This window comes from Neolamprologus brichardi, chromosome 8 (genome assembly GCF_056152115.1).
Source record: "Neolamprologus brichardi isolate AB-2024 chromosome 8, ASM5615211v1, whole genome shotgun sequence".
Taxonomy (NCBI): Eukaryota; Metazoa; Chordata; class Actinopteri; order Cichliformes; family Cichlidae; genus Neolamprologus; species Neolamprologus brichardi.
In genome coordinates, this window is record NC_142111.1 from 9,918,212 (window position 1) to 9,986,372 (window position 68,161).

Below are 68,161 nucleotides of genomic sequence, written 5' to 3' on the forward strand. Positions count from 1 at the left end.
CTTGGTTTATATCTGACCCAGATAGACTGCAGGTCATAACTTCTTACCTGAAGTTCAGTTCACCTGACACTCGGACCGGCGGCCGCTTCGTGTCTCTGCTCCTCCTGCCTCCTGAGCAAATGCCCAGTATGCCCGATGGCCAGTCCAGCTATGGTCGTGCCATCAGTTAACCCTTCGCGTGCCAGCCATGGCACGCGTGCCTAGGGTTGCCGACCCTTGCCTTACACCATTAGCCTGGATGTTGATTCAAGGCAGGATAATTACATGTGTTTACATTAATTCTGACCCTACTGTCCAAATGTTGTAGGAGAAATCAAGACTTGTCAAGTCAGACAACATTGTCCAGATTTAGTAAGCCTGTTTCCTGTTCTTAGCTGAGAGTGGAGGCATCGGGTATGGTTTTATGCTGCTGTAGCCAATATGCTTCAAGGTTCAATGTGTTGCATGTTCAAAGATGCTCTTCTGCTCCTCTTCTGTTACTGTTTCTTTCTTACCAACTTGGAGCATTCTGACCATTCTCCTCTGACCATTTTCTCCAAGAAAACTGCTGCTTGCTGGATATTTTCTCTTTTCTGGATCATTCTTTGTAAATCCTAGAGATGGTTGTGTGGAAAATCCCAGTACATCAGCAGTTTCAGAAAGACTTTGACTCTGGCACATCATCAACATCCATGACGGCACATTCAAAGTCAATTAAATCACCTTCCAACTTTTAACTTGACCAGGTTGTGTTGACCATGTCTGCATGCCTAAATATACCGAGATGCAGCCATGTGATTAATTAGAGATTTGCCTTGTTGATGTGTAGTTAATAAAGTGGCTGGCAGGAGTATTTTTCTACTTTAGACGAGTTTTGCATTATGGTGCAGTACATTAATGTAACATACGATTACTGAGAAAGTCTGAATGTCAGTTATAAACAGCGTGTTGTGGCCGGCACCGGTCTGAGGATTTGAACAGAGACCTTTTAACACAGTAAAGCTATTTGCTGTTATGATATTCAGACACACAATTTTTTGTCTGTCTGGGTCTTCTGTATTCCCCACAGCCTTTGCTTCAGGGAACATCTAATCAGCTGCGGTGTAATTGGAGCTGTGCTAAGACGATCTGCAGGAGAGGAACGTCGGCACTAATCACACACACATGCACACAGGAACACACACAATGTGAACTGTGGCACTCTGGCAAGAGCAATTATTACTTCATCACTGGCACATTTGGCTACAATAGAGAGCGCCCTGTCCACAGGGAGATGGGAAGTCTAATAAGATGCTGTACATTTTCTCACTTTTTCACCTTGTAACCTTTAAGAGAGTGTATAATTATCCAGACTTTTGTGGTCTTTTCATTTCTGCGTTATAAAGTTTTTATCAGTTCCCACAGTGAAAGCATGTGTTCTGTCCCGTCACATCTTCATATGCGTATTGTAAATGATTTCTGTCTTGACTGATTTGAAAAGTGCAAATGTGTGCAGTGTCATTACAGACTCAATCGTTTTAAACTGTGTTTTTTCTCCTTTTTTTCATCACTCTGGCTTCATATTTGTGACTTTATGCTTGTGGTGCTGTATCCTCCTAAGACCCGAACTCTTCCACAGCATGCATTTTTAATTTCTCTTTGATATTTGGGCATACTGGGGCCCGATGAATATAAAAACAAAGAATTACCAGATTTTTTTTTTTATCTTATTTTTGTTTTTATGAAAAATGAGAGCCACATATGAGGATATTCGTTTAAAATTTTGATAGAACAGCAGCAGTATAATGTCCTCGTAAGTGGATATCAGGCCCTTGTAGAGCAGAATTTGGTATTTTGGTCTAAATAACCCAAAATGTGATGTCCACATATGTGGACGCCAGGTCCTAGGAGGGTATATGACTTTTTCTAAATGTATTCACACAGAGAAGGTAAATATGAAAGCTGCTATAACATTAAAATGCATACGTTAGCTTACTGTTGTCAGGTGATAGATGCATTGTTGGTGAACTCTGATCTGCAAATTGTTTAAGACTTTTTAGCCATCTGTTTTAATAAAATGTGGCCTCACTGGCGACTTCAGTGACACATTATCAGTCAGTCTGGACCTGACCTAAAGAAAACTTCAGTATATGTAATATTAATCGAGCTAGCAGTCAGTTTAGGTTAGTGATGCAGTGCTTTTCTCCTTATGAAACCAACACTGGCTGGATAAGAGCATATTGACAAAACAGGAGGACCTGTCCCTGAGATTAGAGCGCCACTACATGTAATTTACTTTATTCATATTTAAAGCTGATCGGCATGTTATTAATGTTTGGAGTAGTAAACACTAAATGCTATTTGTAATACTGTCTGGTTTGTCTGTGTTTCTTCATCTGCATCTCAGTGATGGAAACTGAAAATCTGTGAAAATGGACTGAACAGCTTGTCACCGTCAGCTGGCGCTGGATGAATGAAGTCTTTGAGGAGTTTTTTGGATTCATTTAGCAGCAATCGAGTATCACCGAGCTGTGCGTCTGCTGGGTTGTCGAATAATTCCGCTTTACTGACTCAGACAGATGTAATTTCTTCCTGCTTTTCTCTCTCGCTCTCTATTCTTTTCTTTTTTTTGAAATCCAAAATGGGGTGTCACTTTGTGTTTGTGCCTGTATCCTCCCTGAGGAATGACGAAGTGCTTCTATAAACCTCAGCACTGCTGAGTGTGCGGCTGTCCAGCAAAGTAACCACCGCGCTGTCAAATAAGTGCGAGTCCCCAAGTACGACAGGACTTTGAGTATGTTTCAGGGTCAGTGGCGTTCTTCTTCTTTAGCCATAACTGAAGCTGGGTCAAGAGCTCTAAGGATCTCACTTATTCTGTCAAAAGGTTTTAATTACAACCTGGAGTAAATACTTATTTAAAGGTTCTAATAAATAAAAGTGTACAGCCAGATCAGCGAGTTATAGCTTCAAGTGTTATGCAAGAAACACTAAAGCATACACGCCAATGTTTAACAGCACAGGTAAGCCTTAGAAGGTTTTCCTTGTTCTTGTTTCTTTTTCTTAAAAATCACAAATAGTTGCCATCTGCTTCTTGGACACCTGCTACGTTTTTATGAATGTTGGTTACTCCAGCCAGTGCCCAGGGGCGGTTTGTAAAAGAGAAATCATCAAAATGCATGTGAAGCTGGGTAGCGCTGAGTTCATACTAATGATGTAATGATGTGTTCTGTCTGCAAGTTATTAGGAAGTGACACTTGAATGCAAATCTAAAATCTGATTTGAAATGATTGAACTTGTTCTTTGCTTTAGTCCAGGGGTGTCGAACTCCAGGCCTCGAGGGCCGGTGTCCTGCAGGTTTTAGATATCACCGTGGGTCAACACACCTGAATCACATGATTAGTTCATTACCAGGCTTCTGGAGAACTTCAAGACATGTTGAGGAGGTCATTTAGCCATTTAAATCAGCTGTGTTGGATCAAGGACACATCAAAAACCTGCAGGATACCGGCCCTCGAGGCCTGGAGTTCGACACCTGTGCTTTAGTCCATATTTTTAAATGCCGTTTTCATGTTGTAGTAATTTATCAGATCACAACTTTTTCCGGTCAATGAATCAAAGCTTCATTGATGCTGTGTATAGATCTGTGATTAAGCTCACAGCTGCCAAGCAGGATTAGTCTTCCTGTGCTCCAGCTCCTGTCCATTTCTTTCTAATCAAGCTATCTGATCTTATTACTTCACTAATTAACTCCAGCCAATGGTATTTTTAGTATCTAGGTCAGCCTTGTGTCCATATGACCTGTTTGGACTGGCTGGACACACATTAGTAATAATGTGTGATTAGTTTGATATGAATAAATGGCAGCTTTTTTGGATTAATAATGATGATTAATGATTCAGGCTGTTTTAAATTCACAAAACCTGTTTGAAAGAAACAACATTTTGATGGTGCTTTGGCCAAAAACACTACAATCGTGGATGAGAATGAATCCAAATATCCCCACAAATCACTTTCATTGTTTGATTTTTATGAGGTTGTATCATTTTGTGCTAAACAATATTTTTATTGCCACTTAAATACTGCAGTGACCTTCCAGAGGACGCGTCTTTTCAAACAGCTGAGAGGCAGCCTTAAGAGTGATGTGAAATGACAGCAGGGATCACCACTGACCTGCCCACACAGGCAAACATCCAGCGCAACAACTTTCCTCTGAGAAATAGTACCAGTCTCGTAATGTCACAGTTAAAAAAATAAAAATTAATTAATTAAAAACGTTCTTTTACCTTTTTATCTACTAAGATTCTAGCTCAGCTGTGTGCTCACAAAACAAATCAAACTTTAAGACAACAAGTAAGTGATAGGAAGCCTTAATAATGTGGTACAATAAATCCCTGTGGTTGGAATAAATGTGGTCTGAAGACTGCATCACATGGCACCAAATATTTATTAGTGGACCTTCCTGCCATTTGTTTAAAGGTACAATGTGAAAAATCTCACCACTAGATGTCAGCAGATTGCAGATTTCTGAGCTCTTTTCAGACTCCATGTGTCAAAATGACAGTTTAACCTAATTTGTTCCTTCAAGTGACAAGGATAGCTTTAAAAAATATTTTTGTCATAATAAAATAAACCTTTCAAAGGCTACTAGTAGAACTAGCTGTAGCATTATATCCGTGACTGTGCTTCATTCAGCCAAGAGAGATCAAAAACATTACATTTGGTTTGGTTGAATTACCTGTCGAGCAGAAAGCAGCTAACTTCAGTGTCACGTTTAAAATTCTTCTCTCTCTGCAAAAATAAAATGTGCCTCCATTTTAATTCTGAGTTCATGAGAATATATCAATTTGCTGAAAGTGTAATTACACACTAACAATGCATGTTTATGAGCGTAACATTGTTGTACTATTAAATAACCCCAAAATATAAGTGTCTGCACCTTTAAACTTATTAATCATATACTTATTAATTGTATTCAAATATTTGGGCAACCTTGTTTTTGATTAAAGGCAAGCTATTATTGCAGATTTCTAGCTCAATAATTTTATTCTTTGACGCTCATAGAGTAGCTTCAAACATTTCACAGTTCAAAATAATTCTTGTTTATCTTATAGTGTAGTGTAGTGTTTTTAGCTCCTCTTGAATGACAAAAGTCATCTTTCGTCTGATTGGCTGCCCCGTGTAAACAGAAGTTTTGTGCAGCAGGTGGGCGGGGTTTGTGTGCTCTGAGCTATGGGGGCAGGTCTGCGATGACCATAGTAGCCGTACAGAACCAAAGTTAGAAAAAAACTCCTCCTCTTTAAACTGTTATTAGTTTGTGGGGATTATATATACTGACCGTATTGTTTGAAACTTTGCCTTAACTTTGTTTTTTATGAAAATCCACCAGTAGAATATATGAGATTTGATAAAAAAAAAAAAAATTGTGAGAAGTGCTCCAGAAAACCTTACATGATTTAAAATTTTTCTAACCTCACACTGAAGATAATTTTCTCATGCATCTCTGGTCCATTTTCAGCGCAGCTGCTATTTTTAGATCTCTCACTGGAAGTCCCATTATAACTCCCTGTACTTTTAGCTCTGCATAGGGCACTGGATCTCCTCTAGTATGCCAGTGGCGATTCTTCAAAATGCACCTTTCTAGGTGAAATGGCAGAGAAGTAGATCTGTAGAGTAGTGAGTGAAGGTTGTGTTTTCAGTGCATTGCTTCCTCCCAGCATAAGATGGCAGCGGTATACACCACATTTCTAGTCATTTCCTCTCAGCCTTCCCCTCAGACCTTCCCAGGACGTTTCAGTAACATTCCATGCTGACAGTTTCAGGATCTTTTCACCGTGTACAGTCTGATGAATGCTGAAAAAAATTAGGAGCATTCTCCTGCTCCCCACCTGACACCCTGCTTCTGGGCTGTAGACTCGTCAACATCGTGGTCGTCACCAAAGAGCCGTCTCTTCTCAAAAGCAATTATCCTGCACATGAAATTCAGACCTCTTTCATAAACAATATTATGTTTGTGCTCTGTACAGGTTTGAAATCTCAGAGGTGCAATGTAATTGGTTAGAATGGGACACCCTGGAAGCGATGCAAATTACTGCAGCAATACTGGAAGGCTTTTGATTTTTATGGTCTGGTTTTCAGAAGATTTCCATGACTTATCATAAAAATCGAATTACTTAAAAGTAAGAGTGCATTACATGTGAGTTGAAGAATTGTATACACCCACTGGACACTTGGATACATCTTTCCATTACTAGATTCGAACCCCTTTTTTCTCTTCAGAGTGGCCAAATTCTGACCTTACCATCTGAATGTTTCAGCAGAAATTGAGACTCATCAGACCGGACGGCTTTTCTCCTCAGTATTGTAGCCTCAGTTTCCTGTTTTTAGTTAACAGGAGTGGTCCCCGGTGTGGTCTTCTGCTGCTCGAGCTCATGTGCTTCAACGTTTTCTGTATCATACAATAAGAGATGCTCTTCTGCATACTTTATTTGTAGCAAGTTATTATTTAAGTTACTGCCTTCCACCACGACACAGTCTTGCCATTCTCTGACTTTTTTCACCCAGAGAACTTTTCTCATTTTATTTTCTGTGGGAAAATCTCTGCAGATCAGTTGTTTCTGAAATACTCAGACCAGCCCGTCTGCCACCAACAACCATGGCACATTCAGAGTCACTTAAGTTACTTTTCTTACTTATTCTGTTGCTGCTATTTGTGTTAATGAGAAGTTCACTTTATGTATTTAACAAAATGACCAGTTAGTTTCAGTTTAGTCTATTTGATCTCCTCTCTATACTAAGTTTTGCACTGCACCTTGTAAAACGCTGACCTATTTCTCATCAAATTGTAGGTACTATGGAGGCTATGAAACATTGTTTTTTTCCTGTTATTTGTGATACTGTAGTTCTACAGCACTATATTGATAATATGCTATATATATAATATATTAAACTTGGAAGCATCAAAATACATTATTGCATCTCCACAATGTTAACCTACAAACAACAGCATAGTTGCAGCGAGCATGAATGTGATTCTGTTTCAAATGCATAGCTGTGAATTGTTAGTCTTCCTACTCATGGTGAGTGTTTTCTCAACCACGCTCTCTTTGTCTGCTTTACAATCGCACTCAGAATGAATCATCTGCCACTCTGAGTGCATTGTTTCTGACCAGGTTACCAGCTGCCCCGGCACTGGTGCTGTACCAACACAAACACCAAGCTGAACCTCATATCTGCCGCTGTCATTCTGTGAGTTTGCACCCATTGCCCTTATCTTTGTTTAAAATGGATTCATCCACAGGTTATGAACAGCAAATGAGAATCCCATTTCATTCTGAATGCACGACCATAACAACACACTGACAAAATAAAAATCGTTTTTTGTATATAACATGTAAAAGGACCAATGAGATGAATAAAGGCTGGGAGAGAGCATAGTTCTGTCAAAATGACTATGCTTCCTCCACACTTGGATCCAGTTAAAAGTATTGTTAATGAGGCTATTAGTAATCTTTAAGAATGTAAATCCAATTAATACTTGATACTGGAAAATTTCTACATTTCATTCCATTCCCCTAAACTAAATCTGTGTTTTGGGCTACAAATTAGTCATTTGTAACCACCACCACCCCTCCCCCTCCCCAAACATTTCGGTCTGTTCACATTCTTATGTGATAACTGACTTTCCACCATTTATTAGATATATTCTAAAATTTCAAAAACAGATGAGTGCCTAGTCCCTCGTAACAAGGCATATTTCAAAGATGTGCAGAGGATCACATGTTGAGACCCATGATTATTGAATTTCACTTGGTGGTGCTCACTAATGCCTTGAAAGAGGGAGTATGACTGGTTAGGTGGAGCAGTAGCACTGAACATGGCTGCAGTTAGGAATGCATGCATGCAAGCACTACTGTAAATTTTGATGCACCACTTTTTATGTCTGTAACAACTTTTGCATCCCCACTGATGTCTTCCTCCTTTCATTCTCTATCTTGATCGCAAACGTGTGGACTCTTGTTTTTCAGAAGGAGATTCCAGCTCCGGTTACCACACTGACCACGCATCACCATCACCTGAAACCCATGCCCTACAGCCACAAACCTACAAGCTTCTTTTGTCACTTTCACTGAGCTGTGCGGTAAGCTCCCCTATATATATTTCGTCTGGCAGAAGGTGTGAAGCACCACCTAAAGCCTCACTTATCAGTAAAGAGTGCAAACAGGTGATGGCAATTATTTCACAGTCAGACAGTTTTAAAATAGGAGCCAGAATAAAAAAATGAATTCCGCGAATCATGAAAGACTGCATTAAAATACAGCATGTTATAAAAAGAAATGTGCATTAAACGTGTCCTAATCAAGCAGCCTATCGTGTTGCGCTTAGCACTTCCCATTCATTTGTTTTTCCACCAGCTACATTGAGGAGGTTGAGTTTCCTGTCATGGCTCCCAGTGGTCATGGTTGCCTTGCATCCCTGCAGCGAGCTGTCTGGCTGGCAAACCTTTTTTCCATTTTTGCCTGATGAAGCTGGTGCTGGCTGAGCCTTTCAATGAAACCGTCTCCTCACTTTCGCCGCACAGTGCTGAGATACTCTGGCACGCTGCCCCTCAAGCCTCTCCTCCTCCTCCTTCTCTTGCCCCCATTGCTTTGTGTCTGACCACCACATCCAAAACACACACACCCACGCAACACCACCCCCTCCCGAGGAGCTACAACAGTGCTCCATCCAGCAAAGATGTAAACTAAGCTAGCACAACACCAACACACCCTCCTCCATTATTCATCCACCGCCTTTAATGAGTTTTCCATCCACCTTCATGCATTTCCCACAATTAAAATTATTGTGTTCAATCACTTTAATTGAACTTTATCAACGTGTTATGCTGCAGTAAGTGGTCTTTTGTGTAAAGCAGCATGAATGGAGCGTAACAGAATGGCATAATGGGCCAAAGAATGCAAAATACGTTTCTGGGCAGATAGGGTGCCCTAAAAAAAACAGCATCAGCAGCAACGTGCAGAAGTGAAGCAGATTTGTCTTTCATATTCTTATTTATCTCTCAGAACTAATTATGTTCAGTCAGGAGTTTGATCACTTAACAAAAACGTGCCCTTCCGAGTGTCCCCGTGACATTCCCAGTGGTCTGCTCAAATCTTGTGAAAATTAATTTGAGAGTTAATCCTTCTCTGTGACCCTCTTTGCTTTTGCATCTAGGTTTTCGTTATGGTTCCAGGCCAACAGATCGTGTGTCAATCACACAGATAATATGTTTGTTTACATACCCATGATCATGAAAAGGGTGCCAGCTAAATATTTGATGGCTTCTTCAAGTTACTCAGAGTCAGTCAGCCTGTGACCCAACACTAAAGTTGGATCCTGGCACATACAGTCATTGTTAAACACCTCTACAGGGCACTGGTTGACATTTGTGGGCACATGACTGGTTAGCAAATAATATAAAGCACTCTCAGGTTTGTGCTCTGCTCTCTGTTATTGTAGTCATGGACACAATCATGGCCCTCAGCAAGCAGTGGTCCTCAGTGCACTAAGCTCATCCTTGATGAGATGTTCTACCACAATATATGAGGTGTTTATATTCCCCAATTTCTTCAATATCCAATCATCACCCACTCACCCCTATTTCCACCTTTACTTGCAGTCGCGTTCCCCGCACACAACCTTCTCAAGGCGTGCTCATAGATGGTCTAAACGAGCATCATCTAAACGAGCATCGTCTGCACTCGCCGCGCTGCAGGCATTCAGCAATACTCACTACACTACTCGAGTCAACCCACACACACCTCATCCTCTGATCGCAAAGTAGCTACCCAATGAGCAGAGACAATATGAAATGTATCGTCCAAACAAAAGCCAAGAGAAACACAAAGAGCGAGTGGGACGGGAGTGAGCAAGAGAGCTGGAAATGAGACAAAAGTCTGTGACAACATGAAAAGCCAATTAAGCGCTGCGTCACGACAGAACATCTCATCTCGTTATTGTACATATTGTGTCGCTCTGTAAGACGTTAAATGAAAATACCAAGTTGGTACCAGACTGACACCTGTCACTGATAAATGGTCTTCATTGAAGGTTTACCTCAGAGAGTCTTGCCCACATTGACATGAAAGCATCACACAGTCTCTGTAGGTTTATCAAGCTGCACATTTGTGATGCGCAGAATGGCTTAAATCAAATCAAATCCACAACGACATCCGCAAATCTACTTTTTGATTCAGAGACCACCACGACAAAAGCGACAAAAGCAGTTGCAGCTGAGCAGCAAATGCTGAAGCGTTATATAAAAGAAGTCAGTTAAATAGCTCTCAGTAAGTCAGCATGCTTTGCTCAGTAGTGTGTCTCCTTATAAACCTCAGAAGAGATGACCTGCCATTAAAGTGGCGCAGCTGAATTCACCTTAACTCGTGTGTTTTGACTACATTTGTAAAGTGAAAACAAGCTTGATATTTATTTAATGACGGTTCAAGTGTTGTCGGGACGGCAGATAATGTGATCCGCATCAAAGCATCAAGGCAGGTTAACAAAGTAAGACGAGGAGATAGATTTCCCCATTTACAAGCATCTAATTACCTTTATCGTAGGCCCTTAAATACAACATTAGATCTCCACCTCCTGCATTATTCTTTACCCTATCATTTCCCCTTTTCCTGCTCCCACTGTTTCTCGCACCATATTTCCCCCAGGGTCTCTCTGAAACCCCTAAATAATGCACGCGGACTGAAGGGCTGAAAGGGGTTCTGTGATGGATCACTTGCCTCTTTCTGGAGCTCATGTATTCTTCTGGTACTGAAGCAATGACACCGTTCTCAGGTGAATCTCTAAATATCTATATTTACACCAGACAACCTTTAATAAGAACCACTTTTTTTTTCTTTGTTCCACTTTTTAGTGTGGTATCACTGCTAAAATGGGTCGTACGACAGGTTTGGGATTTTTAGGTTTGAAGGTTTTCTTATGTTGGGTTACAATGTTTATTTCTGAGTTAACATTTTTGCTGAAAATCAGTCTGTAGATACTCTATGGCATTATCCCTTAATTTACTTGCTTATGGTTTACATTCAGTTCTATTCCTTCCCTGTTTTAGTGCCTGATAGTAAGCTGGTGTTGTTTTAGACCCTCATGAGAATGCTTATTGATTGTCTGTAGTAACTATTGGGAAAGTGAAAAAATGCCCCTGAGAAAAAAGTTCTCAGCACCCTGAAAGTAACTGTTTGTCTACATAAAGTCTACTCATTAGATAAAATGAAACTCTAAGGATCCCCATGGGGGGAAAAAAAAGTCTAAGTCAAAGGCAAAGTCTAAAAATAGCACATCGGCACAAACCCCCCCCCACTAAATGTCCGCACGGTAGTGGAGAGCTAATTATTTGAGCTTGTTTTGCAGCAACAGCACCTTTGCTGTCATCGAGTTGACCATGAAATCCTCTGTATACCAAAATATTCCAGAATCAAATGTGAGGCCATCTGTCCGGCAGCTAAAGCTTGGCCAAATCCGGGTCATACATCTGGGTCTGTGATGCAATCACAGCAGCAGATGTACAGCTGAATGGCTGAAAACGAAAAGAATCAAGGTGTTGTAATGGAGCAGCCAAAGTCCAGACCTCCAGTTAAGACAGCTGTGTATGAATTGAAGTTCCCAAACCTCAATGAACTGAATAGAATAGAATTAGAATTCAACTTTACTGTCATTGCACATGCACAGGTACAGGGCAACGAAATGCAGTTTGCATCCATCCAGAAGTGCTTTTTAGTGATATAGATATATTACAATATATATTAGCAATAATATAGATATGTAAGTATATTACAGAAATGGGTCTATTATGGTATGTTATAATGTACACGGTATGAAGTATGTTATGAATATTCTATAACTATAAGTATGTACAGGCTGTAGTGAGTACAAGCTATGTACAGGCTATGAACAGGATATAAATATGAAATAAAAAACTATACAGAAATATGAGATATACAGTTATACAGAAATGTGAACTATGCAAGTTATAAACAGTTGTAGGATTAAAAATTATCGTATGTACAGAATGATTATTTACACAGAACTATACAGTAGTGCAGTTAAGATAAGTGAGATATGTGGATAATTACTACAGAGGCTATAAAGTGCTAGTGGTTGTGAGTGGTGGTTCAGTCCATGTTATTATTGTGTGTTTGAGGGTACGGTTGTCCATGTGTGTGTGTGTAGGTGGTTGTGGGTGTGTGTATGTCCAGTCCATGAGTTTAATGTGGGTCAAATGTCAGGAGGCAGAGTTCAGGAGTCTGACAGCTGTGGGGAAGCAATATTGTAAAGACGAGTGGGCCAAAATTACACCCCAATTATGTGAGAGACTGATAAAGCCATGCAGAAAAGGATTACAGGGACAGTACTTTGTCACTGAGGTAACACTGTTTGAAGAAAGAAGCAATAATCCCGCAAATTAAACAAATGCATCAGTCTGATTTCAGTCCGAAGTGGTAATGAATTCCTCATCAGAGAGCATCTGTTTGCAGGTTCTTGTGAAATGTTTTATTTGTGAGTCGGACTGAATTTAATCATAACCAAGCTGATTTTTGTATAAAGATCACAGAGTTTGTGTTACCTGAACAATTCTGGCACTTGTACCTTGACTGTGGTCCACTAAATCGGGTAAAGCTAGGTCAAATTTCTTATGAATGAACTCGCTGAGCTGCACAAGAATTAAGGATTAAGTGTGGCTGACCCCTGGTGGATAAAGAGATCAGTTTCGGTGCTTTCCTAGTTTGGAGTTTAATTTCACTTTGCACAGTGTCTCTTCTATTAAATTTGTTAAGGGGGGAGAGTCATGTCGATGCGCCCTTTCTCATGGTTTCAAAAAATATTGTATGTAATGAGCTTGAAATATTTACAATTTCTTCATTTGAATACGGTTCGCTTTAATTCACTTCTGTTGTTTCCTAAATCAACCATCAGTCATCCACACAATCATGATCACATTTTAACGCCCACACTTATTGGCAGGTTTGACTTTTTGTAGAGAGCCTTGTTTAGTTAATTGTGATGTTGTTACAGGCTCATCTTACCACTGTCTCCTTGTCTGACCCCCATCATTTAAGAGATTACTTTACAGGCGATCTCCCTTGAGGTTTCCTTTACAAACCTTATTTTCCGCGTGCGTCACAAACTGGGTCCATGTGATTGAAACCCACTGTTTTTCTTTCCCCGAGGGTTTGGGGACGGGGCTATGTACCTCCATGTTTGAACCAAAGCTATTTAAACCTACAAGGGCTCTGTTCACTTCTAAAAACGCCAACGCCACAGCCTGAGGTTGTACCCTCATGTGTCAGCCGCTCAACTGACGTCACCCAAAAGCACTTGCACACTTCCCTTAATTTGGCGTTCACTGAGCTCCATCCTGTGGCTGCATGCGGGCTAATGTGACACTAGAGGATAAGCAGAATGACCTCTAACTGTCTTAAAAGAGAACAGGCATTTTATAGACAAGGTGACCCAGTCCACAGGGTGACTGAAAAGGACCTGATAAAGTATGTTACAGCTCAACGTCACACAGCACGGTATCACCAGAGAAAAATACTGAACTGTAAGTGCATGCCCCACTGAGATTACCAGAGGGCATGTTTGCTGATCTGCATTTTTTGATTTTTTTTTCTTACACTTCCTTCAGGAAAGTGGGGCAAAACATAAAAATGTACTCTGGTCCCCACAGAATAGATCAGCTACAGAGGGCTTTTCAAGTACTTTTGGGCTCCAGCCAGCACACTGAAGTGTACCAAGTTACTGTAGTGGCTCATCAGTCATAGAACTTAATGACCTTATATTTACAGTGGTGTGAAAAAGTGTTTGCCTCCTTCCTGATTTCCTATTTTTATATGCTTGGTACACTTAAATGTTTGACATCATCAAAGAAATTTAAATATTAGACAAAAATAACACAAGTAAACACAAAATGCAGTTTCTAAATAAACGTGTTCATTGTTAAGGAGGAGAAAAAATCAAAACTTTCATGGCCCTGTGTGAAAATGTGATTGACTCCACCTTGTAAAAACATTGGTTAACTGTGAGTAACTACATATTTTGCAAAGTTGAGTTCAGTTTCACTGCCACACCAAGGCCTGATTACTGCCAGACCTGCTGAATTAAGAAATCACCTAAATAAAACCTTTCTGACAAACTGAAGAGATCTCAAAAAAAGCAACACAAAAGCAGAACTTTTTGGAAGGTTTGAGTCCCGTTACATGTGGCATAAAACTAACACAGCATTTCAGAAAAGGAATGTCATACCAATAGTAAAGTGTGGTGGTAGTGTGATGGTCTGGGGCTGTTTTGCTGCCTCTGAACCTGGAATTCTTCTGTCTGTCAAAACATCTTGAAGGTGAATGTCTGGTCATCTGTTTGTGACCTCAGGCTGAAGGACATCTGGGTTCTGCAGCAGGACGATGATACAAAACACACCATCAAGCCCACCTCTGAATAGGTGAAGAAAAACAAAATGAAGCCTTTGGAGTGGCCTAGTCAAAGTCCTGACCTGAATCTGATTGAGATACTGTGGCATGACCTTAAAAAGGCGGTTCATGCTCGAAAACCAACTGACTCATTGTCAGTTATTGCAAATGCCTGATTGCAGTTGTTGCTGCTAAGGGGGGCCCAACCGGTTATTAGGTTAAGGGGGCAATCCCTTTTTCACACAGGGCCATGTAGGTATGGATATTTTTTCCCTTTTAATAATAAACAACTTCATTTACAAACTGCATTTTGTGTTTACTTGTGTTATCTATGATGATCTAAAATCATTTACATGTGACAAGCATTCAAAAAATAGGAAATCAGGAAGGAGGCAAACACGTTTTCACACCACCATAACACAGAAATATTTTCCCTTTTAAAGATGAACAAGTTTCCTCTTGTTAATAAAAACACTGATTGTTCGCTGTAAAGTTAATTGGCTTTCTTGGATTATTAATTCAAATCACAATTTCATCCTTTATTGTGCATTTAGTGTATTTTATAAATTGCACATGCATAATACCTGCTGTCTGTGAATGAGAGGTGTTCAGTGATCAGAGCAAGTAAACTTTTAAGGCGAGCAGAATATTTGTGATCATTTTACAGGGAGAGCGAATGCTCTTTAGCCTGTGCTGAAAAATGACTCAGTATTCAGTCAACAATAACACGAGTCATATTGGGCATGGATCACTGACCCCACCTGCAGGTCATTGCCACTATAATCAATATGCGAGTTATCCTCAAATGGAACTGAAAGCGATGCACGCCCCGAGCTGTTCTTTCTCTGTATTCTCTGTGTCTTTATTATGGGGGGCTCGAGGTAAATAAAACATATCAAAGCAAACTGCTCTCATAGCATTCTAGGTTTTTTTTACAAGATTTGAGATACAGCTGCACAGACTGGGTCAGAGGAAACCATACTGAACCACAACAAAGCTCTAAAAATAGAGAACGATGTATAAATTGATCCTGTACTGCCATAAGGAAACAGAGATAGGGGATACAATGCTTGTGAAAGTACAATCTGTGTGCTTTAATTCCCTTTTCTTTAATTTTTCATTAACTAAATTAAAAGCTAAAAATATATGGTCCTAACAAAATTGATTATTAGAGAATATTTAGTGAATTTCATGATTTCTGACAGTGAGTTTAAAATAGTCTGGAAATCCTCCACATTGAGACAATTTTATTAATCAAATAAACTCAACAATAAATAAAATATACAAACTTGTATGACATTAGAAAGTGGTACAGTGGGAACTTTCCTGGGCTGAAAGGAATCTGACACTCTTCACCTACAGTTACAACTCCTGATTGTGTTTTGAAAAAGAAAATACAATGAAAAGTGGCTTTATCCTGAATGACGTGCGTTCCTGCATCATTGAGTGCTTGCAGCATCTCGACTGCAACGGCACTCTAGTTTTCTCTCCTTGGTAACTTAAACTCTTGACAAAGATCGGGGATGTCGAGCATCAGGTCTCATCATGTGACTGTAAGTAAATTGGTTTGGCCTGTTTCCTCAGGCGCTGCTGTGCTCGTAGCTTCCTGCCCTTCTGAGTTGCCAGTCCCATGGGTGGTAGATACGTCTGCAACACACACAGAGTATGCAAATAAAATTCCCCCAAAACAACATGACCCATTATGGTCTAATAAAGTGTAATTACTTACAGCTCTTGGATATGGGTTTCTGTAATGAAGACCTTTAAAAAAAATTAAAAAATAACAACGTGTTAGTGACAACGTTACATCAAACTATAAACAAATTATAAAATAAAAGCCAAGAAAAATCATTGTTTAGGTAAGTATGTAAGAGCACAACATAGTACTTTTCTCATCCTGTTACCGCAGGCTTGTATTGTTATTTTTTCTCTGCAGTTTCAACCACGATTTTTTTTATCCAAATCATTCAAGTCATCAGGTCAGCTTTGCTGCTTACTCACGCTTGACATGCTGAAAACCTTTCAACTGACAAAGACTCAGTGTGTGATGTGTAAGAGTTGCGTAAACACGGCACTGGATTATTGTTAACCTTTTCAGAATGTCTGTGCACGTCAGATGTTTCAGTACATTCAGTCAACAACACCATTCTGCATGCTTTCAGGATGAAGACATCCCAAAATCACTGATACAACTGAATTAGAAAGGTTACATACTATCAGTATATTTCCCTGAGAAACATGAAAATCAAAAAATGGTGTTGCTACTATTGTGGCCTTTTGACATGCTCACTACATAAAAAACAACAACTTGCTGCTTTTCTCCATTCTTACCGATTTCTATCCTTGCTTCACATTCCTCTATACACTTTCTTATTGATTCTTGTTCTGTGAGCTGAAAAACAAAACAACACACAAAGTCTTAAAGATGCTATAAAGCCATTTTCACTTTTAAAAAAATGCATATTAGAGAGCAGAGTGTTGTTCACACCTTTTGGTTCTGTCTGAACAGAGTGCGGGCCTCCTGCAGTATGTACTTCCTCTCTGTCTCCGTGTCACTCGCAACACCACTCTGTGCTTGCCAGGTTCGGGCAATGCGAAAAACGCGCATGTACAGCGACAGCACAGTGGTACGGGTGGAGGCAGTCATCGGGGCTCCGAATCTGAGGGAAAAAAAACAAAAGATACCTGCAAAATAACGTTTTTACTGCATTATCTGTTTGTGTTCCGTCCCCCACATCGTGCCCCTGAATTAGATAAGCTGAAGATGGATGGATGCTCTTTACTTACAGCCTTTATTACTCGATTATACCACTGGTGGTTAGTTAGCTAGATGTGACATTACTTATTGCTCTTTTCTTTAACTACTGGGACTTTAATTAAGAGCTTTACTGCACAATTAAGACATGAAGTGCATTATAATGAGAAACATAACAATAATGTGCATGATAAGCAAGCAATTAGTAAATGAATATATGAACATCTTTCCAGTACTGTGGAAAAGTCTTGATTTTAAGCCAATAGAAACGTCAAAGATAACACAGCATCTTTGCATTAACAAGGTGATTCCCGAAAAGCGATTAGCTGAAAACTTGGCATAGCTCTCCATGGTGTCCAAAGGGTCCTTAAAAAATTGAGGAAACTAAATTGGTGTAGGATGAAAATATCCCTTACAAACTATCTAGAGCAGGTGAACAGTACCTGAATGTCACGTCCTTAAGAATAGGGGGGAAAAAATCCAGGAAAGACCAGACAGAGGACCTGAGAGATGCATCTGGCCCATTAGTCGATCCATCAACTGTTCACTGAAGCCACATTAAAAATGGTCTCAAGAAGCCTGGGGTATGCCAAATTACACAACAACTGGACTGAAAAATCAGTGGCAGCAGAGCTTAATGGAGAGGAATCCAAATTTGCAAATTCATTTACAAATCATTGTTACTCTATGTACAAAGGAGGTCAGTAGAGAACAATGACAGTGAGTGTCTACAGCTCTCTGTGAAATGCCATGGATTGGCCTCCAGAGCATGGACCTCAACATGACTGAAACAGTGTGCGTGAACAGAAAATAAAAAACAAAACAAAAAAGAGATTTGAATGTCTTTCAAGACGCCTGGAGAACTATTCCTGGAGACTACTTAATAAAATGGCAAGAAAGCTGACTAAGAGACTTCAGGATGTTGTTGTGTTGAAGAATAAAGGTGGTCATATCAAATATTGACCTTCAAGGCCTGCAAAACTCGGTTTAGCCTTATATACTATATTTCTATTATATAAATGATTTTCAATTTTCCTTGCAAAATATAAAGAAAAGACTTGCACAGTACTGTAGTTTTAGATTTTTAAATTATAGTTAAATATAATAGCCCTATTCAACGCTAGATGCCACTAAAATCAACACTGAGTTATTAAACAAACTGTTACATGACTGACGGAGAGGTATTAACTGTATGTTCTAGTATGCGCGCAGACTGAATGACGTTGTATATTAAATAAAACCATTCTCGTTATTTGTACTCACTGATGTTTTATCATCAATTGCAACCTTGAAGCTAGCTCTTATTGTGACTGACCTAAACGTACAAAGACATGGACATTAAATTAAAGGCAACGTTACTGCCTGTCACATTAACAACTTAAATTCGAATTGTTGCGAAATACCTTAATCAACACCACAAACGAAGAATTGACATACCGCCTGTGTCTGAAGAAGAGGCTAATTTACCAGCCGCTTGCTAGGACAGTCGCCTAATGATGACGCTTACCCATGGCTAATCGGGAAGAAGCTAAATAATAAACACAGACATAAAAGAGTTCACATACTTTTAGTCAAAGTTGTATTTGTTTCACTTGTTAGTGGATAAAAAGTAGAAATAAGGCAGAAATTAATATAAACACCTCCACAGTTCAATGTGTATGAGCGATTGTAATTAATTTACAGTGGGGTTTTTGAGTCATTTTTCATTTTGGATATTACTGTGATCTACAAAACATCGACTTTTTCCTTGTCATATGAATACTTCCATCAATTGGTTAAAATAAAAGGATGTACGTTAGCGTCGCAGACGCGAGGATCAGCTGTTGGGTGCTTGTAGGCAGGGAGGAAGTGATGCAGGAAAATGTCCATAATGTAGCTCCACTCAATGACTAAAAGGGGGAAGCACAAAGAAATTGGGTGCTTTAGTCCGAGCTGGCGTTTTAACTCACACCTAACAGCGAACACAACTGAAGATGGACTCTAAAGCTAGTTGCTAGCTTGTTGCTTATTTATTTTCTAAGCGTGGAACAGAATTCAACATTGATGTGGAAGTTTTTTTTGTGATCAGCTGCTAGCTAGTTAGCTAGCAATCTGAGTTAACGCGACGAGTTTGCTTCAGTTCGTATTTTTTGGCTAACTTCTTTAACTACTTAATTTCTTCAGCCATTCACAAAGTGATGTACATCCACACTCGACCGAATGTGTTTTCCCCTAAAGGTAAGTTTTTTACGGTGATAATTTTGTTATTTCTTGATGTCTTAATCGAAAAATACCTAGCATAGCCGAGAGCTAACTTTTAGTTAATCGAGCTGATGCTAGCTAGCTATGACGACGTCGCCAGGGCCGGGCAGTTGGGATGGAGCTGTTAAATGGCCCGGTGCGGTAATCTAATGTGGCTCAATAGCAGCTTAACAACGACTGCCATCTGAATTTGTGTGTAATAGTTAAAAGTCCGAGGTGCGGGTGATTATTTAATGGCGGTTTACACTATATTTTTGAGTGTTGTACTTGTGTTGTTATACTCACCCTCCCAACTAACGTTAACTTGATTGAAATTATATTATTGTAGATGTTAGTAAAGGGCCGCTGAGGATATATTGATATAACAGTGTTGCATATGTAACACAGTGGTATTCCAGTTCACCTCGGGACGAGCTAATAATCTGGTTAAACTACTGGCTGTATAGGTCACTAGGCTGCTTAGTGTTTACTAACTCCAGTGCCAGCTTATTGCGGATTATATTTGGCCAAATAAACAAAATTTAATAAATAGAAATTCAGACGGCCATCTGAGCTTAGTTAGGTGAACTTGGCCACAGCAGACCTGAGAGAGATTTGCCCCTACATGCCCCATGTATTGATCAGGACTGGCTTTTTGCCCTGATGTTGAATACATGCATTAAATATGAAGTCAAGGGTCGTATCACTGTTAGGTCAGTGATCACTGCAAAAAGTAGAAGTTGGTTTGAGAAGTTTCCTGAATTTGTGGCTTTTATATCACAAACTGGAATATTGCGGCCCTTTTGAGATGTAGTTCCTTAAAACCAACGGTGTCAAAGCTCAGCTTTTCACAGTTCACAGTATGCAACATAGATAACTTATTTGCAGTTGAAAACAAGTAAATGAAAAATCCTGAAATAAGGCAAACTGTTTGCAAGTCCTCAAATTACATATTCATAGCATGTTGACCAAAATAGACCTGCAGGTTTGGAAATGATGAGCTATCACTTTCTGCTTATGATGACAAGATAATGTGTCTTTTCAGCATTGTGGATGGCAAGGTCACAATGATGGAGCTCAGTAGAAAGACAATGCCATCTGAAGGATTGTAAGTCAGCTATTTTATTAGTTATCAGACACATGATCACCTCATGTTTTTCCGTCTGACTGATTAATTTCATTACCATGCATTCATCAAAGAAACATTTTTTAAGTTAAATGGGTAGGTAGAGAAAGCAGTTTACAAAGCAAGCTTTAGTTAGATTAATGTAAACTCCAGTTTAGTTGCAACTTGGTCAGTATCTCATAATCTTGTATGCCTTTTGTGTTTTTTGCCACATTTTACTTGTTAGTCCTTTAGAAAACCTAGAAAGTCCTGTATGCTAACTTGCAAGATGCAAAATATCAGTATAAAAAAATCCTAACTATATAGAGCCAGTGTAATTAACATATGTTGCTGTAAAATCCTAAAAAAGACATGGATAACCATAGTAGCCCTGTACTCTTGGTCCATGTTTGGTGTTTTCAGTGTTTTTTATTTTTCCATCTGCTTTCATTATTGCTAGTAGAGAATGAAGAAGCAATATTGTGCAATAATCTACTGCTTAGTATAAAATGAGGTAAAACTTCCTCTGTTCAAAGAGAACCCCCCCCCCCCCCCCTTACACACACACACACACACACACACACACCGTTTATGTGAACACACCACAGAGGATGACCTATAAATGCAGTTATTTGTATCACAATATTTATACAATTGTATTCCTATTTTAATTCCCTATACCTAACTCTATAGTAATTTCAAGAAAAGCTCCTACAGCTGTCATATAAGAGTTATATAGGTCTTCTAGCTTAACACACAACCCACCGGTAGGCTTCTGTGGTTAAGGGTGATACTCCTCTTGTACTACTTTTGACAAGGTTTCTATGGTAACCCGAACAATGTTTAAGCATTGTATTCATGCCTATAGATTATTTTTGTTTTGCTTTGTTTTTCAGGGTTTTTAAATCTTCCCATTGAAGACTTGGATCGTGGTAGATTTAGCAGAGGTAGCTTGACATTTTCTGTGTTCCTCTGTACTAATATCCACATTTTAACTTTTTTGTTGAGAGTTGCTGGGTGTAACTTTTTATTCTTAATAAATGTTCTTCCCCCTCAGGCTTGAGGGTATGTTGAGACGTCTTGTGAGGCCAGAGCAGAGGCGTCTAGGTGGTTCAGACGGGGACTGAAGGCGAGGAGGAAAGACAGACGAGGGACCGGGAGGAAGACATGGGCCAGTGTGTCACCAAGTGTAAGAATCCGACATCCTCGCTCGGCAGCAAGAGTGGAGATAAGGAAAGCGGAGGAAAGTCCCACAAGAAAGGTGGCAGCGCTGGTGGTGTCGGGAGCCACAAAGAGGATCCTGGCACCCAGTGTAGCAAAACCACCAATGAGCTGTCAAATGGCACCAAACCTTTAGAGGTCACAGTGGAGACGCCCATCATCACTGCAGGGGACACACGCAAGGATGAGCTCCTGGATGGAGACGGGCTGTCGGTCAAGCGCATTGAGGAGCTGTTCTGCTGTTACAAAGATGAACAGGAAGATGCCATCTTGGAAGAGGGCATGGAGAGGTTTTGTAATGACCTGTGCGTTGACCCGGCTGAGTTTCGTGTCCTGGTTCTTGCCTGGAAGTTTCAAGCAGCAACCATGTGCAAGTTTACAAGGTAAGGTGGAGTTTTGGAGAACAGGGCGTGTCGTCATTATCCATGTTTGTCAATCAGGATAAACTAGCATGACCACTACACAGTTATTGCTTCTGTGTGATTATAATGATACTGATAAGTATGTATCTTTGTCTGATGTGACCACAGCACATAGCTGTTGCTCTTATTTGTTTGTCTGACAGGTGTTAGACGATGAAAATGCTCATTAAAACAAGACTGCTCAAGTCCACATTTTTAAAAAGTCAGATTCATTTGTCACAGCTCATTCCTGTTAGTTAGTCTCACCATGTTTCACATCTTTCTTCATTGTAAGTCAAGCAAATAAAGGTCAAAAGGGGGGAGGGGGGGAATTTCCTTTTAAAATCTCAAATGAAATTTCCCAAGAAATGTTCCTCCATGAAACCAGTCCCTTTCTTCTCTGTAGCACATTGTCAGAAACATGTGATTAAGTTAGGCGGGATCCCTCTGGAATGAGGACAATCGCTGTATTATTGATGGTCTATTATATACAGTTTGATTACTGTGGGATTTGTTTACAGTAACACATTCAGTCGGTGTGATTAATACTTCCAAACTTGTTATCCATTTAAAAAACATTAAAACTGTTCTCAGACAGCCAGCAGTTTCCATCACTGCAGCAGGGTACAGTACAGTGTTGGCTACTTCTAGTTGTAGCAGCAACTACGTCATCGTCGGCTGCTGTCAATATAATATAATATAATCTCATCATGTGGATATATAGAGTGGGTTGCGCTTCAGAGGGAATGATAAGGGAATGTAATAAAGTTTTTTTCTTTTCTTAAAGTAGTATCTTAGAAGTTGTCATTGATTAGATCAGACTTTGAAGCTGATGTTTCTCCAGTGTTCTTTCTTTTCATGGATTTTTCTGTTTGTTCTTGGTGAATAGATATGCCCTTCAGATAGCTCAGGACCTGCAGTATCTTCTCCTGAATTGTTTCTTCTTGGGTTGATTCAGTGATTGCCAGTGAGCCACAGAGGCAGTTTTTTCTTTCTTTCTTTCTTTTTAAAAGTTGTACCATTGTGAACTCCCAATAGCAGTAGCACAGAGTGCTGGCAACCTTCCATCTCCTTGCTATGTTTACATTCAAAACAATGTAGGGATTGGTGGAATAACCACTCACAGCCTGGGCAAACGTTTAAACCCTCCTAACACAGATTTGCAAACAGCATGCGTGAGGGAGTTGTTATACAAAAGATCACTTTGCTTCTTGAGTAGGTAGCTTTTTACAGATACACTACTGCATTAGTGCTGTTGGTGCTATGCTTGATAGGAGATTAGATTTAGAGTCAAGAGTTAAAGGTGAAAACACAGATTATTTTTCTATTTCATGTAACTCTTCTCTTTAATTTAAAGCAGCCCATTTGTTCTCTTTTCTGTCTCGAAAGTTGACAAGTTCCTTGTGTATTCTGACAAATCTCCATTCTCCGTATGGCTCCTGCAACTACTGTGAGCCATGAAAGGCGTGAGGGCGAACCAAATTGTTGCAGGCAAACACATTGTGCATCACTAAGCTGTCCACTGGGCTTGGAGATTCGTTATACTGGCGTCCAGTCATCGGCATGAGTGATGATAAAGCTTGCTGCCACCCTCTGCTATTAGCTCACCATTTGGCAGTCGCCTTTAATGACAATATGATGGTATCAAAACACAGATGATTGCTCGTCCCTAATGCTGGCTAATAAGAGAGACAGTCCAAGTCTCCTGACACAGATTTCCACGTCTGTACTGTGTAACACTATTTGCTGGAGTTGCACGTTCTCCCTGTGCCTGTGTGGGTTTCCTCCCACAGACCCGCACACACATTAGGTTAATTGGTGATTATAAAATAGCAGTGGATGTGCAGTATAAGACAAATCAGTGTATGGATGACTGGTTGAATGTGACTTGTGGTTTAAAGCACTTCAGGTGGTAAGTAAGACTAAAGCGCAATCTAAATGTGTGCCATCAAGCTGCTGGCAGACTAGTAAGTAGACTGACTCATCTCCAGGAAGCTGCATGTCATAAAGACAAACTGATGAACAGTCTTCACATGACCTACGATCAGGCTCTGTGTTCTTAAGGCTGGTGTGGTAACCATTAAAGAATTAAATCTGGGGCATGATAAACGTCTGGGTTAATAAAAATGGAAAGATAAAATGACTAGTTATGATCATACTTGGTTACTTTTTATGCATTTTCCTTGGGGAAGTCAATAGGTTCTTAACTGCATGTGCTTATGTGTTGAGAATTTAATACTGTTCCCCTATTTAAGCAATTTAAATAACATGTTTTTAGGGAAAGATTGTCACATGCTGTTAACCACTATATTTTGCACAGCTAATACCTAGCGTATGTCCCTATTAACCCCTTTACATATATAAAAACAGCTTAGAAATAGTATAACAAGTCAAAGAATACAGAATTACAGCCAAAACAACATATGACAGAGTAGAATTTTACATACTTGATTAATAACGATCTCCTTATCGCAACTAAATGTGACAGACTAAGTCCCGTCTTCTCTCACTAAATCTCAATTTGACTTTCTCCCTTACCAAGTCGGCTCTTTAAAGGTGACGATCATTTATTCCTGTTATGCGCTCATTCTCAAAAGTATAAGTCTCAAGCTGGTCCTCACAGAGGTAGCCATACAACCACTCGCCGAAGGGACACACGGGAAGTAGATCGTCTGCAGTTGAATAGAGCTGCCTATTGGCATTGTCGTTAGTCCGTCCAGATTTTGAACTCAGCACTTTTCTATTGAGAGGCTTTGGTGAATGCTGGTACCCAACATGTTTCTTTGTGATCTGATGCTTACTGAAGCTCTTTATATTACATTTGAGTTTTAAAAAAGCCTGCACTGTTTTACGGGTCAAAGAAGGCATATCTGCCTGGGTCAGTGCTCTCAGCGTGAAATGACTGTAATATTATTCAAAGCTGCAATGAAAGAATGAAGTTTTCTATAAATTTGATAATGTATTCTTAAATAGTACAGGGATTTGTCACTGATGTTTGTAGTGTTAAAGATAAAGCCTGGTGATTGCCTGAGATGTCTTCACAATGTTTTGTTGTACATTTTCTGCAGATTTAGGTCTTAATTCAGTCTGCTTGTGCTCATATGGCTCTATGGAAAAGTCAATGGATTTTTTTCTGGTGCTTATCTTGACTGGAAATTGTCACTGTGATTGTGATTCTGATGTCCACGCTTCTCGTGTTTGCATCACCAGGAAGGAGTTTGTCGAAGGATGCAAGGCTATCCAAGCAGACAGCCTCGAAGGCATCTGTTCACGGTTCCCCTGCATGTTGCTGGAGGCCCAGGGTGAGGAGAACTTCAAAGACCTGTACCGCTTCACCTTCCAGTTTGGCCTGGACGCCGAGGAGGGGCAGCGCTCGCTGCAGCGCGAAATTGCCATTGCCCTCTGGCGGCTGGTTTTCACGCAGGACACACCTCCGATCCTAGAGCGCTGGCTGGACTTCCTTTCAGAGAACCCCTCAGGTATTCGGGGCATCTCAAGGGACACGTGGAACATGTTCCTCAACTTCACCCAGGCGATTGGGCCCGACCTGAGCAACTACAGCGAGGACGAGGCTTGGCCCAGCCTCTTTGATACGTTTGTAGAGTGGGAGCTGGAGCGCAGGAAAAAAGAGGAGGAGCAGGCACTAACAGCAAAGGAGGAAGAGGAGAGGTGTACTGAGACAGACTGCTCTCCCACCTCAGATAGACTTGAAACAGAGGGAAGCCGCGGCTCACAGACGTGGGGGGGCCACTGACCAGAAAACAAAAAAATATTTGTAAAGGAGGGAAGGATACAACCTATATGAGTGAACTATACATCTGTGAATCAATGGATGAATATTAGTATTACCATAACAGCTGTTCATTTTGCTCCCCTTTTTCTGTTGGGGTGGGGTTTCTGCTTTTCCAACCCTGTTTTTTGGTTTTTCAAAGGGCTCCAAGAACTGTTGTGTTTAACGCACTTCTATTTAAGTTATTGTTTTATTCTTCTGTCCTCCCATATTTGGGTTTTGTTTGTTTTTAGTAATTGGACAAGAAGTCCATTTTAACATACAACTACCTACCACAATCCAGCAAAATTAGCTCTTTTTAAAGCTCTGTTTCAAAGGGCAACACACGAGGTTCCCCCCTACAATTACAGAAAGTGGATTTCGACCTGTTAGTACCACTCATCTTGTACAAGGAAATGGTTATTATAATAATAATAATAATAATGATAATAATAATAATAATAATAATAATAAAGACGAAGGGAAAATCGGGCAGCATGTCCACAGATAATTTACTACCACACACAAGATTTACCATAAGGGTAGGAGTCAGTGAAATTGGATTAATATAGTTGCATTGTATGTTTTTTATCTTGCAGTGCTGTGAAATTTGAATTGGTTCCACTTGAATTGCCTTCACAACTGTCTGCCTGTAATTACTCAACTAATAGTAATGGATTACAGTTCTGTAACAAGGGCATTTCATTTTTTTTAAAAATGATACAAACTTAAGTTTCAATATTAGTTTTAAATCCAAGTTGCTTTCCATGGTAACAGATACAACTTCTCATCTGTGTTGAGTGTTTTTTTTTTTTTTTGAGTGCTTACAGTGCAGTGATCAGCTTAGCTTTTGTAAGCTGCTGCTGTACTCCGTTCTCTACCATTTTGTTGTCCACCTATTTTCAAGAAGCAGAAAATTTCATATACAACACAATGATGTTGCCTTTTTTTCCAATATAAGGAAACCTGTATCTCAACAAATCTATTAAAGCAAGGTCTTGGTCATTTCTGGTCAGAAGATGCCTAAGCCTGCGTTATATTCAGGATCATTACACTGGGCGCGACATGAAGCTTTATTGTATATTGTTTACTTTTGGGAGTTTGAAGCTTCACATTCTTGAACTGCTAAACAAAAATAAAAATAGAATATGTGCACACTTCACAAATAAAGTTGATTGCTGCTGGTGATGGTTGTAATAAATTGCACAAAAACCTATGGCATGCTAAGATGCTATACTTGGGAACGCTTTGCAGAGAGATTGATGTCAACCACATCGAAACCCTCTTCAAAAATGTTAATTAATTTTACCTATAGCTTAGAGGTTTTTCTTTTTTTTTTTGCCATGAGTGAGTGTTAATTAGACTGGTTAATCAAGAGTCTCCGATGGAGGTTCAGTGTAAGAGGGTGACCATAACCTGATTTGTCTGGTTTACAGCTACAATGGTTTTATTTTAACTCCCCCACCCCTCCTCTTCCCTTTTCCTTTTTTATATAAAATGTATTGATTTATAATAAATAAAAACAGTGTTGAATTTTTGACCTTGAAAATTTGTCTCATTTCTCTTCAGTGATTTTACTTTTATGTAGATTTCTGCTGTGTTGCTCTGTTGGTGTCATAGGCAGTGCTTTAATACCAGTCAGATGGAGTGTGGCTGGGCAGTAGGAGGCTTTGTGGAGGCTTGTCGGAGCAGGAGGTAGAGAGCGGACCGGTTAGGGGCGTGGTTCTCTCTGATGCGGCTCTCGCCATTGGTGGACAGCTATCCTGGTTACCAACCAACACAACACTGGGCACATGAGAAACCACTAAAAAGCTCGTGAATTTCAAAGATAATGGTTATCAAAGTACTCTTTTTAAATGGACCGTGAGTATTTTTCTTGTATATATCAGAGCCGAAATAAAGTAAAGGCTTTCTGAGATTATGAAGACGGTACGCAGGTTTATATCTGTCTTTTAATAGTAGTTGGAGGCTAACTCGCTAGCTTTTTTAGTTTAGTTAAGAACGTCAGCACTGCTTTTACTGAGCTATCGGCTGCTTGCTAACGTCGCCTGCGCCACTACACCTACTAGTTAATTCATGCGATACAACCGCATAGGAGGTTGATTACCCGTTATCTTTCGCTTAAAGTTGACATAGTCAACAATGGCTAGCTCGTTAGCTCTTAATAGCATAGAAATTATTGTAACAGCAACGCTACCCGACAAGCCAACTCGAGTGCTGATGAAAACAAAATCCTGAGGTTTTTTAAAACGAGTTTTGGTCAACCCCTGCTTAAAATAAGATGCTAACGTTAACACAATCGTGAATGTTTGGTATTTGGTCCCTTGAATCGGCCAGCGGGTGTGGCGACATTTTCCACGAGCTGTACTCAAGGTACTTTAGGTTTCATGTCACGGCTAACCTCAGGGTTATTATGTGTGTCCCGCTACAGTGATGGACAAATACGACACAGATTTGAGGGATACGTTTTGAACAGGAGTGATCGCCTCGCTTCAGAAATATGGATAGGGTCATGTGAGCAGCATCATCTGCAATCACACGATGGATAACGAGGTAATGATAGCTTTAAGTTCAGATCATCTGCCATTTTACTTTACGTGATACACTTTTCATTAAACACTGTAATTTTCACGACCATGAAACTCTAAAATAAAGGCATGCCAATTTGTGCACCAGTATCTGAGCTGCCACCCTGTCTCTATACTCTGTCACTAACAAGTATTTTCTACCCTTGCTTCTCATATCTCTGCCTCCCTTCTGCTCCTGACCTTGACAGATGCTGTAGCCTAGTTGACTTGTAGAAACTGAGTAAGGCTTTGTGATTTCTTTGTTCATCTTGCATGTTTCTTTAAAAATGTATAACAAATGAAACGGCATGAGCTTTAGGCGATTGTGTTATGCAGTCAACCAGTGCTCCCTCCGAGACCCACTTTTCATTTAATCTGCTTAATTTTACTGCAGCCAGCATTATTAAGCTTAAAGCAGGCAGACATCTGGTCTTTTAATAAGGGCCATTTCATTTCAGCTGAGTGCAGAAATGTCTGAACAAGATGTATGCTGTCAGGGTGGTAGAACCCGTAGTGGTCCTCACTTTGGAATTTTTGGTTTAACGTGACAGATATCGTTTTACAATCCATCACTTGAACTACAGCTAAAGAGCTACACTTCATGCACTGTGCACACATTATTGCAGGATGTGATCACCACTGAGGATATAGTAGGGCTGCCTTGTGAAAAAGTGGCTGAATTTGACAAGCCATGCAAGTATTGGGATCTTGGCCCATGCTGAGTCAGTAGTTTCAGCATGAGAGCTCAGCTTGGGCTCATTTTTTTTGGCAGTATCTTTTGCTATGATCAATTGTGTGGCTTCATATAAAAATTGAGAGTTTGCGGTTCTTTAGCAGCAGATATTGTAGAGACTAATACTGTGTTAAGTCTATCAGGTGCTGCTTTACAAATAATCATTTTTTATTATGGTCCTAACCAATAAAACCTTTCTTAATTAATTTCTCCATCACCCATTTAACCTTAGGCTACATCCTGACTAAATGTTTTTAAATCCAACCGTAACCCCTGTGTCATGACACATTACGCGTCCTTCACTAAAGCTTTAGTTCCACACTCGGCGGAGGAGCAAGTTGCTTGCATAATTGTGGTGATGCACGCAATAAAGTGAATGTGCATACCTGTGCAAGAATGAGTTGTATTATGACAATTTGTTGCCCACAAACCGCTGATGTAGGCCTTTCCGACCTTTCATTGTGTGTGTCTGTTTACTGACGCGTGTGTTCTTGAAGGAGAGTAAGACGTGCCAAGGAGAGAAGCTCGCCTCTGCTGTAGATGACACTCTGGATGAATATTTAATCGCCCTCCAACACAAAAACAGGTGAAGTGTTAGCGCAGGCTGCCGGGGAAGAGACAGATTGGATTTCACAGGGGAAACGGACAACTCCTGCATGACTTTCAGTGCTGCCTAATTGGAGCACTGATTGGCTTGCCTCCTTCCCTTGAGAAACAATACATATATTTTAAAAAGTAACATAGCTTGGAATTGGAATGTGTCATGTTGCATCCTTTGTTAGCCACGTCAAAACTGTGATAGGATTTGCTATATTTTCGAAAGCTATTTATTAGCTCTTTATTTGTTCTCCAGGCTCTTAAAGCGCCTTAAAGTCAAAGACCCCAAGGAGATTGAGTTGGAACGGCTCGAGCAAGGTTTCTCAATTTATCTTAATGGAGCCAATGCCGAAGCCAGTAGGAAGCAAGCCAAGGGCTCCAACCAAAGGTCTCCCTCCTCACAGCCACCTTTGAGGCCTACATGTACAGCAGGTATGCTTTTGCACTTAGACTCAAAACTAGATATTCTTATATAACACTTGATTTTTTTTTCTTCTTATTTATTAAATTTTTCTGAATCTGTCATGCAGGCAGAGGTATTGTTCTTGAGTGTTCAGTCATGTTTAGGAGAAATCAAAGGTACTATCTCATGCTCTTTTTTTGTTGTTGCTACTGTCACCCATAAACCATATGGAAAACCAGCTAATAGCCACCACTCCTCAGCTTGTAGTTTGTGTGACAGGATCCTGTGCCCAGTCCCAGTGAATAAATGATAGTGACAGTTGTAGCTGGCAGGCAGTTTTTTCGTCTTCCTCTCTGTGCTGTGGACCATCTGCGTATGTGACTGTGTGTTCCTTCTCCTCCGAGGCAGTAGTCTGCTGCACGCTGCTCATGTTCGTTTCTGTGCTGTGACTCATCGGCAGATGTCTGTAGAAGCGCCCACCAGCTAACTGAAGACAGTAGTAAACTGGAGCAGACCCACAGGAAGAGAAGCCACACTGCCCCAGGAAAGGTCCAGAGGAAAGAATGGGTGCAGGTGCAGCCATCTGATATCCTTATCCTATCTGTATTAACTCTTATTGTTCAGCAAAAATAGACATTTCCTATTTAAGGACACATGTTTGATATTTCCTCTTTTCTAATATGTGCAGGATCCTGTTAAAATTCGAACAGAGGATGGACCAAGTTTGCTAATCTCCCCAACAAAGCGCTACTCTGATGATTTTGAGCCCTATGAAAGCATAGACATGGAGGTAGAGTGAAGACATAACAATGCCTACTAAGCCTGTATGTGTGGGTGTTTTATTTTTAGGGGAGGGACTATGTGCCAGATGCAGCTGTCTGTAGTACTTAGCATCTCTCTATCTCTGCTATTTCCCCTTTATCCAATCATCACGTTTTATCCAGAGCTCCAGTCCACGCTCCCCTCGTAGTCCCTGCTGCCAGAGGAACACCTGCAAGGTGTCGCACTCTTTCAGCTCCAGGCCCGAGAGCCGAGGAGACCAGGAGCACAGTGAGAAGGTACTTCTCAACCTTGAGGAAGTGAAGGTGAGTGGATGAAAATGTACGCGTTTTTTTTTCTTATGTCTTCTTGTCGAAGATGAATTAGATATAGAGAATCGTCGTAATTTGGTTTGTGCCTGTTGGTGGGAATTTATTTCACTTTTTAGTGGTAGTTTGTCAAATCACGAGGATGGTTAAACTGTCAGTATACAGGTCTGTGCCTGTGAGTGCGCAGGACGATGACTTGTGCATGGATGAATATATAAATGCTGACCTTTGCAAACTAGGTTTTGCGTCGAAGCCTGGAGGTTAGCATGCGACGGAGCAGTCGTGGCTCAGCTGGGGAGGAGTCAGATGAAGAGTGGGTAGAGGAGCAGATTGAGAGGGATGAGAGCACAGAGAGTCTGGATGAACTGGGGCTGCCTCTCCCCTCCTCCAAGTCATCCTCCAACAGCTCTCGGCCCAGTGGCTCCCAAAGCCATTTTGACTCAACGAACCTCATTGTGCTGGACTTTGGACCCTCACCTAAAGGTAGGCTAATATGGAAATTTGTTATTGATTTAGGGCGAAGCAAGAGAGGTAACATCCCCTGCTTTTCTGCGTCATCAGCACTGACCTAAGGATGTTGTCAGCATATGAAAAGAAGCATCTATTCCTGATCTTAATCAATTTCCTTTATTTTTCCAGGTCGTAAGATCGAGCGTTCACTGTCTGCAAAAAGGAAAGAAAGTGTTGAGACTTTTATACCCACCAAACCTATGTTGGTGAAGAGCAAGACATTAGATAGGCCACCTTCAAAAGAGAGCTGGGAAGGTCAGAGTAAGTCATGTTTTACAAACTCATCTCCCGTTTTTGAATGAAAATGTAGCTGAGATATTCCATTCCACCTGATTGTTGCTGGATAAAAAATGTGTATTTTCTGCTTAAGGGCCGAGGAGTCGGGTGGAGAGGCCGCTGTCGGCAAATAGAAAGTCTTCTGTCGAGGACCGGGACCCAGAGGAGGTTTCAATCAGGGTACGCCAGGCCATACAGAGAGAAAACAACCCAGTGCAGAGTGCAGAACTCTTCAGTCGACACACGGTCTGCCTGAGCCTCACTTCACTTCTTACATCTGTTATTACACCTCATTTTCATCTGTAACTGTATACTTTGCCTACTTTTGATTTTATTCAATTGAATTTTCCTGGATTTGACTCACATGTGAATCTTGTCCCTTACATATATTTTTCACATCGGTTTGATTTGGTTTCTTTGTCCTCTAGGTCAAGGGACATCAGGTGATGAATGGTTTAGTGCACCACAACACTCACAACAAGGATGACAACAATGTCACTCTGGCCATGCAGAGAATCACACTCATGGGTCCCAGGTATGGTGACAGAAAAAGATACTTAAACACTCAGGAACAGAACGCTAACAGTCACAGTGTACTATGAAACAATTTTGATATAACTCAGGGGTGGCCAATTCCAGGCCTTGAGAGCCAGTGTCCTGCACCTTTTAGATGTGTCACAGCTGATTTAAATGGCTAAATTACCTCCTCGACATTTCTTGAAGTTCTCCAGTGGCCTGGTAATAAACTAATCATTTGATGATGGTGTGTTTTGACCCAGGGTGTTATCTAAGACTTGACCAGCTCTCGAAGCCTGGAGTTGGCCACCCCTGACATAGCTGGACTTTCTTTGCAGTAGGTGGTTCAACAGAACCTATAAGCCCAGCAACAAAGAATGGGTATTATGATGGTGATTATTAACTTTCTTTGTTATCCCAGGCTTTTCAGTTAAGACCGTATGTGCACACTACAATAAAAGGCATGTGTAACATGTTATTGGACTGTTCTTCCACTAAACATTAATCGATCAAGTAATGCCTACTTCAGTCAGAGACATTACCAGAGATACCAGTTACTGCCTTATTTTCAGGGTGAGTGAGCGCTAATCAGCTAGCTGTCTCCCATTTCTCTCTGACAGACCGATCAGGTTCATTTTGTGACGTTTCTTGAGGCATTTCATCAGATTTAACTAACATCTTTGACTGCAGCTGGTGAGAGGAGTGCTTGCTCTGTGCTGTAGATTTGCTGCAAGCTGGAGGATCACTCTAACCAGAACCTGCTGCAGGTGCAAAACTAGTTCATGGGCTACCATTCAAAGTTCACAGAGCCTGTAGAGCAGAACAAGGACTGTTTCACTAGCTGCAGTTTAAAACAGTGGAAGTGGAGTCTGTTCACATGATGAAGAACTTACTGTAGAGGCAGCTGACTATTGCACCATGTATATGACATTATTTATCAGTTTCTTTAAAAAAATCATACATGCCTCCTTTTGCGTGCATATTGTGTGTAAATGCAATCTAATTCAATCAATTCTGTTGGAAACACTGGAATATTTGTTCAACCATGATCCAGTTAAACTTGATGCGTGACACAAATTCAATTCTAACCCAGTACATAATCAAGGAGGCATTGAAATCAGTTTAATTTTTGGCCATACCAAAGTGAAACTAATCTTCTTGTGTGAATATTTTTTTGTAATAAACAACAAGGAGTCTTTACTCTGTGTTATGTTGGCTCTATTACCAGACCAAGCGGGCTGTGACTTCACAGCTTTGTTTGTTGGTGTTACAAATGTTCGCCTCAACAGGTTGTGTATCTGCAGAAAATCTGTATAACTCATAGAGCACATCAGCAAGAAAAAATAAGTGAAAATGTTGCATTTACACCCAGTTTTATTGGTGGTATTTGAACCTGTCCTCTGTGAGAGCGTATAAAGTGTCCAGCACAAGTTACTATGGTGATGTATCCAAAAAAAGAGCCACCTGACATCAAAATAGTCTGACTTTAGGCTCAGCATACCTTGCTGACTCATTAATCTCACTTCCTAGTACATCTCGTTATTGCCTGTGGTAATTCTGTAAATGCTTTGATGTTATAACACCTACTGGTTGAAATATAACAATCAGTGTATACCCAATGACGTTGAAATTATGTATGGATTTAGCTACTGCAGTGTCTTTTAATATGAAGATTGGGGATAAATAAATAAATGGAACAATAAACAGAGCAGGCAAGCTAAAGTGTCGTCATTCTTTTATTCAGTCAACAACAGAAACTGCTGAAAGCCTTGGAGAAACTTGAAGGTGGACCTGGTTGCAGCATCCCTCAAAGTGTGAAAACAGAGTACACCAAGCAGCCGGTGAGCTAATGACACACTTTCCCAGATCAGAATGAATAATCCTGATGCTGTTTGGTGGGATACCTCTGAACTGCCCACTTTCTGCTGTAACAAAACAAATTTCCCACGTGTGGGACTAATAAAGGTTATCTTATCTTGTCTTGTCTTAATGTTTTGTATCGCTGTTGCAGAGAAGGCAGTCGTCACCAGAGTACACACCTGCATTGTATGTTACCATGGAGATACTGTCAAACTGGGGGAACGTGCTGCAGGTCGGGCTGACTGAGTTGCAATTCTTCTGCCTCAGAAACAAGAAGCTTTACGTGTCGCCTCATGACTTAGACATCAGGAATGCTGACTTTCCTGGTAATTTGGGGGCGCTCGTCAATGGGAAAGTGAAGGTCAGTCTCTTCTGCTGGAGTGTGTGTGTTTGTGTGTGCGTGTGTTGTAATTTATTCCCCATCTTGTGGGAAATAAATAAGTTGCCATTATGAAAAAGTGGCTGTTTTGAGTTCTTTATCGTTTTTCATTGCACTACTTTTGAAAGTTTAACAAGCACAAAGTTTGTGTGACACAGCAACTAAACATCAGCTGCTCCCATCAATAAATGCCACAGCACTTGCCAAGAGACCATTGGCAGCCAACAAGGCCACAATCAGCTAGTACTGACGTTCAGACTATATATCTGTCCATCCTTGACTTCTTATGAATAAGTTGCTGTTTTTGTTTTTCATTTTGTTTTTCTTCTCTTGGTTTGACAGACCACCAAAGACCGTCATATGTGGACGTGTCCGTTCCACCCACCCATTCAGCTCTACTTCATCATCAGGAACACCGAGCGCTCTCCAGACTTTGGAATATCTTGTATTAAAATCTGGAACTACAACAGAAGCTTCAATGTATGTGTATTCAATAAATTTTATATCAATTCTTCAACACAATCAGTTACAAACTGTTTGATTTCTGTTGCATGCTGATAGATGGTGCGTGATTGTGCGTTTCCATTATAACAGTGGATGACTGTATTGGTTTGGTTACGTCACAGGTGCGTTGCTCTTTAAGCAGTGGCTGTCTGAGCTGCCACTCAGTCTGTCCAAATGTGGAACAGTGAGAGATTAGCCTCGGAGGATTAGTGTAACATGGGCTTCTGCCTGTCAGCGTCTCTGCTGTTAAGAAGGGGCACAAAGACCCCGGGTTTTCCTAGTACCGACCATTAGTACTTAGCAATATTTGTACCGGACTGTGAATAAGAGCTTGAACCTGTAAGGTAAGGAGTTTGGAGTATTTTCTAGACTTCTCTGGGTTCATAGTGGTTTATTATCTAGAGGATCAAAAGGTCGCAGTTGCACTAATTAGCAGCTAGCTAGCATGTTAGTCAGTAGTGTGTTTTATGAAATTAGATTTTTTTTAAATACTCTCATCAGGTTGCAGCTTGTGATCCTTTTGCTTGAATTTTAATCAAACATTCATTATACAGAGAAATGAAATGCTAAATATTTTCCCACCGTTTGGTTTTACAGCTTCACTCAAATGTTTGGTGTTAATTCTGTGAAGAATTGAAATGTGAAAATCATTATTTCTTCATTTCGTGACATAATTTAGTGCTTAAAATCAAATGCTTTTGAAACTGTTAAACATCCATCTAAATTAAAGTCGCTTTTAAACTGATGTGCTGTATCTTTGCCAGGAGCTTGACGTAGGTGCGCGACATATAAAGCTGTACCTGAACAGCACGTTGGTGTTTGAAGGTGAGCTGGAGAAGGGCTGTGGCAACCAAGTCTTTGACTACAGCACCACAATTGATCTTCAGGATTGCCAGGTCTCAGACTCTATGTTTTCCAGCCCTGTGGCTTCAGGACACAGTCTAAGAGGGGCCACTCCCCTTTGCTATGAAGACAGTAAGGGTGGAGAGGGTAGCATCTCCCAGAGATACCAAAGTTTGAATGCATTGTCTGACACAGCAGGCCAGAATGTGGTAGACATGCAGGAGAAATCACATACACCGCTACCACCTATCACTGCTTCTGTGGGAGTTTCATCCTCTACTCGTCACTCCTCGATACAAAGGAGCTCTTTTGACCTGTCTGCCTCAGAGGAGGCCCACTCTCTCAGGCAGCAGGTGGAGCAGTCTGCACCCATGGAGCAGACAGTCACCACCCAGCCATCCTCCTCACGGGTTGCCCCGCAGTGGCTGCAGCCTCTGAACAGAGGTGCTCCAGAGGGATGTGAGACCAGCAGGGAGAGGCCACGGTGGCTGGTACCCCAGCATTCTTCAGAGCTCAAACAGCCATCAGCGTCATCCTCTTCCATGCTCCCAGAGTTGCCATGTAACCCAGGACGTGTGTGCAGAGGGGCGGAGAGGACGGCGAATGGGGTTCAGTGGAAGGCTGACTCTTTGGACCTGAGCTGCGACCTGCTTGAGGAAGTCGGGGAGCAAAGGTCAGACAGGCCCATCAGCGGACGGAGGAGCTCATTCAGAAACTCCACAGCCAGTGTAAGGCAGACAGAGGAACAACACCACAGAGCTACAGCACTGACAAACGCTGGTATGCATTGTCAGAATTTTCATACTGAAACAGAGAGACAAATCTGTATATATGGCTACTCCAGCCTCTCTATAAATTTAGCTCTATTTCATCTTAAAAAAATATCAGGGTATCATCGGTCAAGGTAGGGACAGATAAGCAACCTTAATGCTGTCTGAGTTTTCATTACCGTATCAGTCCTTTCAAAGGAAATCATATCCATTGATTAAAAATACAAAGGAATATACTTTTGGAGACTTTAGGAGAATAACATTAATATGTATATATATATATATATAGTTTAAATAACTAGAGTCTCTATTCTCACCTTACTGGCAGTCATTTGTTAAATCTAATCATTGTCATTCTTTTTGCTGTTGATTACTTTGGCAAATATATTACTGCTCTTTAATCTTACTGATTTATTTGCATTGGGTTCATTTATGTAAAATTTTAAGTGGATATTTAGTGAAATACACAGACTTATAGATTTTAGTTATATTTGATGTCGGACAATTCTTACAGGCTAATTTCTTTCCTTTTGGTTTGTTAGTAATTTATAGTCTAATGTTTGTGTGTTCTCCAGATGAGCCCATGTCTTTGGTGAGTGCTAGCAGAAGGCAGAGTAGCTCTCGGGCCCGGCTGCACAGTCAGCAGGATGACACCCTCATGGAGTCCTGGAATTCTCTCACTAAGTTCAACCAATGTCAGCGTGGACGCATCTCCAACATGGCGTTCGAAGGCGACATATTTGATGAGTTTCTTCAGCGCCAGAGCTGTGGTCCACCCACAGTCCCACCCATCTCTTCTTCATCACCCAGAAGCCCTCTGTCCTCCTTAACCACTCAGGGGACACTTTGCGAAGGCCCTGATGACGATCCATCCATGGAGCGGGAGGACGAGTTTGAGATTCCAGTGTTGCCGCAAGGCCAAAGGCTGGTAATCAACATTTTGTCCACCTGGGGTGATCGTCACTACGTGGGTCTCAACGGCCTGGAGGTTTTCAGCTCTAGTGGAGAGCCTCTCCGACCTGTTCACATCCACGCTGACCCGCCAGACATCAACATTCTCCCAGCATATGGCAAGGATCCGCGCGTAGTCACCAACTTAATCGATGGCATCAATCGGACTCAGGATGACATGCATCTTTGGCTAGCCCCGTTTACTCCTGGTTGTAGCCACACCATTTTCATGGACTTTGGAGTGCCCCACAAAGTGGCCATGATCCGTGTGTGGAACTACAACAAGTCGCGCATCCACTCATTCCGAGGCGTGAAAGAGGTAGAAATGCTTCTGGATGGAAGGTGCATCTTCAGGGGGGAGATTGCAAAAGCGTCTGGAACTCTTTCTGGAGGTATCTGATCAGAACAACTTCACAAGAGTTTATGCTCCATTGTGTGTTATTTTTTTGACCAACTTATCCTTTATTCATGCGCTCAGGACTGGACCAGTTTGGCGACACTATCCTCTTCACCACTGATGATGAGATACTGGAGGCTATGTCTCGTTATGATGAGACCTTCCTTAGTGAAGGTGAAAGTCCTGAGAGCATGGTGTATGAGGAGGAGCTGCAGAGACCACGCACTGCTGATGGAGAGGGAGAGGAACGACCTTTTACTCAGGCTGGTTTCAGAGAGGAAGACCTCACCGTAAGTACTGGGCTCATTTGAGAATTTGAATCATAAATTCATAAAGCAACTTATTCCAAAGTGTGACAGAGTTAACTTTCATTATGTGGCCCCAAATGATCAGAGCAGACAGGCACAAAGGGCAAACTAGCCACATCGTCAACGGGACTGTGTGGTACAGTTATGCTTTAAATGCAATGTTGTTTTGTTTTAGCTGAAACTTCAACTCAACTCTACTATGAGCCAATCTGAAGAGAGCTTAGAGCTCATTCCTGGGATGCACACAGGAAAGTGTGAGTACATCAGTCATATCCTGTCATATTATGGTTGCCTCTCTGTTTTTGGCTTTGTGTTTTGGATATTTCTGGATTCTTACAGTCTGTCTTATCCCAGGCCTTAGACTGGAAATGACCTTGACATGGGGCGACCCCCATTACATGGGCCTGACAGGACTGGAGATCGTGGGGAAGGATGGAGAGACTTTACCTTTAGATCTTAGTATGATCGCTGCTTCACCCAGGGACCTCAACGACCTACCTGATTATGGACATGACCTGCGCACACTTGATAAGTATGCCTGACACTAAATGTAACATGCCCTTTGATATTACAGTTAAAGTCCAGGCAAAGATTACATCATTATTATGTAAGATACAGTGTATAATGTCTACTGTCATTATTTAGACTTATTGATGGCCACAACATTACCACCGATGACCAGCATATGTGGCTGATTCCTTTCTCCTATGGAGAGTCCCACACCTTGACCATTACCTTCAGCAAGGCCCAGACCATCGCTGGTCTCCGTTTCTGGAACTACAACAAGTCTCCCGAGGACTCTTACAGAGGGGTGAGACACTTTCTGCCAGGCCGAACCCACATTTGTTATGATGCAGAATAAAGTTTACTTCAAATACTAACGTGTTTATGATATTTCGTACTTTACATGATAATTTGTAAATTAACAAAATATTGTGAACTGAATTAGTGCCACTTCCTTCAGGTGGAGTCAGATCAGCTGATAATTTTGAACAAGTATAATTCACATATTACTTAAGGCCATATTCTGCTTTGCGGTTATAAAAGGTCTGTGGTTACAAAGTCCAAAGTCCAGTTTTAATACATGAAGTATCAGACCACATATTAGCTGACCAATCAATGTAGACTGGGCCCTTCTGGGGTTGGAGGGTTTAAAGAGACAAGAGATAAAATACTGTGTGAGAGAAATAACAACAATATTACAGTGTTTTATGAAAATGAATGTATGTAAACACACTGTAGGACACCCTTAATATGGATTTATGAAGCTGTGAATCTGACTTAAAAAGGGCTTCTGATTTGTACAAAGAACAGTACGTGCTGAAAAAGTGATGACTGTGTATAATGCTGCAAAGCATGGATTACTTATTGTGACAGATTTTTTTTTTTAACCACAGAAGTTCTTTGCAGAGCACTTTATGCATCTTATAAAACATAAAAATGTCCACATGTTTGGTTCAGGTGAAACTGATTCATCTGTTCTTGGATGATGTTCCTATCTCACCAACGGAGGGATTACTGATCAGGAAGGGACCGGGCAATTGTCACTTTGATTTTGCCCAGGAGATTCTCTTTGTTGACTTTCTCCAGACTCCAGCTGATAACAGGAGTAACGAAGACTACCATAGGTGAAGACCAGAGTATGAGTTTGAGTAAAACTGCTGTTTCATCAGAAATTCCGAAAACTGCCTTTCCTTATTTATAACTTTATTTTTAATTCAGAGGACACTCTAAGAAACAAGAACAGCCCAGCATGGACTATGAGGCTCCCATCATGCCTTGTGGGTGTATCCTTTTTCTAAACAGATTTCACACATGCTTATGCATGCTGTGCTCCTGTCTGCCCTATTGGTCCAAAAATGTTCTGTGGATATTTGTTAAATGCACGGATCAGATTGAGTTCAGACCACGTTAAACAATCTGCATTGGTTGCTTTGGCAACACCACTGGCATGCACATACTCATCAAGAGCTTACAGAAGGAAAATGTCTGGCTGGAGGAGAAATAGAAATGTGTCCAGTCATTTCAGTGTGTTGTGATATTGCGCAAAACCTTTCCACATATCAGAAAATAGCAGTGAAAACTGGCTGACAGGTTAGTATGTATTTAACATGCTATATAGTTTGGTGTAGCGATAAATGATAAGTTAAGCACTTTATCGAGCTCATGTTATCATCCACTGTTCTCACAGACATTACAATGTGCCCTCCTTTCACGTTCGGTCTAGGAGCCAGCCAGGGCTCACCTCTGTAACCTCTTACTATTTTACTCTTTCTGGAACTATTAACTTTGTGAAATATTGTGAACACAGGCAGAGCAAAAACCTTTGTTTCATATGAATGATTCGTTACTGGTGGTTAGTGACTGCTATTCTGAGGTTGCTGGTTATGCAATTAAGTGGTTAAAATCACAGGCCATGCCTCAGACTGGTGAATGTACACCAGCCAGAAGAACCACCTGGAATTTGGGTGGATCAGATTAAGACCAGGCCTTAAAAATGTAGTGGGAAGATTTAACCCATTGCATCCAAATAATCATTTGTCTGTAACTGTACACATTTTGAACTCTAAACAAAAGCTGAACATTATAGACTTGATAAAGAAAAGTTGTTTTTGTCCAGTAAAGTGGTAAAAATGCTCTTAGCTTTTTTTTTTTTTTTCCTTTTCCTAAGCAGCTAGAAAAGGAAAAAGCTGGATCTAAAATGCTTGATGTTGTCTTTTCCTTGACTTTCACCTGTCAGTCATTTTTCAGCTCCAGCTGTTAACAACCTGGGGAGATCCATACTACATTGGTCTGAACAGCCTTGAGTTTTACAATCAGAACCATGAGAAGATCAGCCTCAGTGACAACAGTATCCTTTCTCATGATTCAGACTTGCATTTGACCTCACTGGCTCGAATTCACCTCACTTGCTGGAATATGTTAATGTTTACTGTTAATGTGGTCAGATGTGTGCCTGGTTAAGAATGCGTGGTGTACAGTTGTGGTCAGAAGTTTACATACTCTCATCGTGGGGAGAAATGTCACGGTAATTTTGGACTTTTAATGGTTTCTTTCGGCTGTTCTTTCCCCAGAGTGGAATGATTTTGCAGCATACATCTTTAAAGACTTGGGTAGGCAAAGATTTGGGTTCACAATTATTTACATACATCACTTTTATCTTTTAATTAAGGTTCTTCAATGTCTTTTAACTTGACAAGGCCAAGAACTGTTAACTTCTCATTAGTGATCATGATTAACTACAACTGGTAGTTTCTCTTTGCTAACAAAAAAACTATATGTTTGACAACTCTCAGTGGACTGACCAATACTCAGAATAATGAGAAAATCCAAGGAACTCAGTGAAGATCCAACAAGGAGAACTGTAGATTTACAAAAGCTGGGAAGGTCTCTTGGAGCCATTTCTAAACAACTGCAGATTCCAGGACCGTTGATTCAAACAATTGTACATATGTACAAATTATTCAGACGTCTCACCACTTTGACAAATTTTGGAAGAAGACCCAAACTTTCACCCTCATATGGGAGTAAATTGGTTAGGATGTTCAGGAACCATGAAGGGCCAAGCCTGCCATGAGCTGGAACCTGCTGAAACACCAGTGTCACTGTCAAGTGAAGTGAGCCTTACTGAGAGGGTGCCAACCAAGAAAAGAAGGCCCTACTCGAAAATTGACACTTTCAAGCTTGAGTGATATTAGAATTTTCCCACATGGACTACCCAAATGCATTCTAGAGAAGAGCTTTATGGCCAGGCAAGGCAAAGATTGAGCTATTAGGTAACAATGACAAGAGTGCAGGTGTGTTTGGAGAAGTAAAAGTGAGATTATCTAACCTAAGAACTCTGTATCAGCTGTCAAGCATGGTGGTGGTAGCATCATACCTTGCGGCTGTTTTGCTGCCGGTGGTACTGATACACTGCACAAAGTGGATGGAATAATGAAGGAGTATCAATCACTAAATGGTTGAAACTGAGACATAGGTGGGTGTTCCAACAGGGCAATGATCCAAAAAGATCCAAAGACCTTTTCTAGCCCCAACCTCAGTGCTATTGAAAATCTGTGGACTTCACTTAAAATTCTTACAAGTCACTCTAATGAACTCTAACAAATACCTGTGCGGCTTGTTTATGGCTACCAAAAGACACTGTGTGAATTGGAGAAAATCCAAAACAAAATCAAATTTGTTCACCCAGTTCTTTTTAAAAGATTTATTAAATGCTGTATAATCATTCCACCCCAGAAAATCAGCATGACATTCATGCTTATGTTGATTGGATGAAACTTCTGACAACAACTGTAAATCGGTCACTTTAGATTGATAGATATTAAGTCACTGTTAATGTTTTCCTCTTAAAAGATCAAGCGTTACATCCTACTCTAAGAACATAAGGATTTCGAGCAGTAGTGCATGGTTGTTTACTCTTATAGGTAACTGTGACAATCAAATTGAAATAATATTTAGTGTGAATTATACATGTGCATTTTATTAGTGTATTCAAGGGGTTCAAATAAAAAAAGTAGTCTAGTTTATTTGATTTGGGTTTACATAATATATATCTCTGAAAGAGTTTGTGACTACTGTAAAACTCTGTTCTCATGAAACTCTGAGTAAAGTTGTGGGTAATTAGCAGCTGTGTTTATATTAATAAACATGATCAGACCTCAACATTATGTCCACCAGACATTGCTGCTTTTCCAGACAGTGTGAATGTGCTGGACAATGTGAGCGGTGATGTGAGGACTCCAGATAAATTAATAGATGGAGTCAACTGCACCCACGATGGAAGACACATGTGGTTAGCCCCAGTGCTTCCTGGCCTGGTGAGAAAGACAGTGTGTGTGTGAGTGTGTAAGAGAGAGAGAGAGAGAGACTGTTTGCAGCTGACACGAGTGTATGCTCTGTTTCCATGCAGGTGAACCGTGTGTATGTCATCTTTGATCATCCAGTGACTGTGTCCATGATCAAGCTGTGGAACTACTCAAAGACGCCTCAGAGAGGAGTGAAAGAATTTGGGGTAAGCCTACTTATCTCTCTGCTGCGGGTTTAGCAATCGCTTCTGTTTGTTTGCTAATGGTGCATGTTTCTCCGTGAGTCCAGCTGCTGGTGGATGACCTCCTGGTATATAATGGCATCTTGGACTGCGTAAGCCAAGTGACACGAGGCATCCTGCCTACTTGCGACCCTGTGGTGCCCTACCACACCATCCTGTTCACAGATGACGTCTACATTACTCACAGAGAGAGGAACACTGTCATCAGGTATTCAGGCTTTTTGTATTCATTTATCTTTTTTTTTTTTTTTTTGAAAGATGAATTCATGAACGGCTGCTTGCTTACAGGCTAAATGCTGATTGTTATTTAGGTTTGCCTTATTTAGAAAAGGGGTATCAGACATGCACTCGGCTGCCAGCCGACTGGACGCCTTGCAGAGTGAAATTTGCAGAGGAGGTTGTGTTGCAGGATGTTAAGAATGGGCAACATAAAAGTGTTTTTCCAGAATCTTACAAATTACCTTTGTCATCCCATACTACACTGAAGTGTGACTGTTAATCCAAGGAGCCATGCTCCTACTGAGATTTATAATTCCACAGTCTTCTTAAAGACATCTTACACTGCTCATCATCTTTTTTGTAACTGGATAAAATGTATGAGAGGACTTTTTAAGTGTATTTTGAATGCTGCTTTGCTTTTGGTGTACGACCCTCTAGAAGTCAGATTGAGCTGCATGTGGCCCATGAACTGAAATGACACCCGTGATCTGTCATGTAAATGCTTTTTGACAGGCCTGTTGCGTTTCTGACAATCAAACAGATTTACTGACAAATTGGGTTAGATTAACTCAGTAGTTTTGAAAAGACTTGTACTCTTCTCCACTTCAGCCCCCGTGTCAGCAGACACCGTCAACAGTGAGTAACAGGATAGTAAAAACCCAGTGCTGCTGCCTCCTTGTGGTCACTCCCTGTACCGAAGATTCCTCCAGTGCCCTCAAACATCCCACATCCTCCTTACCACTCGCTTGACTTGTGATCCCCAGAGTCCCTCCTCTCCCTGACTTCGAGCTTTGTCAACCCTCCCTTTTGTGTTTTATTGCCCTTTTCCGGTTCTCGCTGGCACTACAGTTTTAAAGAAAAACATCCGCTGTGTCTTCCTTTTCTTGTGTTGCCTTGTAGTAATTATGTGGAGGATCAGGATGTGAAGATGACCAATGAGAACCAGATAGTTCATCACAATAAGAAGAAGCAGACGGCAGACCCAGGTGAATCAGAGAAGCGATTGGAGCACTTTAACATGGATGGATTCGTCTGTTTTAAAATGTCTTTGTTAACTCTTCTGTTCTGTTCTCACTCAATTCAGCTCTACGGCCTAAAACCTGCATGACTGATGGCGGGAAACATGGAAGGAGGAGGTACTGACTGATATGGAGTCAGTGTTTTTACAGTTTGAGGAGAGCTGAAGGGAAGAACCTGTGGCTGACTCTTTTATTCCACTTTTTTTGGTGGGTGACTTTTGAAAACCTCCTTTACACCAAAGCAGCCACCCAGCTGTCATTTGTAAAGGCGTCACCCCAGCATCTCACACGGTCCACAATTAAAAGGACAGATTATACACACACACAGGATTCCACTTTATGGTTGGATTTCTCTCCTTTTCTTTGCTGTGAAAACGAGTCCACAGATATCCTGAACATGTACTGTATAGTCGTCCCTCCCTCAGTGCCAGGAAAAAACTGTCGAGGCTGCATTTTATCAGCCATATTATTGTGCCTAGTACCAACACTATTATCTGTGGCTGCTACTTGTGACTTGTGACTTGTGCTGCATATCCCAATGCTGCTTCTGGCGTATACATAATCCAGGAAAAGAAAAAAAAAAGCTCAAAGGCCACATGAATACACTGTCACATCAGGACATTAATTAATTAACATGATTCACCAACGAGCCTAGGCATTTAGCTCTCGGCCTAATGGGTATGAAAACACTCCCACCAGTGCACAAACCAAGCCTAATGCTATGCAGCCACTAATTTATATCTATTAATATTTATATCTCGTGGATAATATATTTCAAAAGTGAGTGGTTTTACTTGTGGAAGTACTTTCGGAGAGGTTTTTACATTTGCAAGATTCACATTAACGACTAATGCGACAAAGTCGAGGAACAATGAGAATTGAAGCCGCTCAAAGCTTCACATTAATACTAACAAATATCTATTTGGCTTCACACAATTAGGTCAGTTTGTTTTTTCTGCTTCGCATCAAGTAGAAAAAGCTTGTTTGCAATCCAAGTGACCTTTATTGAAGTTGCTATGCACATGTACTAGATTGTTTGACTTTTTTTTCTCCCCTTTTTTTGGCAGCAAACATTTCCACAGCAGTCTTTTTAATTCGGTTAAAAAATAGAAACAATTTTCCACTTTTAGCATTTGAGTAGATAACAGGCAACTTCTAATATGCAAATATTATAAACTTACCTCAAATTAAGAAGAGCAGTTGTTTAAAAGGGGATAAATAGGGATCTGTGTTCACTAAAATACTTGGTAGTCTGTGCTGTACTTTTTTTCCCACTCAGTGTTCACTGTACTAACTTGTTGCATGGGAAAAACTCCTCAGCATTAATTTTTTTTTTTTAGGTGTTTTTACTGGGTCATTGAGCCCCAGTATAAACTATTCTAAACTCCTTATAGCTGGGAGTCATTGTATATGAAATGCAGTTTTATGTATTTAATTTCATTATGTCCCGCAGCAGTGATACTCATTACTCCAAATCTCCATTCTGCTCTGTGGAGTGGTGGCCATTATTGTAGCCGTGACATTTAGTGTTTTGAAATATTTATTTTTCTAATCTTGATTAAATATGTATATTTGAAGTAGGTTTATTGGAATGAATAAAATGTGAAAAAAATAATAGTTTACCTTCAGTTTTCTGGAAATTCATCCTCTTGTGCTTTTTGGGGGGAATGTCTGGAGTGATCTGCATCAAACTCTATAAGCCGGCCACTTGGGTTTTGCTGTTGATCTGTTATGTTCAGACTTCCTTGCCCTGACTCTTTCTCACACACATCTGAACTAAACCCCCCAAAAAAGAGTCTATGAATAACCTCATGGGGGATCAGCAGCATGCCGTAAAAAGACAAAATGAGACAGGATAAGCCAGTTCCATAAATATATCCTGAGATATTTTTATTAATGCAGAATCTGCTGTACATTTCATGTTATCTTTAAGGAATGACCATTCAGTTTCGGTGTGCTCTCAGGACAGCGCGTTAGTGGAAAGGCACACCGCGGGTTTTATACCACTCGTACAAACATTCTACTGAAAAGAAGATCTCTGCAGACTATCAGCACTCGAAATGCTCAAGCCTCAGATTTTTCCAGCAAAGGTCCCATCTTCTCTCTGCTCATCCCATTTCTGGATCTAAAGGGACAAAAATTTTAGAGGAAAAAAAAGAAAACTTTTGAGACAAAAATATTTATTTTTAGTTGATTTAATAACTATGTAAGAGCGTTAATCCTCAAACTACATTTTTAGGGTGTTTAATTATTAGCAATATCAGTGTAAGGGCCACTTTTAAAGATAACACACCTGTAACATCCAACTTTTTTTCCCTTAGTGTAGTGCTTTGTTGGTTTTCTGTGTTAAGATGTCATTACACCACAGGAGGAACAAGAAAGCGTTCCAGTTTGAGAGGTGGTAATAACTTGTGATGTTAAGCAAAGCTTAGAGAGTCTAATAGCTTTGGCTGATAAAGTAACACAACATGTTGATGTATTTTTAGTCAGCTGTGTGATTGGGGGCAAATCTCCAAACTGTGTTTTCCATGTTTTCCTTATTTTGACTGGGCTGAGCAGGAATGTGAGGAATGATAAAGTTGTTTGACCCTTGCTAAACAAACTCTTCTCACCAATTAAATTACCATGTACATGCTGCCAATACGCTTTCAGCAAAGTGGCTTTTCTGTTAGAAATGAGATGGTAACATTTCTTATATTTACCCAGGAGATGGGGCACAGCGATTTGTAGACCCTTTTGTACCACTCGCAGGGCTGGGTGTCTAATCCCTTGGCATCCAAAGCTTTCTGGCAGCGGTAGTAGTCTATAAAAAGAGAAACAACAATGGGGAATATCAAAAAATAACCTTCCAGTAGACCCTGTGAAGAAATCTGACTGGGTTATCTTCAGGTCAGAGGTCAGGGGTAGGTAGGTGAGCTATGATCGCCTTTATCATGATTACAATGACTGAATAACGTTGTAATAATCCAAAATTTTACTAGGTTGTTATTGCCTTTTTAAAGCACAGCGTGGTCTTGCTTTAATTGGCAGTTCCTCTAGTCGCTTTCACACATTTGGAGAAAACAACAGGCACCTCTTTGACCTTGAGGTGTAGTCTTACCCACGTAGTTGGACCAGCAGTTCCTGGTCTGGTTCTGGTTGGGGAATCTGGCGTCAAAGGGAGCTGTGCGGTATTTCTCAAGTTTGGCTTTAATGTCTTCGGCCATTTTCACCTCTGGAAGGAGAATCTAATCAATGGGTGCAAAAGGGGAAAGAAACGGCCACTCATTAGCCTGTGTGTGGCAGCCTCGTTGTGAGGATAACATCTGCAGGTTGCTTTCTATGTGCGGAGATTGAACAGTGGCCGGCGGTGACGATCTGTGACGCCTTAAGATTTCATATTTGGGCAAGTGCAGCGGATTGCTGTCTGCGGCACCTGAAGGCTGCTACTAGAAATGCGGCACTTTCATCAACTATTCTTCTCACCGTCCAATCTATAATATCAAACTACAGTCAAACATAAGCAGTGATTAAATATGTAGGACAAAGTGGGAAGGCCCTAAATGGTAAAATGCGGCTTATTAGCCGGTATTGGCAGTAATCAATAGCCAGTTACCAGGCCAAAAAGCGTTTCCTTCGCACGTAGCCCAGTTTCTCTTTCTTTTTAGCACAACCTGGTAACACATTCGCTATTTCTCTCTACCAGTGTAATTAGTTTCTTTACGAATGCCACTGAAAACCGATTAAAACACTTCCTATCGATACCCAGAATTTTTGACACGCCACTTCCTGAGCGGTTATTTTGATGACTACACACAGAAATGAATGGAATAAATACAAATAATACCTAGCGGACGGTCTGCGCAAGAAGAAAACGGTACTTTAGATGGTTAGAGCATGCAGGTAAACGGTACCTTAGTCGCAGATGCTGGCTCGGCTCAAGTGACTTTACACCGGACGGTGAGTGTCGTTACTCTGAGAGACAGTGCGCGCTCCACGCGTGCGCTCCGGTCTAGAGATATTGGAGCCGTGCAGTTTTATCATAAGGGAATGGCGGATACAGGTCACATTGAAATGACAAGGCTCTCACAGTCACACTTTGTCTACACGCAGATGTTTGCTTTATGTCGTGTTTTGAAGAATAAAAGCCCTGAGGGGTGAAAGCCCAGGGGCGCAGCGGGAGGTGTTTATTTTAGCTTTAATTTGTTGTTCGAGGTTTTAAGCCTATGAAGCCGGAAGTTTTCGGCTCCTCAGTGTTTCTGTTAATCATTAATATGATGTTTTTGAGGTTTTAAAGCATATCAGGTGGATGGGTTTGAGTTGGATGGCCATAAAAAGTAATTTTTCCCTTCATGTGGGCCTCCTATATTTCGGATTTCAAGTGAAGTAAAGCTGGCCAAACCAGGAACTCTGTCAAGAAATGCCTGCAATCGTATGGAGGTGCTGCAGTCGCACTTTATAGGACCTACCAGCTGTGAGCTATTACACGGAACAGATGAGCAGTCCGTTTTTTATGTGGCAGGTCTATTAGCCTGATAATAATAAGCAGAGTGACGGAGACATGTTAACTGTGTAGTGCCTCAGGAGCACTAACTACACTTGACCTAACACTAACTACACTTTCAGCGCATGAGCTGCATTTCTACATTTCTGCGTGTAACACCTTTACAGGTAGTGCACTATCCGCGCGCCTATCCGTCTCCGGTCGCTGTCCACGCGGGTCCACTCCCTTCCAGCCAAGTCTCGGCGCCTTCTCCTATTTTGCATCAAGTGCGGCTTTCCATAAAAATTCCAAGCATTTCCCTACAAGGAGAGGCTCTCAATCCCCTCACATGTATTCAGGAGGAGCCCCACGGCAGTCTTGCGTCACGGTAAATATATGACGCGGTGCACGTATTTAGGGAGTAAACTGCACGGTACTGCCCCGACGGTCTGTCCGCGCTTTGCTGCACTCTGTGTGTGCGTCCACAAGATGGCGACAAACGGCCTGTTTTTATTCATTTAGATTAAACAAAAGCAATTTCTTTAAAAATATTTTAATATAGCTCAAATCCAAACATTTCATTACAAGTCAAAAAGTAAAGTCATCTCCAATAAAGGCCTCTTTCACAGGTTCAATATGTCCATGTTCAGCAAAAATAAGAACCTCGTTTTCAACCTTAATATAAGTTACCAAGGGAAAACAGCTTCATAAGGAGCTGTTCAACCACAGCAATAACTCTATTATTTGATACAGCATTGACTGGAAGTGTTGTGAGTGTGCGTTATATAGCATTACATCTTACAGCATGTTGGATTAAGTAAGTAACGATAAGGGGTCATCGATGTCAACATCAGTACTGTTGACTGCCAGAGTGCCTTATTGATACTTTCACAGACAGGATCCCTTACAAATTTAACACATAACATTTAGTTTACACCATAAACCAGCCTTAAAACTGTGTATCTATTTTATTTAGGCTGTTTTTAATTTGAAACACTCAAAAGCCTGTGTAGTGGCATGCATCTGCTACCTTTAAAGCACAGCGTAACATACAGTTGCATAGATCTGAACAGTCCAGCTTCTACTGTCTTTAATGATCATTGCACCAATGCATGAAATTGCTAGAAACAATACATAAAGGCAGATCTGATGGGTTTATCAGCAGGAGAACAGCAGTCTGAGTAGAGTGATTGTCAGTGAACAGCAGCTTTTTTTCTGATTCTATACAGGTTTAGAGTCTTGACAATATGAAGGATATGCAGTGAAGAAGAGTGAATACAGACAATGTCCAGTTTGCCCACTGGAGAACATCCCTGTCAAAGCAAATCAACCTAAAGTCTTCTAAAGATAAAGGAGTTTCTTTGCTGGTCAGCAGTTGGAAAGTCACAATTCGTGTACAACAACTTTGGTTTTGAAAATCAAGTTAAGTCAGCATAAAACCGAGGATATACTGCACAGGTTACAGCCGGTCTTTTCACCAATCGCTAAAGCGGAGTCGGTTGAAGGCCTCTTTAATGTCCTCGTTGGATTTTGTAGTCCCGTCGCCAAAACGGAGTACTTTGCTGTCGGGAACGTCCTCCTTCAGCTTGCGCTTGCTGAGAACCACGGTGCCTTCGGCTCCCTCCTCCTTAGGGCCTATCAGCAGGATGTAGGCAGCATGGCGCCCACGCTCCATCAGCGTGGCTACAATGAAAATATATAAGTTACCCAAAAATAAATAAATAAAAAAAAAAAAACACTGCTCGATCTGATTTCCTTGTGTTGTTTCTTAAACATCATAATTAATGTTGGTCCAGGTTCAACATCGCAAGTGACCAATCACGTTGCTTGGATTTTTTATTCCAAGTCACAAAACTATGTCATCAACATGTGATTGGTCACTTGCAACGTTGAACCTGGACCAACATTAATTAAGATAATCCAGGTATAACACCAACACGGGGATATCAGATACACCCTGGAAATACATCGTACCAGTAATAACTTTGCTAGAACAAAGTGAAAACAAGAACAAGAGGTACCTTTAAATGCTATAATGTGGTCTAGGACATTAGTTGACTCGAGGAGAACATTCGAATAGAGAGGATGCAGCATGTAAGAGCGTCGTTCACCTGTTACTGGTTCCTGAAAGGAAAACATTGCAGCTGTCAGGGAGCAGTTTCTGAATCTTTGATCAAACCAGTCAAATGTATAAAATGATCATTTTCATAAAGGTAGTGTACTTACAGATGAGTTTGACTCTGAGGGCATCAAGCCCCAAAACATGAAGACTGAGAAGTAGTTGGTGGTGTCAATGGAAGCGGGTCTCGGGGAATTAGGACTGGCCAAGAGCTGGACTTCCCACAGCACACCGCCAGTCTTCCCATCCAGGATTATTATCTACATTTAAAACCAAAGTGGTCTAGTTTTTCTATGATTCACACTGATCACCTCATGCCAGCAGTCAGGCATCGAAATAAAACTGTTTGTAACGTTTTCAATTTAACTTACCCTCTTTGTGTTGTTGCCAATATCCTCCTCAATGACAACATCTATTAAACCATCTTTGTTAAAATGACCAAAAGAGGGTTCACTGAAAAAAATAAAGAGAAAAAGCTGTTTCTCCACCCAGCGAGTCCTAGTTAATAACAACAAATGGTTTACTTTGATATTTATTTTGCTCTCCCACAAAAATGACCAGAATTTAATACTGAATGTTTGAGATTGTTGGTTTTTGTTGTGTTTTAACAAAATCTGACTTCTGAGCAAATATATTATTTTAATGTGATGTATAAATTATTTAGTGGATATGGACATGTCTACAGCACATTTAGGGACTATTTTTCCAGGTCTATAAATGATATAGCTCTACCATCCATGCATCCACACTCACACATATTTATAATCACCAATGAGCCTAAGTCCACAAACTGCATGTCTTTGTACTGTAGGAGGAAGGCAGAGTACCCACACAAACATGGAGAGAACATGCAAACTCGGCCAGATGTTGGATTTGAACCCAGGACCTTCTTGCTGTGAGGCAAGTGCTGCACCGCTATGACTGCTGCTCACCAGGGGAAAAAATAAATAAATAAAATAAAGATGTTTTTTGTTTTTGTAATTACTTAATAGCCTAACTTTTTTTAGGTGAAGTATTAAATTTAGAATCACAAATGTTAGTGTATCTGTAAACACTGATTATGTTTTTGCACTAATGCATGCCATGTATTCATTATGGTAGGAAAGATGTAGGTAAGTGCTCTTCTTCTTCTTCTTCCCTTTCTGTATCCATGGCATTATGGCATTTGTCCAGCAATCTCAGCGGTATCGACCTTGTAAGCACTCTGTACTGAGGCAGTAATTAAGCTGCTGTGCTGTGTAACTAAGCACTTTCCTCTTATTCTATGCACATGAAATCTAAAGCATACACAGTGGGTTTACCTGAGGACTGAGCTGGTGTTGAATCTCCACAGTAGCTCCAAATGTTTCCCATCAAGCAATGCCACCTCCTTCCCAGCCACAACCAGCAGGTTGGATGAATCATCCGTTTCATCGGTTTTCAGCATTCGACTCACTTCAGACCTATAAAGCAGAAACAAATAGCAAGTCTCAAGGTAAAAATCCCCATGAGAACAGGCGGTTTTGTAGAAGTGATAATCAAAGTTCCTTCTTACTCGTAGATGGGTACAAGGCCGTCTGTGCCACTGGCATTTCTCTCCAAGTGTTGGTCCTTCTTCAGACCCATATCCATCCCTGCTTTAGCCTTGGCAGCGATCTTCCACAGTGCCCAGCCATACAACCCAGTGTCTACGAGTAAATACACTCACTCACTCAATAATTCCCTTTCCTGCCCTAGAATCAACAACAGGAAGAAAACTAAAAGCTGACGAATCAGAGCTTTTGAAAAGCGAGTAAAGGTGAAATGTTACAGTAAATGAGCCTCACTGTAAGAACTGTTGTTAAAAAGTGCAGCAAAGTTAATATCAGGTAATATCAATATTTAACAAACATCTCTATGATAACGTTTCTTTTCCAAAAATGTTGTTACTGAAGCGTTCGATGCACACCTGAAACCTCACCAAATCTCTTTGACCCACCTCCTTTGTAGACATCTAATGCCTGCGGGTAATTTTCTTTGGGTCCATAAGTTATTATTAATCAGAACATATGACTTTATTCAACTTTTAAATAAGTTGTTACAGGACAAAGATTCACATAATCTTTTAAGCCTAGACTAAAGGTGATCCTATAAAAGGTATAACAGTGCAGCTGTTATTATTCAGCTTTTGTTATGACTAAGCATGAAAAAAAATCTGTAACAGTTTGAGTTTTGCAACTGTACTTGGACAAAATGCAACACTTATCATTGAGAACCTGCTCAACCGGTTTGCCTGCAGAGTAACTGTCACAGATGATTTCATACACAAACCTTTTTGCAGTAGTACGTAGTAAGAACCTTTCTCAGTGCAGTGCAGAAGATGACTGGCTGTCTCTGTGGAATCGAGAACCACCGTAGTGCCGATTTGGTCGCCTGTCTTCCCTGAGAGCAATACCAGCTGAGTCTGCAGATATGACAGGAGACACTGAGACTGGGACGATTCCATTTTTGCTTTAATATCAACACTTTGAGTCCTGTTACAGCAAGAGAAAAACATAATAAAATATACCAAAAACCAAGAAACAGAATAATATAACTTTTAACTTCACCTTTACCTGTGTGTTATCAGATGCCACCAGAGCCACATCACCAACTTTGTCCCCATCCAGATCTGGGACACTGAGAACGGGCGCAGAGCTGCGCAGCCCAGTAGGCTGAGACTGTTGCCAGATTTTTGTACCTGAGACAACCACACCGTACAGTAACAACGCAGGTTACCAAACACATCTTTCTTTACCTAAAACGGATCTTTAGAAGTTAAAATTGCTTTACTTCCTTTCTTTAACTAGACTTCAGGAACACTACATTAAATGGTATGTCAGTAATTTGTTGCCGCTAACAAATTGGAAATGGGTACAATTTTTTTCTTAGCCAGTAAAATCCCCATTTCTCTTCCTCTTAATTAAATAAAGGATTTGATTTGCCACTACTTGCATCGAGTTTGTTTTTTCACTAACCTGTACGTTTGTCGATGGCTGTGAGTTTGTCAGAATGGGACAGCAGACAATCCCAGGTTCTGCCCGTTTCTCTTTCCAGGCCACACTGGGCCCAGTGGAAGTCGGGTTCCAGCGGACAGTCCCACAGGTTCTCTCCATGTGTGCCATCCAGTGCCAACAGAAACACGCATGGTGAGGATAGACCTGGAAAACCCACAGTTTTTCTAAACAAACATAACACACAATGGGTGTATTGTATTCTCATACACAGAGGATCAGTCTCTACCTTCATTAGCACATGATCTGTTCTGTGTCACTTCTGTGGTTTTGAGAACAAACAAGACATCCATCACCTTGTCTTCATTTGCATGTTCAAAAGCTAAGAAGTTGTAGGTTGCTGTGGTGAAGAAAAGAGAAAGTAGTGCCTAATTATCTCGCAACTATAACACTGTCAAGCAGTGAAAGGCATATAATTGCACTCACCTGCTCCAGGGAATGAACTGTTCCAGGTAACGAGATATTGTGGCCTCACGGGACAGGGGATGATGAAGGAGAAGGCAAACACGATGGTGAGGCAAAGGAACAAGGACAAGAAAAAGACTGCAGTTCGCCAGTGAGACAGTTTGGAAAAACCCAACTCCTTGCAGCTCTTTTTCTTCAGCTCTGTTGCTGATGGTACTGTTCCTGCCTCTGCACCATCTTCTCCTGTCTTCAGAGGGTCGCCCTCAGTGGCTTGGTCTGTGGTCTCCATCCCTGCCTTAACGCATTACTGGCCCACTGACCTGCCTAAAAGGAGAAAAGAGATTATGGTAAACACTTACGTAAATACATACCACTGCAAATACAAATTGTCATATACAGTTCCAGTGTGGAGCGGATTATAAACCTGCATGTGTCAAAGTAACCATACAAAACTCGCTGGCATTCACAGATACACTCTGTGGGAAATAATACTGGAGGCAGCAGTGTCTAGTAGTCCAGCTATTTCTGCTGCATCAACCTTTGTGAATCTCTGCTTATTCAGATGTGCCAGCACAGATCCAGACGCTTCTCAGCACAAAAAGAGCAGACCCATAATAAACATCGCTCAGGATTGCACACCATATTATTTGTTCTGCAGCAACAGGCTTATTACTCACACGTAAAAAAAGAAAAATAAGGGCGTGTGCTACAAACTTCCTTATGCATATTACAAACAGACTCGCACAAAATTATATTACGCCCCGAGACCGTGCCGTGAAAGTCTTTTCTTCGCCTTAGTCAGTTCCGGATAGCTATCTATATTAACGAGATTAGGTATTTAAAAAAAGTTTACCCTCAACACCTGGGTGGATTAGTTTGCTAACTTGTTGAACGAAGGCCAGCCCCGAAAAAAGGGACTATGTGTAATATTACCACAGAAAGCGGCCCTCGATTTGAGGTTAATTCAATAGTTTAAGCAGATACAGATAAGGTTTTTCTTACTTTAACTCTCCACCGCCGACTCCTGCGTTCTTTGGTGCGGCTAACTTTAGATAGCAGGCCTGACACAGGCTAACAAAACTGCCTGTCAACCCCAGTTGCGTAAACAAATCACAGGCAAGCCCACCGGCCTACACAGGTTCGCGTACCCCGAATTTGTCTGACAGGTAGCGCTAAACATTGAAAATGTACACATTTAAATAATATTGAAACCTCCGAAACAACATAAACCTTAACATTAAGATTCATTTACCTACATTTGGGTAATGCTTGTAGCAAGAGGTGCTTCAACATGATGAATGCCTATGGCAAAAAGCCGTTGCCTGATAGTCATAGCTCAGGGTCTATAAGGCAACGTGTTGTGATTGGTTGTTGTTCTCGTTCTTGGCCGTTTCGATTGGCACGTTTAGACGGAATCTGGGGGCTTCCTGGTTTAGCGAGGCTACAATAGTTTCGTCATTTCCCGGATATTGGACGGAAACGGGCGAGTTGAAGAAATAGAGGGAGAAGCAGCAAAGGGAGATGCTTGGATAAATAAATTCTCAAATAAGCCGATAAAACAGAGGAACCGTTTTCAAGTTGATTGACTTTTATCTAACCCTGTCGACGGAGGAACCGCAGTAATGTCTGCCCAAGCTCAAATGAGAGCTTTGCTCGACCAGCTGATGGGAACAGCGAGGGACGGTGAGTTGCTGTAGCATGCTAGCCGAGCTAGCTAGCCAAGATGGAGCCACTGCTGAGGCTGGCTTGTGTTGGCGTGTGATGGACAGAGCTGCATGAATGGATGTACTGCAGAGGGCTGTGGGACAAAGTAACGTTATATTCAGGCAGCCTGTTAAGGATTAATGAGAGGATTTAATGTTTGCATCCAACGTGGCTCATTGCAGTTTAATAGGTTGTAGTTTCCCTTTTATTACTTCTAGGTTTTACTAAATTCCTAGCTTGTAATGTGCGTTGGCTAAACGTAGCTACTTGTTGTGGACTGTGAGGCGCCGAGCTAGGATGCATTGGACAGTGTACAAGATTATATTCCTGGCGTTAATTAATGTTTAGTTAATGGTAAACCAGATATCTACTGTATCCATTTATATTGTTTAATTGGCATAATTTTAACCCTTGTGCGGTGTTCGGGTTTTCAGTGTTTAGAAAGAGAAAAATTATTCTTCCTTCCTTCCTTGCTTACAAAAACGTAACAATGGAAGCTTGCCTCATGTATATCTTGGATAATATATTTTCGGATAAAAATGTTTTTCCACCCATATTTTCTGATAGATTTTTCTTCATTACACTTTGTCACTAAAACCAGTATCACGTTTCTTCATTACTGTGCTCTTACAGGTGAATTCCATGTATGTCAGTACTGCTTAGATTTGAGATCAAGTATCTTTGCATTAGTCGTCATGGCTGTATTGATTAAATAAAGCGTAATCTCACACCAAACAAGGGTTAAACGATAAACAGACCTTACTTTGCAGTCGGTCTTGCAGGAGTTCTAAAAACAAAATGAAACACTTTTCTAAACGAACAAAATAATTTAGCTCATATACTCGATAATAAAACACTTTCGAAATTAACTCGAGAATAGATTTTATTTAAAAAGAAACGGAATGCAATACTATGCTCGTTAATTTTGATTATCGCAGTAATGAGTGGACAGACGTCCTAAATGAAGTGTTTTCTTTTTTAGTAGCTTCCAGCCGTTTGGATACAAACATTAATTGGCAAATAATATAACCCGATTTAGTCCCATAGTTGGGATTAATTGGACGTGTTATACATTATTACAGCAGCAGATTAGAATAGAATAAATAGATGCAGCATAACCTGTAACATCGGTGCTGTGCAACGTTAGAAACACATGTATAATACACGCTTGAAGAAGCATAATTTAAATGTATGTATGTGTGTGTAAATATATCAGCTGTCAGGTCTGACTGCAGTTTCTTGCAGCCCTGCCGTTTTTATAAATATTTTATTCTGACAGCTGGTTGTGTAAAATTTGAAGCTCTGAGCCTTTTTTTTTTCCTTCGTTTTTTTAACAAGTTGAGCTTTAGAGTAAGAGTGAATTTGTGTGGTGAGCTTGTGGGTGTATGTGTGATGAGATATGATATCAAATTCTTCCCATACTTTTGTTGCATACAGACTGAACAATTGTGGCCCCTTTATTTTATTCATTAAGGTTCAGTGTATCTTTGCCAGCCTACATCAATCTGCAAAGGAGTTGCAGAAAAGCCTCATGTTCATCGAGCCGTGAGTCACACATAATTTTTAAAGCTGTTATGGTGAATATCCAAACAATTTGTTTGCCTTCCGGAAGTTATTGTAGCCTTTTTCCTTTTTTTTTTCTTAAAAAAAAAAAAAAAAATCACACAAATGGGTAAATCTTCAGTGGCACTAGTATTACTATTTGAAGTAGTATCACACAGCTTGAGCTAAGACGTCTGGTCGCGCTGAGTCCAAACGAGCAGTTTTCCATTACACGTCTGTTTTCAGAAGGCAATTTTAGCAGTCAGTCCACACACACACACAAAAAAAAAAACTTTGCACACAGCATTTACAATCTGACTTGTGTATGACTCCCAACTTCTTACTACAGGTGTGCGCGAGAAAACTGTTCCCATTTATACTTTTCTACAGCGGGTTTAAAATTCTGCAGCTGAGGTCTTGAAGATGCAGAAGGGTACAGTATGTGGTGCAAGTCGCAGTGTGTATAACCTAAATTTTTTTCCTTGGATTTCTTTTGCATCCTTGTTTTGAATTTCCTTTGAATGTTCACAGTTATAAATAAAGGCTTGGCTGGAACATTTGATTTTAAAATTTTAAATCTATTTATAGTCGTAGTGGCCATCTTCCATTTTCTAATGAAAATGATACAGCATTAAGGTAGCAGCTGTACTTGACACGACTTAACTGAAACCTAAATTGTATTATTATAATGTTTTTACACCGCTCCCAGCCCAATCCTTTGACCCTCATTATAGAGTGGGCGTTGAGCCTTATAAAAAGTTAACTGAGTTGAGGCTCTGATAATAACCCATTTGAGGCTTGGGTAAGGTAAGCACTAAGAATAAGAACAAAGTACCACACACATACAAAACAACCTTTATTACTGCATTAATACATTAGTATAGTCCAGTAGAGGCACATTTACTCTACTAATGGATACCTGTAATGTTACATTAATAAAGTACAATGAAAACCCTGACAAGCAGCAATATACAAATAGTTTTTACTCATTTGGATAGGTACAAAGTATTTAAATGGAACTGTGGTATGTAGTACAATTACATTAATATGTATTGAAGCACTGGATACCTCGCCACTGTTATCGAGTATGTGAGGGCTGTCTCACTGGTTCTTCTTTTGGGCTGTTTCAGGGGATGAGACGCGGCAGAGGGTCAAGTTCACTGACGAACGAGTCTGCAAAAGTCACCTTCTCAACTGCTGCCCACATGACATCCTCTCTGGAACTGTAAGTGAGACAAACTTCAGTTTTGACCCATCCTGAAAGCTTTAAAAACTCAGTTCATTTCTAAGAGGTTGGAAAGAAATTTCAGAAAGGAAAAAAAAAAAGTGCTATAAGTGTCTTTAACTTTTGCAGTCATTTTTTTTACATTATAATTTGTTTATGTTTGAGTTTATGCAGCATAACTCATGTCTGTCTGTTTTGGGTTTTTTTGGTGATAGCGCATGGACCTGGGGGAGTGCACTAAGATCCATGACCTGGCACTTCGGGCTGATTATGAAATTGCCTCCAAGGAGAGAGATCTTTTCTTTGAGCTTGATGTAAGTGAGGTTCCTTTTACTAATGATATATTAATAATATTATTAATTAATAATAATCTGGAGTGAGTGAGGGACAGGAGGTGACTGAACAAACTGCTCTCCATCATGGCCCATTTCACACGCTCCACTCCACACTACCGAGGCAGCAGAACTCCTTCTCCCTTAAAATGATTTAAGCCCGCTTTCAAAAAGAATGCTTTAGGAAGTCTTTTTTTTTTTTATACCTTCTTGCAGCTATTTCCCTGATTTATTGTGTGCGTATTATTTATTAATGCAAGTTGCACAATCTTAGACTTTTCACTTTTCTTTAACTCATTTTTATGGTTTCTTTGTTTTTTTTATCAATGTTGTGCATATTTAAAAAAATTGCTTTTTCTCACGGTTTAAGGCCCTAGGTGTGCGCTTGTGGCACTTTTACTTTACAATAAGTAGTTCAATTCTTATTACAATTCTTTATCGTGCTGCCGTAACACAATAATTTCCCTTGAGAATGAATAAAGTGTCTATCTATCTGTCTTGCAAGTCAGCACCATTCGTGCCAAAAGCGTTTTTGAAATGATGCAAGTGCAAATCAAAACATTTGTATTTGCCAAGCAGTTAAGTTAAGTAATAAAGTGACTGCTGAGTGTGTTAATAAAAGGTGTTGCTCCTACAGGCAGTGGATCACCTAGAGTCTTTTATTGTGGACTGCGATCGGAGGACAGAACTGGCCAAGAAGCGCCTGGCTGAGACCCAAGAAGAGATCAGTGCAGAGGTGGCAGCAAAGGTGAATGATGCAACATTTTTATGCTTCATAAAGTCTGTCTTTCCTTATGCAACATCCAGTGGACCCTGTCAGTGTGTTTTTTCGCTCAACATAACCTGTTGTCTCTTGTGTTGGTGTGGCTGTTTTGTAGGCAGAGAAGGTGCATGAGCTAAATGAGGAAATAGGAAAGCTCCTGGCCAAGGCTGAACAGCTCGGAGCTGAGGGCAATGTGGATGAGGCTCAGAAGGTCCTGCAAGAGGTGGAGAAGGTGCGCACGAAGAAGAAGGATGCAGAGGTAAGGAATGAGCTCTCAGAACTTCAAGCTTGTGGTGCTTTCCGTCTCTTAATTCTCTGAACTTCTGACACCTCGCTGTCTCTTTTATTCCCTCTTGAACCATTTCAGGAAGAATATAGAAACTCCATGCCAGCCTCAAGCTTTCAGCAGCAGAAGCTTCGGGTGTGTGAGGTGTGCTCTGCTTACCTTGGTCTCCATGACAACGACCGTCGTTTGGCTGACCATTTTGGCGGGAAGCTTCACCTCGGCTTCATTCAGATCAGAGAAAAACTGGACCAGCTAAAGGTGTGTATACCTTGTTTACAGCCAACTCATAAAAATATGAGTGACATGGTGCTGAATACTCGCTAGAAAGGGAGGATGATGTAAAGGCTTTAGATATTTGTTTGTTTTGACTTTATTTATTTCTTTTTATCAGAAAACTGTGGTCGAGAAGCAAGAGAAGAGGAATCAGGAGCGCTTAAAGAGACGAGAAGAAAGGGAGAAGGAGGAAAGGATGAGGAGGAGGTGAGTGCCGATGTTAAAATCCCGATGACATTTACAGCAGTGCGTGTTTTACTGTTTAACTCTGTGGTTTTATTTTATAGGACAAGATCAAGGAGCAGAGAGCACAGAAGGTGAGGAAGCTCCCTCTTCTATCTGTCAGTTCATTCGTTCCAGGCTTTTATGAGTCCGATTTGTTCTGTTCAAGTGAGCTAATGAAATATGCTGTCTGCTGTCTTTGCCAGGTCCCGTTCTCGTGACCGCAGAAGGAGACGCTCACGCTCTTCGTCACGAGACAGGCGCCGTTCCCGCTCACGCTCCAGGGAGAGGAGGAGACGGCATCGCAGCCGATCCCGCTCACGCAGCCGAGGACACCGTCACAGCCACGAGCAGAGCTCCAGACACAAGTAAACACAGACGAAAACCCTTATTAATCTATACTCCCGTGAAAGAGAATTGAGCAAACACACGGAAATCTGTGGGATACTGATTGCGTCGCCTAAGAACAGTCGGTGAAAATAAAAGGAAACAACAATTACATGGGCTCTTTTTTGAGCCCTTTATCCAGCTTCAAGCTTGTGTTTTGGCATTTTACACATACAATCCTTCTCTTTTTTTCAACTGCTCTTTTGTATTTGTGTTACTAACCTGAATATCTCATATTGTTTTGTCGCTCAGGTCGTCCAGAGATCGAGAGCGCTCGTCCAGGGACCGTGACCGCTCATCCAGAGACCGGTCACGGGAGCGAGACAGAAGGGATGGTATGAACGGCAGGTCGGACTCGCGCAGGGCAGACGACAGAGACGTGGGAGACCTCTGAAGACCAAACTCCATCCATGACCACAACACCACAGCCCCCTCCCGTCTGTCCATTTATAATATCCTAATGTTAAACACTTTGCCTCGACACCCCACCCCTCTGTTTTCCCGCCTGCCTCCTTTCTTTGCTTTAGTGCAGCCAGAGTGCACACATACTATCAAGTATAAAATTGAGTTTTTTTGTTTAGTTGGTTTTTTTTTCCTTTCTTTCTTTCTTTTTTTTTTTTAATAGCATCAGATACATCAGATTTTTGGGGATTTGGCAGGTTATTGGTCAGTAGTGGAGTGTACTCTTAATACCCACATCTGTAACTCGGTGACTTGTCTGTATCCAGTCCATCCCTCGTCTTGTTACTGCCCTGAAATGTGTCCACTAGAAAAGGCAAACTGATCTGCTGGACTGGAGCATAAAAATGTAACTGGTCCATGTTCTTTTTATTATTATCTGATGGTCTTTTGATAAAAAAAAAAAAATCTGTCTGTAAATATATTCTAGGCTGACTAATTGTCTGAAAAAGCCTAGTCTTGTCAAGTAGTTTCTTGGTTTTTCCCCCCTCCTCATCTCCCTCCTTGAAGATTTCGTTTCGCCGTCTCAGTGCAGTTCTTGAATGTCTGTCCACATAATGGTCTTCAGTACTTAGTTCTCTAAAACCCACTTAAAGTTTTACATTCAAAGGTTTTAAAGATGTTAGCATTAGTATCCAACTTGCCTCCCTTTTTTGTCTTTTTTTATTATCATAAGTGATCAGGTTACAGGTTACTTTCTTCAGTATAAGTGAAATCTTCTGATCTATATTGGTGGCAAGTCTCTTTATCATTTCTTTCTATCTTGATTTCTTTTTAACATACTGCAAATAAACAATATCTTTAGAATTTGTGTCAGCATGTGAAGCAGTAGGTTCAGAAATGATCAAGTTCAGATCTACTTACCTTTAAGTGAAAAATTTAAACATTTTTTGGCCCAACTTGAACAGATTTCTTTTCCATTATGATTAAATGCAAACAGATTTTAATGGATGCACTGCTTTACCTAATGTGTGAAGTCATATCTGTTTGTTCTGCTGGAAACCTTTCTTTAAAGTCTCAATTAAAAAAAAAGAAAAAAAGCACCATTTGGAATTTAATTGTGTTGAATTGTGTTGACAAGGTCGTGTCATTGTTAAGATGTGATAATAATGGCTGAATTTTTACAAATGTGTATTACAAAGATAAATACATTTCATTTAAGTTAATTAGGCAGAGAAGAAGACAGCTGTTACACTAAAATGAATATGCATTACAAACGGGGCACTGCAGTGTTAAAATATTTAAGGGGGATCTCTTACACTCATTTCCATTTTTAGATTCTACTGGAGAACCACTGCAAGATTCACAGCTCAGATTAATTCTTAGTTTTGTTATACTGGGCCTAAGTCCAACACCTCAATTCATCCTGGAACAAACCACTCTAGTTCCCTTTCCCCTCTCTTTAAACCAGCCTTCTTCTGATTGGCTGGCCCTTGCAACCAAAGGGTTTAAACAGCCCGAGCTGTGTACCTGAGGTGTGTCATATTTGCACCACTGTACAAAGCCAAGAGTAGAAAAAACATTCCATAAAAATTGGTGGAGCCCTTTGAAATCTGACCTTCTGACTCCTGGTTTACTTGTACGTGCTCCGATCGCTGTTCGAAACTGTGTCCATGTTTAATATGAGCATCCACAAAAAACACTAACTGTACATATATGGCATAAAATAAGGAAAAGCAAAATCAGTCCCCTTTAGTTTTCACGGCACCTGGTTATATTAAATTCCTACGTCTCATATTGTTGACAGAAAGCTCGATTTTAACATCAGGTAATAATGCCGTGATTTAATGTTAGATAGTCAAGTTACTGCCACATGTTCGGTCTCTGGGGACGGGAAAATACAGTCCTTCATGTAACGCTCTTCACAATGTGGACGCTGTTCCTCACAATGTACTGCTCTCCAGCTTCAGATCAACCTTCATTTTCTGTTTCTCCATGACTGCCTCCAGCTCTGTGGCCCTTCTGGCATCCTGTAAAAAGTAGAAATCAATTTAGACTGTGTAGCAATGAGATGTTTACAGTAATTTAAACCTCATGCTACTGAGTTCAGGTCATTCCATCTTAAATTACCGTGAGCCTTCTGCTCAACACTGAAGGTTTTTGTGAAATCCATATACGTAGAATACATTTCAAGATGTTTTTTAATGGCCTGTCAGCACGTTTCCAGCATGTTTCTTTCACACAAAATATGGGACGAAGTTTGGACATCACAAAAACTAGAGATAAAAGCCGATAAAAGCCTAAAAAATGATGCTGGCCTTTCTTACCAAAATAATCCAAATACCAATGTAAAATTTCTCACACACACAAATGCATTTTTAATGTCTCTTAATCTTTTCCTGAATTATAAGACTCTTCCAGGGTAATCTGGATGGCATGTGGGACTTGAAAATAAGAATTTTGTTCTGTTTGGATTAGACTGTCTGCTGATCCAAATGTATCATATGTCCTCAGTCCAGCATGAAAGATAAAAGATGAATGAAAATATGTTAAAAGTAAGTAATTTTAAATCACTGATTACACTCATAATTGTGTTTTTGCATCCTGCCAAAAATGATCATGTTTAGTTTTCCTAAAACCAATAAAAATGTTAATATTGAAGCCTTTGATATGGCTTCCCTTTAAAAGATATAGCTGTTCTCTTTTCACTTACCTCTAGCAGTGATTTTTGCACAGCGAGCTGACTGTACACTCTGGCACCCTCCTCTGGAATCACAGCTTTCAGCTCTTCTTTGTTGAGAGAGAACAGCTGGGCGCCTGTCAGCACACCCAAACATGACACTGTCCTGAGGGACACAAAACATAATGGACTTCAGAGGATACTCTGGTGGAGCCGGTGCGTTCATCCATGTAATGGCAAAACACAAGTGTAGAACCAGCATTCCCTGGTTATACACAAAACGTGGTTTATCTGGTCTGCAGTCACTTACGGTTTGCTGAAGCCCTTCCCTCTGAGCCACTCAGCCACCTCCTCTGGAGGAGAGTGGTAGTCAAGGGGGAGGGAGGTGTCTGCAGAGCGAGGGATGACGAGGGGTTTGTTCATATTGGACTTTCCATTCGTCAGCCTCTGGAGCAGCTCGTCATTTACCAGCGTGACTGAAAAGTTTGGAGTTTAAAGAAGTAACAGGACTCAGTGTTGGAAAGACATAGCTCAAAAGTTCATCTTAAAACATGACAACATGGTTTAAATCCAAAATAATGAACCCATTATAGCGTTACATGAAGGACTGTGTTTTCCCATCCCCAGAGACCGAACATGTGGCAGTAACTTGACTATCTAACATTAATTCACGGCATTATTACCTGATGTTAAAACCGAGCTTTCTGTCAACAATATGAGACGTAGGAATTTAATATAACCAGGTGCCGTGAAAACTAAAGGGGACTGACTTATGAGCAGCCTATCACTGTGCTTTTTTGTATCTTTTTTACATTTTGGTTATAGAACTTTTTTAATAAATCTTATATTTCCCATTCAAGAGTATGACTGTACTTACCTTAATAATTCATCATCTACATATAAAATGTATCCACACAAACTGAATGATTATTAAAGACTGTGTGATATGTTTTTAAGATCCACAACTGCTACCAAGTGGACCTTAAGTGAGATTGTTTTGGCAACATTCTTTTATTAGTTTGGGGTAATTTTTCATTTGTTTTCCTTTAAGACAGGGGTGTCAAACTCAAATACACAGTGGGCCAAAATTCAAAACAAAGTCGCGGGCTAACGTTAATATTTATTGAAATATATTTATTCCTCCAGATATAAGAATAAATCTTTTCTTATGGACTCAAACACGTTTTGCTGAAAAACTGAATATGGAACAAGCAAAGCTTAATACTAAACAATATATATATTAGCTGTATAATACCAGTAGGCCAGCTCTAATAGTAATTTGGTATGGCTTCGCGGGCCAAATGTAATTAGGCTGCGGGCCAGATTTGGCCCGCGGGCCAGAGTTTGACACCTATGCTTTAAGATTTCAAGCTCTGTCTCAAATTACTTTACTTCAGTTACATTGAATCTCTCACTTCAAATAAAATAGAGGAATAGCGAGAGTAAAAAGCAGTTGCTTTTCTATTCAGAGGGGAGGTGAGCCACAGCATTTTAGACTCTGCATCCTTGATTTGGTTGATTTTTCCACCAGATGCCCTTCCTGACACAACCCCAAAGGGATTTGTGTCTCTTCCAGGGATCAAATTGGGAAAAATTGGGAAAGGTTCACCTGTTAGGCAAACGTGCAAACCGCTACACTACAGAGCCACAGTCTAGGACACATAAAGTTGTAGTCCGTTACCTTTGTCATTGTCCTCAACAGCTTGCACATGCTGGTTGTATGATGGTAAGCTGCGTGGGCGCTGTGGGGAGTGGGTGGGGGTGGTTTTGGGAAGAGCAGGGGGGGTGGGTGGGGCAAGAGTGACATTCTTGGAAAGTGGAGGCGCAGCTGGAACCTGAAGGAATGTGGAGTGAAGAAAAAAATGAGTTGGCTCTGATGGAATGATCAGATGAGAGCTCGTGTGTTTCACCTGTGCATGCATGTGTGTGGGTGTCTTTTTTGCCATCTTACACTGGGGGGTTTGTTGTGGACAGGGCTGTCTATGTGAGCCATGGGCTCCAGGATGTTGAAGGGGACAAAGCCGACCTGGTTAAACTGATTGCGACACTTCCACCAGCGCTTGGATGACTCGATCACCTGTCAGACAGAGAGGGTTTCTGTCAGTGAGAGGGCTGTAAAGTGTATCAACAACTGCAAATAGCTTTTGTCAAACAACGAATAAAAGGACTTTTATGATGGTTCCTTGAGTGCGCCATAAAATGACTTGCTTCACTGTGTGCTTTTACAAACAGCTTGATTCTGTTACCTCCAGTGTCTCCCCCTGCTGCACTGAAAGCTCACTGCTGTTCCTGGCAATGAAGTCATAACTGCAGCAGTAGAGTCTGTCAGGCCCCGGTGGGAGTGAATTTCTGACCAAACGAGACAAAGTTTGTTTTTATTTGGTCGAGGTTAAGAAAACAAACAACAAAAACAGCAGTTCATTGATTTATGTCTTGTAGATGACTTACGTGTCATCGTTTGGTGGCTGAGGTGGTTGTTGCTGTTGTTGGAGCAAAAAAAAAAAAAAAATAGACAAGTTAAGACAACACAAGTTAGCACAAAATGCATAAAGTATGTAGATAAATATAATGTCAGTGTATATCTGGGTAAGGCTGACTGCATTAAAGTTTGAGAAACTAAGGTGTTATTAAAAAAAACAAAGAACTAACTGTGAACCTTATACAATTTTTAGCACGGATGGACAGAAATGTGAGCTGACCTGTCAAAAAGCGGAAAGTGTATCTCCACTGTTTACTGTACGTGAGGTTTATTCATGCGTTAGTATCTTAAGCCCCTGTGTTGTCCTTTTACACACTCATCCATAGTTCTTGTTTCCACTGATCTACGATTAATGACTTCGAAATCACGTTATAGAAGTATCCCACACCTCTTGTTTTTCTCGAAGGGCTTCGAGTTTGTGCTGTGACTCGACCGGATCCTCCCAAACCTGCCCGTCAGGCTTCAAGGCTTCTGGCTTCCAGCCATCAAAGAACACTGGGGTGTATGGAGCTACAGGCCCACGCAGCTGAGACCTGAGAGAGCAGAACAAGTCACTGCCTTGGCCTTCAATGAGCTCAACAACCAAAACTATGATTGCTATTCAAGCAGTTTTCATTGAGGGAAGTTATGACATTGGATTTTCCTCTTAAAGCTTGCTTACAAGATTAAATATAATAGGTCTTATGTACATTTGACAGCTAATCCATCGGTTCCCTTTTCTTAACATGAGAAATCAATAAATCCCAAAATGCCTTAAGTGGATTTGTTATGCTTCTTATTATATAAATACTGTCACAATGGAGCCTGATGGAGGCTCCTGTTAAACATGGCCAAACTTTCAAAGAATCCCTGAGGGCTCAAAGCTCAGGCTTCAGCTGTCAGCCAATCAGAGGAAAGTGTTTTGTCTTAAAGTAAGGGGACCCTCACCCCATGAGCTGAAACTGAAGTGCTGAGACAAAAGACCGAAGAAGACAGATAAGGATTTCTTTTTAGTCTTTCAGTC

General features: G+C 40.7%; 7 protein-coding genes across 17 annotated transcripts in view; 3 read left to right on the forward strand and 4 right to left on the reverse strand.

Annotated features, from left to right (window-relative positions):
• Positions 1-15,386: 15,386 nt before the first annotated feature.
• On the reverse strand, positions 15,387-18,991 carry lyrm1 (LYR motif containing 1). 5 transcript variants are annotated; one of them, XM_006801015.2, is made up of 5 exons: positions 18,958-18,991; positions 16,897-17,068; positions 16,740-16,800; positions 16,138-16,169; positions 15,387-16,055 (listed from the first exon to the last, which is right to left on the reverse strand). In XM_006801015.2, the coding sequence occupies exons 2-5, from the start codon at positions 17,053-17,055 to the stop codon at positions 15,942-15,944; spliced, it is 366 nt and encodes a 121-aa protein (XP_006801078.1). In that variant the 5' UTR covers positions 17,056-17,068; positions 18,958-18,991; the 3' UTR covers positions 15,387-15,941. The 5 variants fall into 5 exon arrangements, with proteins under 5 accessions (XP_006801078.1, XP_006801076.1, XP_006801075.1 ...); XM_006801013.3 differs by lacking the exon at positions 18,958-18,991 and adding an exon at positions 18,601-18,776; XM_006801012.3 differs by lacking the exon at positions 18,958-18,991 and adding an exon at positions 18,567-18,776.
• On the forward strand, positions 18,882-27,416 carry dcun1d3 (defective in cullin neddylation 1 domain containing 3). Of its 2 annotated transcripts, XM_006801011.3 has the most exons (5): positions 18,882-19,380; positions 20,429-20,491; positions 21,385-21,435; positions 21,546-22,092; positions 25,321-27,416. In XM_006801011.3, exons 4-5 carry the CDS (start codon positions 21,656-21,658, stop codon positions 25,862-25,864), a joined length of 981 nt encoding a protein of 326 aa, XP_006801074.1. In that variant the 5' UTR covers positions 18,882-19,380; positions 20,429-20,491; positions 21,385-21,435; positions 21,546-21,655; the 3' UTR covers positions 25,865-27,416. The 2 variants fall into 2 exon arrangements, with proteins under 2 accessions (XP_006801074.1, XP_006801073.1); XM_006801010.3 differs by lacking the exon at positions 20,429-20,491.
• A 206-nt stretch (positions 27,417-27,622) lies between these two features.
• On the forward strand, positions 27,623-46,484 carry katnip (katanin interacting protein). 3 transcript variants are annotated; one of them, XM_087845391.1, is made up of 29 exons: positions 27,623-27,742; positions 28,311-28,432; positions 29,677-29,765; positions 30,033-30,208; positions 30,640-30,752; positions 30,868-30,969; positions 31,124-31,264; positions 31,507-31,750; positions 31,907-32,038; positions 32,148-32,299; positions 32,482-32,588; positions 34,314-34,410; positions 34,581-34,790; positions 35,151-35,288; positions 36,077-36,935; positions 37,501-38,268; positions 38,355-38,563; positions 38,757-38,835; positions 38,936-39,113; positions 39,227-39,392; positions 40,043-40,209; positions 40,304-40,368; positions 41,322-41,432; positions 43,262-43,401; positions 43,494-43,595; positions 43,679-43,839; positions 44,460-44,486; positions 44,751-44,836; positions 44,935-46,484. In XM_087845391.1, exons 2-29 carry the CDS (start codon positions 28,421-28,423, stop codon positions 44,991-44,993), a joined length of 4,890 nt encoding a protein of 1,629 aa, XP_087701517.1. In that variant the 5' UTR covers positions 27,623-27,742; positions 28,311-28,420; the 3' UTR covers positions 44,994-46,484. The 3 variants fall into 3 exon arrangements, with proteins under 3 accessions (XP_087701517.1, XP_087701518.1, XP_087701519.1); XM_087845392.1 differs by having other exon boundaries at positions 31,907-32,032; XM_087845393.1 differs by lacking the exon at positions 44,460-44,486.
• Positions 46,485-46,733: 249 nt separating this feature from the next.
• cox6b1 (cytochrome c oxidase subunit 6B1) lies at positions 46,734-48,919 on the reverse strand. Its single transcript, XM_087845394.1, has 4 exons — positions 48,763-48,919; positions 47,970-48,096; positions 47,572-47,672; positions 46,734-46,994 (listed from the first exon to the last, which is right to left on the reverse strand). The coding sequence occupies exons 2-4, from the start codon at positions 48,073-48,075 to the stop codon at positions 46,941-46,943; spliced, it is 261 nt and encodes an 86-aa protein (XP_087701520.1). The 5' UTR covers positions 48,076-48,096; positions 48,763-48,919; the 3' UTR covers positions 46,734-46,940.
• A 949-nt stretch (positions 48,920-49,868) lies between these two features.
• Positions 49,869-56,202, reverse strand: fam234a (family with sequence similarity 234 member A). 3 transcript variants are annotated; one of them, XM_087845397.1, is made up of 12 exons: positions 56,119-56,202; positions 54,888-55,190; positions 54,691-54,801; positions 54,426-54,608; positions 54,018-54,148; positions 53,740-53,872; positions 52,985-53,117; positions 52,752-52,892; positions 51,822-51,903; positions 51,558-51,710; positions 51,353-51,455; positions 49,869-51,014 (listed from the first exon to the last, which is right to left on the reverse strand). In XM_087845397.1, the coding sequence occupies exons 2-12, from the start codon at positions 55,153-55,155 to the stop codon at positions 50,806-50,808; spliced, it is 1,647 nt and encodes a 548-aa protein (XP_087701523.1). In that variant the 5' UTR covers positions 55,156-55,190; positions 56,119-56,202; the 3' UTR covers positions 49,869-50,805. The 3 variants fall into 3 exon arrangements, with proteins under 3 accessions (XP_087701523.1, XP_087701524.1, XP_087701522.1); XM_087845398.1 differs by lacking the exon at positions 56,119-56,202 and adding an exon at positions 55,869-55,988 and having other exon boundaries at positions 54,024-54,148; XM_087845396.1 differs by lacking the exon at positions 56,119-56,202 and adding an exon at positions 55,869-55,988.
• Positions 56,203-56,335: 133 nt separating this feature from the next.
• On the forward strand, positions 56,336-63,099 carry luc7l (LUC7-like (S. cerevisiae)). 2 transcript variants are annotated; one of them, XM_087845400.1, is made up of 10 exons: positions 56,336-56,549; positions 58,045-59,337; positions 59,553-59,651; positions 60,307-60,417; positions 60,548-60,691; positions 60,800-60,976; positions 61,110-61,198; positions 61,279-61,308; positions 61,420-61,581; positions 61,853-63,099. In XM_087845400.1, exons 3-10 carry the CDS (start codon positions 59,556-59,558, stop codon positions 61,992-61,994), a joined length of 951 nt encoding a protein of 316 aa, XP_087701526.1. In that variant the 5' UTR covers positions 56,336-56,549; positions 58,045-59,337; positions 59,553-59,555; the 3' UTR covers positions 61,995-63,099. The 2 variants fall into 2 exon arrangements, with proteins under 2 accessions (XP_087701526.1, XP_087701525.1); XM_087845399.1 differs by having other exon boundaries at positions 59,243-59,337.
• A 7-nt stretch (positions 63,100-63,106) lies between these two features.
• eps8l1b (EPS8 signaling adaptor L1b) overlaps positions 63,107-68,161 on the reverse strand; it is a 9,918-nt gene continuing 4,863 nt past the window's right edge. The window contains exons 11-18 of the mRNA XM_087845395.1: positions 67,547-67,691; positions 67,128-67,159; positions 66,926-67,028; positions 66,631-66,756; positions 66,361-66,514; positions 64,990-65,155; positions 64,713-64,845; positions 63,107-64,029 (exon numbers count right to left, since the gene is read on the reverse strand). Coding sequence (XP_087701521.1) covers positions 63,943-64,029; positions 64,713-64,845; positions 64,990-65,155; positions 66,361-66,514; positions 66,631-66,756; positions 66,926-67,028; positions 67,128-67,159; positions 67,547-67,691 — 946 coding nt within the window. The 3' untranslated portion in view covers positions 63,107-63,942. The remainder of the gene's footprint in view (positions 64,030-64,712; positions 64,846-64,989; positions 65,156-66,360; positions 66,515-66,630; positions 66,757-66,925; positions 67,029-67,127; positions 67,160-67,546; positions 67,692-68,161) is intronic.

What these genes read in the sequence shown, in the direction of transcription:
- lyrm1 (XM_006801015.2), bottom strand. Translation starts at nt 17,055, where the DNA reads ATGACTGCCTCCACCCGTACCACTGTGCTGTCGCTGTACATGCGCGTT. An exon ending in TGTTCAGACAGAACCAAAAG is followed by an intron (nt 16,801 to 16,896) that starts GTGTGAACAACA and finishes TTTGTTTTTCAG; the next exon opens with CTCACAGAACAAGAATCAAT. An exon ending in TGAAGCAAGGATAGAAATCG is followed by an intron (nt 16,170 to 16,739) that starts GTAAGAATGGAG and finishes TTTTTTTTAAAG; the next exon opens with GTCTTCATTACAGAAACCCA.
- dcun1d3 (XM_006801011.3), top strand. Translation starts at nt 21,656, where the DNA reads ATGGGCCAGTGTGTCACCAAGTGTAAGAATCCGACATCCTCGCTCGGC. An exon ending in ACCATGTGCAAGTTTACAAG is followed by an intron (nt 22,093 to 25,320) that starts GTAAGGTGGAGT and finishes TTGCATCACCAG; the next exon opens with GAAGGAGTTTGTCGAAGGAT.
- katnip (XM_087845391.1), top strand. An exon ending in ATGAAAGCATAGACATGGAG is followed by an intron (nt 30,970 to 31,123) that starts GTAGAGTGAAGA and finishes CGTTTTATCCAG; the next exon opens with AGCTCCAGTCCACGCTCCCC. An exon ending in AGAGAGCTGGGAAGGTCAGA is followed by an intron (nt 32,039 to 32,147) that starts GTAAGTCATGTT and finishes TTTCTGCTTAAG; the next exon opens with GGCCGAGGAGTCGGGTGGAG.
- cox6b1 (XM_087845394.1), bottom strand. Translation starts at nt 48,075, where the DNA reads ATGGCCGAAGACATTAAAGCCAAACTTGAGAAATACCGCACAGCTCCC. An exon ending in CTGCTGGTCCAACTACGTGG is followed by an intron (nt 47,673 to 47,969) that starts GTAAGACTACAC and finishes CTCTTTTTATAG; the next exon opens with ACTACTACCGCTGCCAGAAA. An exon ending in CGCTGTGCCCCATCTCCTGG is followed by an intron (nt 46,995 to 47,571) that starts GTAAATATAAGA and finishes TTGTCCCTTTAG; the next exon opens with ATCCAGAAATGGGATGAGCA.
- fam234a (XM_087845397.1), bottom strand. Translation starts at nt 55,155, where the DNA reads ATGGAGACCACAGACCAAGCCACTGAGGGCGACCCTCTGAAGACAGGA. An exon ending in CTACGTACTACTGCAAAAAG is followed by an intron (nt 53,118 to 53,739) that starts GTTTGTGTATGA and finishes ATTTACTCGTAG; the next exon opens with ACACTGGGTTGTATGGCTGG. An exon ending in GGCCTTGTACCCATCTACGA is followed by an intron (nt 52,893 to 52,984) that starts GTAAGAAGGAAC and finishes TCTGCTTTATAG; the next exon opens with GTCTGAAGTGAGTCGAATGC.
- luc7l (XM_087845399.1), top strand. Translation starts at nt 56,489, where the DNA reads ATGTCTGCCCAAGCTCAAATGAGAGCTTTGCTCGACCAGCTGATGGGA. An exon ending in ATCTTTTCTTTGAGCTTGAT is followed by an intron (nt 59,652 to 60,306) that starts GTAAGTGAGGTT and finishes TTGCTCCTACAG; the next exon opens with GCAGTGGATCACCTAGAGTC. An exon ending in GAGCAGAGCTCCAGACACAA is followed by an intron (nt 61,582 to 61,852) that starts GTAAACACAGAC and finishes TTTGTCGCTCAG; the next exon opens with GTCGTCCAGAGATCGAGAGC.